Source organism: Gobio gobio (assembly GCF_949357685.1).
Source record: "Gobio gobio genome assembly, chromosome: 17".
In the NCBI taxonomy this organism is placed as follows: domain Eukaryota; kingdom Metazoa; phylum Chordata; class Actinopteri; order Cypriniformes; family Gobionidae; genus Gobio; species Gobio gobio.
Window position 1 is genome coordinate 9,794,967 of NC_137110.1, and position 60,948 is coordinate 9,855,914.

The 60,948-nt window shown below is 37.9% G+C and overlaps 2 protein-coding genes across 2 annotated transcripts; both read left to right on the top strand.

Annotated features, from left to right (window-relative positions):
• The first annotated feature begins 3,408 nt into the window (after window positions 1–3,408).
• On the top strand, window positions 3,409–18,875 carry ptgis (prostaglandin I2 (prostacyclin) synthase). The gene is made up of 10 exons (XM_079840628.1): window positions 3,409–3,705; window positions 3,819–3,942; window positions 8,849–9,024; window positions 9,597–9,743; window positions 11,043–11,167; window positions 11,281–11,462; window positions 14,161–14,299; window positions 15,807–15,988; window positions 17,600–17,751; window positions 18,638–18,875. The coding sequence occupies exons 1-10, from the start codon at window positions 3,638–3,640 to the stop codon at window positions 18,780–18,782; spliced, it is 1,440 nt and encodes a 479-aa protein (XP_079696754.1). The 5' UTR covers window positions 3,409–3,637; the 3' UTR covers window positions 18,783–18,875.
• A 5,987-nt stretch (window positions 18,876–24,862) lies between these two features.
• kcnb1 (potassium voltage-gated channel, Shab-related subfamily, member 1) lies at window positions 24,863–60,086 on the top strand (the record flags this gene model as incomplete). Its single annotated transcript, XM_079840160.1, has 2 exons — window positions 24,863–25,438; window positions 58,170–60,086. 2 exons carry the CDS (start codon window positions 24,863–24,865, stop codon window positions 60,084–60,086), a joined length of 2,493 nt encoding a protein of 830 aa, XP_079696286.1.
• Window positions 60,087–60,948: the final 862 nt, after the last annotated feature.

The following is a 60,948-nucleotide window of genomic DNA, read 5'->3' on the forward strand; positions in this document are numbered from 1 at the left end:
CGCTCATTCACGTCTGTCAGCTGCTGTGTGTGTTCAACGGCACGCGCTGCTCCTCTCAGCCACAGCCACTCACTGAACAGGGTAAACGCAGAGAGAGGTGTGACGGCAGGGAGAAAGCAAGACCTCGTGCTCGCAGAACAGCACTGGCGACTTTTGCAAAATAAAGTAGCTGACGTTTGTCCAAAAAGTCGCTAGATTTGCCGCTAGTCGCTTTTTTGAAAATAAGTCGCCAAAGGGGTCTGAAAAATCGCTAAATATAGCGACAAAGTCGCTAAGTTGGCAACACTGGCGACTATGCCATAACAAAAGTCCCGCCGGCGACTATGCCATAATAAAAGTCCCGCCGGCGACTATGCCATAATAAAAGTCCCGCTACTCGCGAGGCGTGTGTTCCGCTCTTCTTATTAACAATCGCTCCAGCGGCCTTGCTCAGCTCCCACAACACTCGGTCCTGCTCTGCTTCTTACTACAGTAACGTTAATAATTGCATCAATGAACATGATTTCTGCCCGAGTCCTATCCCGATTCTTTTCCACCGGCTGTGAGGTGAAGACCACATGTCCCAAGATTCTGCGCTCAAACGTGGCGTCATCAAACTACGCCTTTGTTTTGAACAGGCTACCTCTAGTGGACGGAAAAAGTTACAAAGTGCAGCTTTAAAGGCACAGTAAGTAAGTTTTGCCGCTAGAGGTCGCTTCTTCAAAACAATAACAAAGGCGTAGCTTGATGGCGCTGCGAATGAGTGTGGAATCATGGGAGTTGTCGTCTTCACCTTCACAGCTGATGGAAAGCATGTTCATGGACGAGCTAATGTAACGTTACTGTGGTATGAAGAGCCTGGAACATTTTACGTTGCTGTTTTTATTATGCGTATATGCTGCAGTCGGCCGTTCCTTTCGTTTAGTTGTGTATTTATTTTACGATTTAAGTTACGTTTGATGTCTGAACTTTCCCTGAACTTGAACAGTTAAAGTTACGCTTGATCAGTTAAATACACTTTATTTCATTCTAATGAAACAGCCACTGTTTGTGTGAAAGTGCTGAATTACTACTCTGGTCAATTTGTTTGACAAATTAAAATTATGGGTTAATGCAGTGCTGTTTTACTTGGTCAAAAATACATTTGAGTGTGTTTAAAGTAATGTTGCAACGATATTCTGTTACTAATGTTGCAGCGTTCACTCAGTGGCTAGTATGAGACACTTGTTGCGCACTGCAGTGAGCTAGATCGAGATTAGAATATCATATTCATATATTAATAAAAGCTTTCTTATGTTGATAAATGGCATGTAGCCTAATTTATTTTAAAATATAGGCTTGTATGGTGGAGAAAATGCTGTATTAGGCTACTGCTCTTCTGATTATGCTATGTTAGCCACTTGACAATAAAATAGTGTCTTTGATGCATGGTATGGTACAAACATGTTACTAGAGATAAATCAAGAGATTTAGAAAGAACAAGAGAGAGATAACAATGATTCGTTTTCTGTCAGTAAAAGTATCCGAAATGTTGCTCACCTGTCTAATAAAACAGAGGCTGAATCCGAAATCACCCCCTATAATCCCAAATAGAGCATTATTTGAAGGGATAGCCATTGTAGTGGTGTCTGAAAACATAGTGGGTGCACCGTGCACTCACTCACTCAATCCCACATAGCACCGCAACGAGTGTACATCCGAATGTACACACAACGGCTGTCCGAATTCGCTCATTTGTTTTCATTCACTCCTTCAAGTTAATTGTATTGTTTCCGTGGTTTCTACTGAAGCAAAACAGGAAATCGAGAGTCACACGGATATGGGACTCAATTACAGGAGCAGAAATAAGTGATAAAAGCATTGCTTATGAACGGTGAATTCTTTGTGGGAAGTTTTTTTGTTTTGTTTTATTAAACTTAATCATATTCAAGTATTGAAATATAAAAATTACAAAAAAAAACAAAAAAACTTGAATTAAGCTAGAATTAAAAAAGCTGAGGCTCTGTTCTGACATGTTGTGAAAATGATCAGAAATGCTTTGGTGGCTAGAGAAAGTGCTGGCGGGGAAGTTACATTCTTCAATAACTATTAAACTTAGGTATGTCTATTGAAATTTGACCACAGAGTTAAGGCCTTTCGGACTCAGTGTGCAAAGGCCTTTAATCCTACTTCCTGTTCAACTTCAGTGGAATTCTTTCTAACACAAATTCTCAAATTGCATACCACAAAACACTTTTTAAAATTGTACAAAAATAAAGACTACAAAGCAAAACAGCAAAAAATGCATTATAATAAAATCATCAATTTTTCAATTTGTAAAATTCTCAGAATTGGCACTCAGGCATAGCAGATCATTGGAATATCAGTAGAAGCTCATTAGCCTATCAGTGTGCCTCAGTCGCCACCTTATGGACTGTTAAAATGCTGCAATCTTTTCACATTTTATGACTGTAGTCAGATATTCTGTTCTAAAGACCTAGAAATTGAATAGGCATAATCCTCACGTAAAAGCTTTTGAATTCACTGACAATGAGCTTTGTTATAAATAGAATTCTGCCTCTTGCTTTAGCCAAAATGTAGGTGTGACAGTAGATGGCATAAATTTGTCTTAGATTTAAAACTATAATTTTGATTATGTATCATATATTTTTATATTATTTGTATATACCCTATATTTGTAATATTTATTTATTGTTTTTTAAATATATTTTATATACAGTAGGCTATATAAAAACGTATTCTTACATGTAATATCCATTCTTATATTTAAAGGACAGATCAATTTGAATAGTAAAAATGCCCCACCTGTCATTTAGCAAACACATCCACAATGATGTACTATTCGTCATCAAAAAGATAGAACATGAAGACAGCACACACCCTTGATCTCTGAAAATGACTGGGCATAATATAAAGATACAACATGATTCATGTCAAAAGATTTCTCATTATCAAGGTGAAGTCTCTGATGTTTCGTACACACATCTCCCATGTATAGGCCTACTAATGCCAGAATATAATGAAAACGCCCAACATATTAACACATTATGTAAGTCTCTGTCAATGATGAGTGCGAAAATATAACACAAGAAAATATGTGAGGGAATTTTGTTCTTTGCTTGACGTCTAATTTCTGATGATTCATTTGCTGAGAAAATAGGCTATTTCAAAATATTTTGTGACTTCTGCATTTTAGACTGACCTTAAACAAGTCTCGGGCATAGCCTACATTTGTCAAAACATGTACCTTATGTTATCATTTAGTATTTTACATCTTTTACTTAATATTAAAGACATTTAAAGGAAAAAAATGTGAGATGAACACAGCTATTCGAAAATTACCAAAACTCAAAGGTCGTTGCATAATTCGCACACTGATGAAATTGTGTTTATGATGAGTATAAAGCAGGCTAGGTTTTGGTCTGCTTTATTTATGCTTCCTTGTGAATCACCAAGACGAAAAGTCATGTTGCTTCCACTGAAACTTTCTAGATGAAACCTAGAATGTCATCGTCAGGTTAAGTCATATTTAGACATTTACACGCCCACCGCTTCGACAGTGGTGAATTTCGTAATGAGATGTGACGTATGTTAGTGTTGGTTTCAGTGGAGTAGCTATTTAACTTCTGGAAACCAGGGCAGGAGATCACGCACACTCATGATGATTTGGACGGGGCTTCTCTTGCTGGGACTCGCTGTTCTGTTTCTGTACGCGAGACGCACCAGGTGAGTGCAGATCCAACCTGACCAGCTACCGAGTCCGACGAACGATACTTTCAAACAGAATAACACTTATTCTTATAACAAAAATACGTATCTCATATAATTACTTTTTGCAGACGAAGAAATGAACCTCCTCTTGATAAAGGAACGATTCCTTGGCTTGGCCACGCGCTTGAGTTTGGAAAAGATGCTGCTAAATTCCTGACTAGGATGAAACAGAAGCACGGAGACATTTTTACAGTGAGTTCTTGCTGGGTCATATTTTGGTACTGTAAAATAACACCAGCATTCAATCTGCAGTCTGTCATAAAGGACAGTTTGTTCTGTTAATGGTTAGGTGACGAATAACAGGTTAGCATTTTACACAATTTTATAGCGTTTTAGCATTTTTCAAGTTCACTTAGATAGTTAAAAAATACAGATATTTAATGTAGTCTCTCAACTGATAATTGAATAAAAAGACAAAGCAAAAATGGATAAAGTCTACCGAACATTTCTAAATGTCTCTCTCCTTTCTTGGCGTATACATACTTTCCAGAATTGTATATGTTTGCTTTGTATCTTTCTAGTGAGTTTCTCTTAATATAATCCCCTTTATCTTGCTCACTTGCTTAACACAGTACACAAGCTGCTTACATACATTTGTGAAAGTTGCTTATACAAATCATTTAAGGTTTATAGATCCAACATTAAGTATAACCAATTTAAGTTTGGAAATAATGCTGTATTTATAACGTCACACTTACTATTTATCTAACAGTTTAAATGTTTTTTTCCACACATAAAAAATATATAGATGGATTTTAGGAAGGGGGTCCCTCATAAAAGGTTCATCATATTTGAGGGTCCTTGGCATCATAAAGTTTGAAAACCCCTGATCTAGAACATGAACATGTCAAACAAATGAACCCAAACACTCTGTTGACTTTGCTTACATGATGGAATATCATACATTTTGACAAAAAAGTCATATTGGCTAGAAGTGGGTTACTCATAGTCAGACTATATCGGATCTATTGTTGACCAAGACGGTGAAATGACCACTATTGCTTGCTGGGCGATAGTATAATTTTTTCTGTTATGAAAGATGACTACAATGATGGATTATGGTCATATTAGGCCCTGAGGCACCAATCTCTATGGATGGTCTTTCTTGTTGACTTTGACTTTATTTTTTCATACTTGTGACTTTATATCTAAAAATTACACCCAAAAAAATAAGATTTACAACTACAGCTTCTTATATTCCTAACATTACATTTTACAAATGCAACTTGTCATGTGGCTGTTAATGAAATCAATTTATGTCTGCAGAATCTTAATTCCGAAATATAAGGTTCAAATTCCCAGACATTTTGTTGCCAATACAATAAATACATGACTTAGACTTAGACTTAGACAGACTTTATTGTCATCCAGCTGCACATTTTGCAATATACAGTTGAACGAAATTTCGTTGCAAGGCTCTGAGCATAAAAAAAAATATATATATAAAATTAATTTATTAAAACAAATCTAACTAGATCAAATATAAATAACAGCAGTGTATATTGCAGTAAAATGACAAATAAAATAATACTTAGTGCAAAATACAAGGATTCACATAAGTGATTAGTGTCATATGTATGGGGAAGAAGGATTTATTGTGAGTTTAGCAGTCTTATGGCATGGGGAATGAAACTGTTATAAAATCTGGTTGTTCTGCATTTGAAGCTGCTGAACCTCTTCCCAGAGGGCAGCCGGGAGAACAGTCCATGATTGGGGTGGAAAGGGTCCTTTAAAATTGACTGAACCCTGGTCAGGCAGCGACTGCCAGCAGTGTCATTGATGGAGGGAAGTGCAGTCCCTATGATTTTTTCCGCAGTCCTCACCACTCTCTGTACACATTTCCAGTCTGAGGCGTTGCAGGACCCAAACCAGACAGAGATGCAGCTGGTCAGTATGCTCTCTATTGTGCCTCTGTAAAAAGTGGTGAGGATTGGAGGAGGGAGGTTTGCCCCTCTCATTCGACGCAAAAAGTGCAGACGCTGCTGTGCTCTTTTCACAAGAGCAGAGGTGTTGAGGGACCAGGTCAAAGTGTCTGTGATCTGCACCCCCAAGAATTTGATGCTGCTCACCTGCTCCACTGTGGCGTTGTTGATGAGGAGGGGGGTGTGACTTGGCTGTTTTTTCCTGAAGTCGACGACAATCTCTCTGGTTTTGTCGACATTCAGGATTAGATTGTTTGTTTCACACCATTTCGCCAGATGTTTTACCTCCTCTCTGTAGGCCAATTCATTATTGTCTCTGATGAGACCCACCACTGTCGTGTCATCCGCATAATGATATGGTTTGTACTGTACCTGGCACGACAGTCATGGGTCATCATGGTGAAGAGCAGTGGGCTCAGTACGCAGCCCTGGGGGGAGCCGGTACTCAGGGAGATGACGCTGGAGGTGTTTTTTCCAACCCTCACGGACTGTGATCTGTCTGTAAGGAAATCCAGCAGCCAGTTACACAGAAGGGTATTAAGTCCAAGGGGGGCCAGTTTGCTCACCAGATTCTGGGGAATGATTGTATTAAATGCGGAGCTGAAGTCCAGAAACAGCATTCGCACGTGGGTGTTGTTCTTTTCCAGATGTTCCAAGCTCAGGTGGATTACAGAGGAAACGGCATCCTCTGTGGATCGGTTGGTGCGATATGCAAACTGTAACGGGTCAAAAGTAGGTGGGAGTTTGGAGATGATGTGATCCTTCACCAGCCTCTCGAAGCACTTCATGATTATGGGAGTAAGTGCGACGGGGCGGTAATCATTCAGTGATGAGATTGTATGTTTTTTGGGCACTGGTATGATGGTAGCAGTCTTGAAACAGGATGGAACGATAGCAGAGGTCAGCGAGATGTTAAATATGTCCGTGAGGACATAAGCCAGCTGGTCCGCACAGTCTTTGAGCACCCGTCCCTGTATGTTATCGGGGCCTGCTGCTTTCCGTGCGTTCAGTTTTCTCAGCATCCTCCGGACATCAGCTGTCTCCAGTCTAAGTGCTTGTTCGTCTGGGTGCGGTATGGATTTCTTCACAGAAGTGTTATTGAGTGATTCAAACCGACCAAAGTAGTTATTGAGTGTATTGAGGAAATCTATGTTGTCCTCACAAGGTAAGGGAGCAGCCTTATAATCTGTGATAGTCCGGATACCTTGCCACATACGTTTGGTATTTGTCGGATAGTGGAAGAATCCCTGGATTTTTTGACCATATGCACGCTTCGCTGTTCTGATGGTACGGTTTAGGTTAGCTCTGGCTGACCTGAGCGCCTCTCTGTCCCCACACTTGAACGCTGCATTTCGTACCCTCAGTTTTGCACGTACCTCATTGGTCATCCAGGGTTTCTGATTTCCCCTTGTGATGACGATCTTGGTAACAGAGACATCCTCCATGCATTTCTGGATGTATGCAGACACAGATTCAGCATACTCCTCAATGTTGATGTATTGATTTTCAGTTGCAGCTTCCTTGAACATGTCCCAGTCCGTGCACTCAAAACAGTCCTGTAATGCTGACACAGACCCTGCAGGCCAGACCCTCACCTGCTTCTCAGTGGGTTTCCCTCGGATGAGCAGGGGCCTGTATGCAGGAATCAGCAACACGGAAAGGTGATCTGATGAGCCAAGGTGGGGGCGAGGTGCTGCCTTGTATGCTGCCCCAATATTTGTGTAGGCTCTGTCTAGTGTGTTTGAGCCTCTGGTTGCAAAGTTCACATACTGATGGAAATGGGGGAGAACTGTCTTCATATTGGCCTGGTTGAAATCCCCAGCCACAATAAAAACACCCTCTGGATTTATAGTTTTTAAGTCACTGATGGAGCAGTAGAGCACACTCAAAGCCTCCTTAGTATTAGCACTGGGTGGAATGTGAACAGCAGTGATGATGACGGTGGTAAATTCCCTGGGCAGATAAAAGGGTCTACATTTTATAGTCAAAAACTCGATGTCCGGAGAACAATGACTTGAGACCACCTTGGCATTATTACACCAACTGTTGTTGTTGTAGATGCAAACACCACCACCCCGGGTTTTACCACTGAGAGCGCAGCTCCTGTCCGACCGGAATGTTGTTAGCCCCTCTATACTAACAGCCTCGTCAGAAATGGAGGAGTTTAACCATGTCTCAGTCAGAATTATGACACAGCAGTCTCTCATCTCACGATTTGTAGTTAAATCAAGCTTCAAGTAATCCACTTTGTTCTCCAGAGAGCGGACATTAGCGAGCAAGATAGATGGGAGCGCCGTCCTACAAGGGTTAGCCTTTAGCTTAGCTGTTAGCCCTCCGCGGCTACCACGTTTCCGCTTCCGATCACACCGTCTTCATTTCCTCTGGGTGCGGCCCGAGCTGATGGGAACTCCCGCTGCGTCATCGGCCGCTGGGTCTTTCTTGCATAGAAGTCCGAGGCAGTTTAATGTGTACAGAGTTGTGCTATCCAGTGCCGTTAATATGCAGTCTACGCGTAGTTCTAGGATAAACTGCTGATCGTATCTAAAAATTACACCCAAAAAAATAAGATTTACAACTACAGCTTCTTATATTCCTAACATTACATTTTACAAATGCAACTTGTCATGTGGCTGTTAATGAAATCAATTTATGTCTGCAGAATCTTAATTCCGAAATATAAGGTTCAAATTCCCAGACATTTTGTTGCCAATACAATAAATACATTAGCAATTGTGACAATTCACCTTATTTACAAGAATACACATTATGTATTTTACACTTTTTAATAATGACATATACACAACAATGTAGATTAAGCTTCAAGTATTCCGGGTCAGGTCCTAGGCCTCTCTGTTTGCATCATTGAATCATTTTCCTGTTTATTCCTGAAAAGCTGCTTTTAAACAAGCTGTATTGCATAAAGCGCTATATAAATAAAGGTCACTTGACTTGAGACCTCTTGCAATCAGAAGTCCTGAGTCTTTGAACTGGTACATGGCCTACCCTTAGATGGCAGTTTTCTTAAGAAATCAGTATCTAGATGTTACATAACTGTATTAGATAGGTGTTAAGATAACAATCATGTTCTATTTCATAACATTTCCTGTGCCAACCTACTTTTACTATTTTCAGCACTAACCACACTAATCTAACCACACTAATCTCATGTGAACTAGGTGCGTGCAGCTGGAAAATACATCACTGTTCTGCTGGACTCGAACTGCTATGATGAAGTCCTGTCAGATGTGGTCACACTCGACCAGACCGGCTATGCTCAGGTCCTAATGAAGAGAATCTTCAACCTAAATCTGCCCAATCACAACCTTGAATCTGAGAAGAGAAGAGCAGAGATGTAGGTTTCTAATAACAACTAATGTCATCTTGAGAATTTGCTTTAAATACAAAGTTCTGTCATGAAACTCAAGATGGCACAGGCTGATAGGTCTTTAACTCAGTGTGCCTGCAATCACATCGTTTTCAATAGGGCAAGGCTGATTGGTTCCTGCTATATCAGGAGCCATTGAGCTTGATGCTAAACTTTAAAATACTTGGTCACTGTATAAATTTGCAGTGCTTTTAGAAACCCTCCACCTTCCCCAGCTCCACCTGTATAGATCTGCTACAAGTAATTTATGTATGTTTTGTACAGCAGCACCATGCCTTGCTCACAACAGCTTCAGCTTGTCATGTATGTATAGCCAGAAGCAAGTCCTGTACTTGCTTTGAAGCAGCAGCGTAGCATACCTATTCCCCGAAGACAAAACATATTAACATTGTCCATTGCCATGCCAAAAACTCCGAGTCATGACAGAAATATTTTTAAGAAGTTTTAAGACGCTAAATAGATTTTTCTGATGAGGACAAACATATCAAAGCTAATTTGAACCATATAAATAGACAGTATGTGTTTGTGTGTTTGACTAGGCATTTTCAGGGGACCGCTTTGACCCAACTGTGCAGCTCAATGAAGAACAACCTCCACCTGCTCGTGACCTCTTCAGAAATGGGCCTTAAGAAATCTGAGTGGAAAAAAGATGGACTCTTCAATTTGTGCTACAGCTTGCTCTTCAAGTATGCCAACCTCTAAACTCAACATATTAGAAACCCTTAAGACTATCCATTCCGTTATTATTCATTCCAATGTGCTACTTTTTCATTTTTTTATAATGTAAACGGTGGTTCTATAATGTAAAAAGGTCTTACGGTGTCGAACGACATGAGGGTAAGTAATTAATGACAGAATTTAAATTTTTGGGTGAACTAACCCTTTAACCATTACACGTGCGTCTTGCGTATCACATGGTGTTCTAAAAACATAGACCTCAAGTCAAGAGAAGTTCAACTCCATAGTTTTGATTGCCTGTTTTGACAGTTCAGACTGTCTGCGTTTTTAACAGGAAAAACACGTTCTGTGTGAACTGGCCCTAAATCTTGTTTCTTACCACAAGCATAAACAGCAATGTGAAATAATCAGCAGGTTAGATCGTTCGCACTGCACATGTAGCAGAACCACAACTGCAAGTAGAGTTTCAGCGCTGGGACTTTTTTTTATCACGCTTAGAGAGCCGAACTCAGCTGAAAGCATGTTGAAAATGCACTATAAAACTAAAACTTGATGATCAAAGGGATAGTTCACCCAAAAATGAAAATTCTGTCATCTACTCACCCTAAAGTTGTTCCAAACCTGTATGAGTTTATTTCTTCTGCTGAACACGGAGGAAGATATTTTGAAGAATGCTGGTGACCAGACAGTTGACGGTAGCAATTGACTTCCATAGTATTTTTTGGAAGTGGATGCCGTCAACTGTCTTGTCACCAACATTCTTCAAAATATCTTCTTCCATGTTCAGCAGAAGAAAGAAAGTAATACAGGTTTGGAACAACATGAGAGTGAGTACATTTTGGGTGAACTATCCCTTAAAGTTTGTAGTAAATCTCAATGGCCCTGATAACCTTATTATAATATATGTTGTAACCTCATTTTGTATAAAGCTGTACCGGTTATGCAACGGATCTATTGTATTGTGATTGTGAAAAACTGCACACTGCTTGGCAGTCATTCTGTACCCATCAACAAGCAGAAACGATCCCACCCAAAAGCTGGCACATAATTATCACTTACTATTGTATAAATAGGACAAGTTCTCATGCCTCCACAAGGTGCAGCTTGGTTATCTCATGTATGCCTTCAGGTCATGTAGTAAAACATGGTGTTTTCTGACAATGGTGACCAGTCAAAGGCTTAAATGTTGTTTAAACAGATTTTAACACTCTGGGAAAAAACAGGTTTAGTGCAAAACGATTAAGGCCCACTTAATCAGCTTTTTATTTGTATGCTGTATATCCTCATACCTCTCTGTTTCTCTGCAGGACTGGCTATCTCACCGTGTTCGGCATAGAGAAGAACAATAGTGCAGCTCTGACAGAAGTTTACGAGGAGTTTCGCCGGTTTGACAAGCTTTTGCCTAAACTGGCTCGAACTACTGTAAACAAAGGTAATGTAGGTTTCATTCGAAAGAAATTGGTAATAATTCATTTTAATTAGATGTTATTTATATATTTATATAGATGTTACTAACCTGTGTTTTTTTTTATCTGCATTCATTAGCGGAGAAACAGATTGCAAACTCAGCACGAGAACAACTGTGGAAATGGCTAACTCCACCATGTTTAGATAGAAAACCAAAGCACCAGTCATGGTTAGGAAACTATGTACAGCAACTTCAGGATGACGGCACTGATGCTGAGACTCAGAGGAGAGCAATGCTTCTTCAGCTATGGGTCACACAGGTGAGTTTCTCCCTGTCTCTATCACTTAAGCCCCATTTCCACTCAAATTACCCGGAACAATTTGTACCAGGAACTTTTTTTACAGGAACTTATTTCCCCCCAGACCTGCTACCGTCTGCGTTTCCTCTGCGGTCTAAAGTACCGTGAAGATTAGGCAAATTAGTTGTCCTTTCACAACACTTACTGGATACACACAATGCATTGCAAAATAGTTACAAGACATTCTGAAATAGCAAACATACACGGTCATTAAAAAGTTAGGATGTTTATGAAAGAAGTCTCTTATGTTTAACAAGGCAGCATTTATTTGATTAAAAATACAGCAAAACAGTAATATTGTGAAATATTTTTACAATTTAAAATAATGTGTTTTCTATTTTAAAACATTTTAAAATGTAATTTATTCCTGTGTTGAATGAATTTTCAGCATCTTCAGTGTCACATGATCCTTCAGAAATCATTCTAATATGCTGATTTGGTGCTTAAGAAACATATTTTATTATTATCAATGTTGTAAACAATACCTAATATTTTCAGGATAGAAATAGATAATAGAAATATAATAGATTATTGAAAGTTCAAAAGAACAGCATTTTTTTTAAATACATTTTTGTGACGATGTAAAAAGTCTTTACTGGCTTAATAAAAGTATTCCTTTCTTAAAATAATCTTACTGACCCCAAACTTAAGAATAGTATACACCAATTCCCTGTTCTTTTCCATAGCAAAAAACTCATAGTTTCAGAAGACTTTAAATATAGATACTTTTATGGTGCTTTTTTGTAAATTTTTAAGCTTGGGAGTTTAAATTCACCTCTTTTTGTATTTCACTTGGAAACTGAAAAATAATACAGGGTTGGAATAACATGAACTATTGGGCAAAGTAGTAGTTCATCGTCATGAACATTAGGGTGAACTATTCCTTTTAGAATTATTTTTGTCTGATAGCATCCTTAATCACTCAAAACTACATAGTGCATACCTCGAGGTTGCCATAGGGATAGACTGCACTCTTTGTAATCTCACTGTAAACAAATGAGCCTGTCCCTGTGGAATGCACGGGTCTATGAGTTCCTGACACTTCCACAGTACATGAACACAACATTTGACAAACTGCCCAAAGCACACCTGAGACGCTGTATCCTGAGGCCAAACCGCACGTAGTGAATGATTCTATTGTAACTGAAGGGAATTATGCAAAGGAGGTGTTCATGCTTCCTTAAGTTTAACAGAATTATTTATGTGCATATTAGAGAAACTTGACTCGAGCTTGACAATATAAAATAACTAAATAAACACCTTGAGGTATGATTAAAGGATTAGTTCACCCCCCGTCATCATTTACTCACAGTCATATTGTTCCAAGCATGTATAACAGTGTGGAACACAAAGACAGAAATGTTGACAGTGCTCTTTCCATACACAGAAAACATACGGTATGCTGCCAAGCTCTAAAAGGGACATAAAACACAAAAAACTTTGCTTATGCAATATTATACTACAATGGAGTAAAATGGGTTTAGAATAACAAACTATTCCTTTTTATATTTGAGCGTAAATTTACATTGTCTAAGCATTCATGCCTCAGTACTCCAATTTAACCACACGAGAGCAGTATAACTAAAGAGAAATAGCTTCACTCCATAATTTGTGGCGCTTGCTAATATATACTATTGCACATATTTAGGGTTTATAATAAGCATGCACTGCAGTTTTGTTGTCTTTAAATACTTGAGCTCTTTAAAGCAGGATTTATTCTGATTGGCTGTCAATGTTTGCTGTGAAAGTGATTCCAACAATATTGTTACTCTGCGCTGTTGTCGTTATAGTTGTTGTGTGGACTCTGCTATTCTTTTACGTGTAGAACAACGACGCTTAATATTTAAACACTGATAATAATAAGAAATGTTTCTTGAGCATCAAATCAGCATATTAAAATGATTTCTGAAGGATTGTGTGACACTGAAGGCTGCTTTGCCATCACAGGAATAAATTATAATTCAAAATATAGTAAAATAGAAAACAATTATTTTAAATTGTACTAATATTTCACAATATTACTGTTTTTTAGTGTATTTTTGATCAAATAAATGCCGCCTTTGGTTCAAAAACATCTTGTTGAACCCAAATGTAGCTTTCTTCATACATACATTCTTCATCTTAGCCATTTATAGTGCCCAATCCCAAGCGAAAACAAATAAATCTATACAGGTTTTATTATCATGCATAATGTGTTGCATTGTTTAACAGGTTGTTCTAAAGTAACATGAGCACATGGGAATGTCCTCACATAGAAAGCACTTCTTTGTGCTTTGTCAGGTTTATTGACAGACAGATTCACCTAACAGTCTGTTTCAAAGTCTTCATCCCTCATTGACCTTGACTGTCAGCGAGGAGTCCCCTGAACCCACAGCAATTGTTGTATGACAGGTTTAACTGCATTGCTCCACACACACTGACAGCAGTGTTGATAGAAAACCACTTATGGAGAAGCAATATGCTGTAGGTTAGACCCTGCTGTATATTTATATAAAAATGTCATAAATCTTGTGTCAGGTCACTCTCTCTTGTTTTTCAGGCAGTTAAATAAGTTAGATTTAAGAGAAAAGCCAGACATTTAATGCAACAAAAAAACATTCTGAGTCAGAACCCTTTTTGGTTGGTTTGAAAGTAATTTAAGGTATGTTTATGTCTTCAGGGAAACGCAGGCCCCACTGCATTCTGGGTACTGGGCTACTTACTCACCAACCCTAAAGCTCTAAGGAATGTGAGAGAGGAAATCCAAGGTGGAAAGCACCTCCGTCCAGAAGAGAGACAGAAAAACACTCCAGTGTTTGGTAGGTCACATCAGTGAGATAATTTATCATATTATAATAAATAGAAAAACTTATGTATATGCACATCTATTTGTGGTGATAATTGTTTCTGCCATTGAATCCTGAATTAAAGATTTACAGCAGATATATATATGCTGTAAAATACACATAATATATATTTACAAACTTTTATGTTATATTAAGTGACAACACTAATATATATATATAAAATGCTGTAAAATACACATATTTACATAAAAAGTTTACATAAAAGTATATTAATATATTAATGTTGTAAAATACACGCATTATATATTTATAAACCTTTATGTTAGAGAAAGTTAAAATACACATATTTACATAAAAGTTTACATAAAAATATATATTATGATATATTTACATATTTATTATATAATATATTTATTATATATAATATATAAATATATATAAATGTTTACATAAAAATATATATACATATTAATGCTGTAAAATACACATATATTTACATAAAAATATATATTATATGATATATTTACATATTTATTATATATAATATTTATTATATATAATATATAAATATATATAAATGTTTACATAAAAAAATATATATATTAATGCTGTAAAATACATATATTTACATAAAAGTTTACATAATGTATATTATATGATGTATTTATATATTTATTATATAATATATTTATTATATATAATATATAAATATATATAAATGTTTACATAAAAAAATATATATATTAATGCTGTAAAATACACATATATTTACATAAAATATATATTATGATATATTTACATACTTATTATATAATATATTTATTATATATAATATATAAATATATATAAATGTTTACATAAAAAAATATATATTAATGCTGTAAAATACACATATATTTACATAAAATATATATTATATGATATATTTACATATTTATTATATAATATATTTATTATATATAAATATATATAAATGTTTACATAAAAATATATTAATATATTAATGTTGTAAAATACACGCATTATATATTTATAAACCTTTATGTTAGAGAAAGTGACAACACTACCATTCAAGCGTGATAAGTGTTGTGGAAATAAACACAAAAGAGATCTCCCGTCTGTGCGACACATTACTCGTGCCCACTGAATGACAGCGCTTGAACGGACAAAAAACACTGCAAATTATGCCAAAAGTCGAGTATCCTCATAAGCACAGTCTTATATGAGTTAAATAGAGTCATAAATGAACGTAAAGAGTTGTGCGAAAAGGGGATGAGTGTCAGATCCACGTCATGTGCGTCAGGTCTTAAATTGACTGCAGCCTGCATAAGAAAAGAGAAAACCACTCACTGCTCTTTATTAACTGAATTACTTTTGTAGCTTTAATAAAAATGTATCTATATTTAATTTACAAATTATGCAGTGAAGATGTTCATGTGCCCATGTCAAAATGGAAATTACAAAACCAACTCCATTTCCAATTAAAACCACATTTTGTAAATGTCATTTTTTTTTACAGATAGTGTTCTTAGGGAAACACTGCGTCTAACTGCAGCTGCTCTCATCACTAGAGAAGTGATTCAAGATAAGAAGATTTATTTAAGCAACGGCCAAAGATACCAACTCCGACGGGGCGATCGCCTGTGCGTTTTCCCCTTCATCAGCCCTCAAATGGACCCGCAGATCCACCAAGAGCCAGAGGTGCACTTTCAGATTCCACTTCCATCCTAAACTCAACCAAGCAGAGAGATGAGCTTCACTTGGGGGAGAAATCATTTATTACCTGAAGAATCTGTGCTGATTTGAGATAAATTTGAAACGTGCATTGATTTTTACTTTAATAGGTGCATTTGAAATAGACTCAAGCACTTACACTACTCTATTTAACAGCCTAAACATTTTCATAGACTTACATTAAAGGTACCAAGACCCATCTAGAATATAATAGAGACTTGGTGGTTGGCTCTTTTGACCAAGAGCAAGCCAGAATACATTGGCAAACTAACGGCAATGCCAAAGAAATCACCACACAGGAACATGGTAAAAACAACCTTAGCAATCACATAGCAACACCATTGCGTCGTGTTGGTGACTTTTCCATGGGCAAGCAACAAAAAAATTTTGAATTTAACACCTTAGCGACCACATCCTGTTTGTGAGTTTAACATTGATAAAAAATATATGTATTTTAATACCTTTGCAACCATATAGCAACACCTTAACATAATGTTGGTCAGTTTTCCATGTGCAAATACCAATTACAACATGAAAAATAGATATAAACTGATAGGCAATATATTTCAATTTAATTTAACACCTTAGAAACCGCATAACACCATGGCATCATTGCGGTTTCCATTGGTAAATACCAATTAGAAAAATGTAATTATAAAAATGATATTTAATTTAATACTTTTGCTCCATATAGCAACACGAAAAAGCATATAATATATATATAATATAAAATATAAATATAAATTATATATATAATCCATATATATATATATATATAAATTATTAAAATTCAAATATAATTCAAAATGATAAAAAGTATATACATTTAATTTAATTTCATAGTATTCTGTACACTCTTTAAGATCAAGATATCAAGTTCACATTTCTAAAATGTTAACTTATTTTTTTAGACATAACTGACTCTCAAGCAAGCCAACAAAAAAAGTTTTAAATGTTTAATGTTGCTATGCAATGCTAAGATGGATTTTACAGAACAGATAATGCATTGCTTAGTACATTGCTTTATTAGCACACCTCACTTATTGACATAACCCAAACCTATTTATCTTGAACTTTATTGACGTCCACCATTATGATCAAGCTTGGATTACATTCTGCACAGGTCAGGGGGCTAATCTAGTGAGATATCTGGGATTAGCCATTCAAGTGCTGTCATTGGCACAAAGACAAATAGGGGGAAGGGGGCCACAGTTTATAGTGGCTGCTGCTGCTCCTACTATCTGTGAGAAACAGACGCTCACACCACTTTTGTAGGCCCAAATGCTGACGTTGCACACCGTAGTGCTGTGTGTTGGCACTGTGAACTAAAGATCTGATCCAAGCTTCCATGTCAGGCATACTGATTAATAGTAAATTGATTAACAGCACAGCGAGATGCTGTTCCTGCAAGCAAACATTGGACACGTCTCACTAAAATATCACGTCAGCACAGTTTTTTGCTTTACAGTGTCTCATCAAGGCAATCTAATGTTGTTGTCAGGTGCTACAGATATCATTGTGATGCATTAATTTTACATTTTAAATTTTAATTCTGCTTGTCTTCTCGTAATGCAACAGAAGTTCCAGTTTGACCGCTTCCTTAATGCAGATGGGACAGAGAGGAAGGACTTCTTTAAGGAAGGGGTGAAGGTGAAAAATCCCTCTGTGCCCTGGGGGACCAAAGACAACCTGTGTCCAGGACGGGATTTTGCAGTTAGTGCAATTAAAGAGTGAGTATGATAGCATTCAACACATAAAAACTTAAAAGAGGACCTGCTATACTTTCTTTAGTGTGTAATGCTGCTGTTACAAAAGCACAAAGTCACTCCAAAGGGAGTTATTCTCGATATCAGTAAGCACTGTTTCTGAACTCCCTGAAATGCCTCCACTGTAGACTTGACATATATATATCACAATATCACAATATTCCTCATTTACACAATTTCCGTCCAAGGCATATGCAAAAAAAAAAGGGGGGCTAAGCCTGGTTGAGTTGCATAAGTAGTGTGTTGAAACACGCGGTGATGGTATTGTGAAATTTCCGAAACACGCTTGATGAGTTTGACCAATCACAACACAATGGTCCAGCCGACCAATTAGAGCACATTACACTTATTGGAAGGAGGAGTTTGAAAAATAGTTTTTTTGAACATTCAAGTCTGAAAACCTATTAAAGTAGACCTCAAAAACAAAATCAAGACTTTGTAAAAGGGCATAATAGGTCCTCTTTAAGGTGCAGTCACATTTACTGTTGCTACACAACATTTTGCAGGCAAAATCCAATCATTTCAATGGGATTCCACACGATTAGGAGTTTTGTGCGAGGGCGAAAAAGTTTGCCCCTGTTCAAGTTGGTTACTTGGATTCACCGCATTTACCAACAGAAAGATGCTTAGTTTGAAAGTTTGAAAAACGGTGATTCATACATTAGTAGACTATTGACAATGGATCTTTTTTTGTTCGCAAAATAATTAGCGAAATTTCACTAATGTGAACGCACCTTTAGTCCTTGTTTCATCAACACCTGCTCGAAGCACATCTATAAACGTTTGCCTATTTTATGCTTCTGTCTGTTAGCAACTATTATGACATTTGGAATTATTTTCTTCCCTTTAGGCTTGTGTTCACAATCTTGACTCAATTTGATCTGGAGCTATGTGACAAGAATGCAACGCTGCCATTGGTAGACCCCAGCCGATATGGCTTTGGCATTCTTCAACCAGCGGGAGATCTGGAGATCCGCTACAGAATCAGATCTTGACAGTGCCAATATGCCAAATCTTATTAAAACTGTACAGATCATTTTTTACAACGTCTTGAATACTTATTGCAATAATAAATATTGTATTTTTTTAAACTCTTGTTTAGTCATTTAATATCTCTTAAAGGGTTAGTTCACCCAAAAATGAAAAATTCTGTCATTAATTACTTACCCTCATGTCGTTTGACACCCGTAAGACCTCCGTTCATCTTCGGAACATAAATGAAGATATTTTAGTTGAAATCCGATGGCTCAGAAAGGCCTCCATTGACACAATACTTTACACTCTCAAGACCCATAAAAGGTTCTAAAGACGTCGTTACAAAGTCCATCTCACTAAATAATTAAATAATTCATGACAGAATTTTCTTTTTTGAGTGAACTAACCCTTTAAAACATGTCATTTGGGTTTCCTATTCTTACTTTTCTGAAGAAATATCCCACCCCGAGGCCCATTTTTTCACTTTTCTAATGCAATTTTAATGGTGATAACCTGCTTTAAATGCAGAATCACTCAGATGTTTAATTGTATTTTGCTACAAAATGATGCCAAACCAAAGTAAATGTGCTACTATAGAGAATAATGGTCACATTTTGGAAAATGCACACCTGCTTTGTTATACAACAAAGTAAAGCTTCGATCGGTCTACTGTGTTTTGACTAGGCCAAAGGAACATGGGTTACCCCAGGGTAAAATGCACTTTTTTTTCTCCTAAAACACTAAATAGCAAAAAGCACCACCTCATCACTTTCATAAACACCTGTTTGCTGGGAAATGTATCCATTATGTGCATTAACAAAAATCTAATTTAATATATGTTCTAAAATATAATTAAGAAATGTTGCAGATTTAGGCTTTTAGTGAAAAACCATGTAATGGTTATTTTGAGACATATTACACCTACAGTCAAACCAAAAATTATTCAGACATATACTGTATATATACTTTTTGACTAGTGGGTGCAGGACACTATAGTTCATTTATGTAAGTGCGAATAGCAAAATAAAGTAAACTGACACATTATACACAAAAAAAATTTCATACAGTGGACTACCAGTAAAATTGATTGGTAACACTTTACATTAAGGTTCCCTTCATAAAGGGTTTATAAAGGTGTTTTTAAATGACTAATAACTCATTTACAAATGCATTATAAATCGTTGATAAGCAGTTATAACTGCATGAATAAAAAGGGTGACTTTAACGCAATACCTGCCAAATAGTGAGCCATTTTAACTCACGTGTTATAAATGCTTAATAAATGTATTTATTCACACTTATTTAACGCAAACATTTATTAATGAGTTACAAACATTAATAACCTGTGAAAGTGAACACATGTGATCCATTTATTAATGAGTTACATGATTCACATGCGTTCACTTTACATTAAGGTGCACTTTCACAGGTTATTAATGTTTGTGATTCATTTATAAATGGTTCACATGTTTAGGTTCACAAGTAACTAATATCTGAACTTAATATCTCATCAAGTTATTGTGCTGGGGGGTTTTTTCTCTCCAAAATAACGTTTGATAATTTCATTTTGATAAAGAAGTTGATAGGCATAGAGCTTTTTGTGGAATATCATGATCATGGGAGTAACTTTTGGTAAGGAACATTTTAAGAAAAGTGGCAGTCATTGCGATATTAATGAGAAAACCACATATACAACACCCTTCAGTCTCTCTATGATAGTCTATTTTTGCTGCATCATGAAAACCTGAATCTGGTTTCGAGTTAAATAAGTGTGAATAAATACATTTATTAAGCATTAATAACTTTATAATGCGAGTTAAATTGGCTCACTATTTAGCAGGTATTGCGTTAAAGTCACCTTTTTTATTCATGCAGTTATAACTGCTTATCAACAATTTATAATGCATTTGTAAATGAATTATTAGTCATTTGAAAACACCTTTATGAACCCTTTACAAAGGGAACCTTAATGTAAAGTGGGACCAAAATTATTCAGACACTTTGACCAGACCATGTTTTGCTTAAGTGTTTTTTCTTTAATTGTTAATGTGACCCTTTACACCACAGACTGAACAAAATGAAGCATTGCTTGGTCATTGGTTGACCTAAATTAGTATTATCTAAATTTAACAGCTGATTGTAATCCATTACATGCCATTCTATTAAGTTATCTGACATTAAGATAACTTTGTTTTGACACAGTTTAACTCTGAGTTCTTGTCATATTTCACTACCGTTTTCTAAACTATTAGTGAATATACTGTGAGAAAATGTTGAAGGTGTCTGCTGTATATCTACACTACGTCACTATAAAATACATCAAATTAAATCTCAGCAGATTATAAAGGAAACTATTTACCCTCAAAATAATTAGGATAAATGATTTGCTCCATTAGCTGAAATTCAATACAAGGTCTTCCTGTAATGATTGAAGACCCAAGAGCATCTTAGTACAGCTGCTGTGCTTCATCTTGGTCAAATATTAAATCAAACTCACATATTCATTCAAGGAGCTGCAGCTATGGCTGATCTGACTCATAGGTTGCTCGAGCACTGCTCCAAAAAGCTGATGTGTTCCCTAACGCATATGAAATAAGTGGCTAGTTTTCTGTATTGCCCTCTCTTCCGGCGCCATTTTCACACAGGTTACTCGTAACGACACACAAGTAGCTGCTCCAAGAGCCTCTCGGTGCTGGGTGGCAAGGGTTAAGCGCGTCGTCTTTCTGCCATTGGGCGGTGAGACTACGGCGAGCCAGACATCTGCAAGGAAAGCAGCTGTCGCCTTCACGCAAGAGATGTTGGACATCAGGGAACGAAAACAGTGTGGATTCACCCCAAGACTTGTTGATCTTTTTCCATGAGAAAAAAAGCGGCGCGAAATGTGTACGTGTGGAGAAGATGCACGAGCTGCTGTGTCCTGGCTTATTTAAACTGTGGCGTCCCTGCGTTTTCGCCCATTTAAATGCTTAATTTCACACCGCTGTCAGCAAGAAGTCTTCACAAATTAAGGTGGGTTTTCTTTCTACCCATATTTATCAGTCTACCCAGTTTTTATACATGTTCACCGTATGCTTAAATATTGTTGGTCATATTGGAAATTTCTTACGAAAACAATGGGAAAAGTGTGACATGAGCTATGAGCTATTTTTATGTAAATAATATTAATTGCATTTTATGCAGTTAAACATCCCCTTCTACTACCTTACAGCTGCAATGAGGTTATGATATTGATTTGTGTCGTTAACACGTCTGAAGATGCAATGTTTTTACATGCATGATGCAGGATCAATACTGATGGATGCCACTCCTACGTTTAAATGATATTCAATGTCTTTATGATAGCACTCACTTTGCCAAGATGTTTCGAATATGTCCTCTGTTATGATCCCGAACTATTTAGCGTCACTTTTTTCTTCAAGTGTACGAGAAGATCAAGGAAATCATAATCATAAGCACAGCTGCATTGACACATTGGTGTGATGACTGCATGCCTTATGCAATTAATAGCATTTTAAACAAGAAAAGACGTGCGATGCTCATTAAAAACATTTTTAATTAGCTTCGCAATGTGTAGCCTACTAAAGACGAGAGCAAAATGTCTATCATGTCATCATGTGTTCCTCTTATTTTGCATGTTGTTGTTTTTGCTGCAGATGTAGGCTGTCGGGCTCCAGCCAACGTTGCACTTAACTCTTTAGCTACAAGGTATGCAAATTAAATATAACCTTTTAGTATTTTACTTAATAGTTATCGAGTCTTTTAATATACTGTACAGCCAAAAGGGATATGGGGAGTTCTCAAACGGCAGATGTAGCCCACTGAAATGATATTGTGATTAGCCGGTTCCTTTCAATGGATTACAGGTGGATCGCGTGCGTTCAAATGTATTTAGATTCAAATGTTTGTTATCTTTTGGGAGACGAACGGGCGCTTAACTTCGACAAAAACTGCCCTTCAGGAAAGCAGCAGACGATTCAGCACCACGCGGGCGGACAGCGACTTCTCAGGCTTTGTGATTCGTAAGGAATTGAATGATTGCGATTCATCTGAACGATTCCGGTTCCGTCAACGACTCTCTTAGTACTTCAGATTCATTTAGTAGCCTAATATTTAAAAATCGTATTGCTTTTACTGCCCTTGATAGTCTGTTGCCAAAATACGACATCATTAGAGATGGCAGTAGTATATGAGACATTAATTTATCATGGTTATTTAAAAAAGTGGGCTTTCACAGACATTTTAAAGCAACACTAACTTTTGGGGCTCTAGTGCTTAATAAACAAAACTGCATGGCATGCCTCTTGAGGAAGAATATTTTAGCCGGAGCTACTTTTCTCTGTTTATGTCTATGACTAATCACGCAGGTGCTGTGATACTCTGCAGCGAACCGGACTAAAATAGTCTGAATATAAACTTGTGTGTACCGTAGTGATTCAGGACAAGACAAAAACACGGTTTGGAAAATGGATTCATTATGTACTCACTCATTATATAAATTTAGTAGGCTACATTTTGAGCACAAGAAAGTTAGTGCAGCTTTGATGACACATTTTTTTAAGTAAATGCAGTCCGATAAATGCTGGAGTTGTATGTTTTTAATTAACTAAAACAACGGCTACACGTGCTAGCTTACCGAATCAGTCAAAAGAATCGAATAGAGTCGTTTAGGATTCGAACCACATTGGTCGCGCTATATCGATTCGATGAAAATAACCGGTCCATAAAAGACGTTTATTGCAGGAATCAGATTACACTTGTCGTGCTACATGTTTTTATTCACTAAAAAGAACCGGCTCATAAGAGTCATTTGTTCGAGAATCGAACGACGCGGATGGCGCGCGCTGTAGATTCGAGCCTACTGCGTGACGTACGCATAACAGGAACCGTTAAAGGAACACTCCACGTTTTTGGAAAATAGGCTTATTTTACAAGTCCCCTAGAGTTAAATAGTTGAGTTTTACCGTTTTTGAATCCATTCAGCCGATCTTTGTATCTGGCGGTAGCACTTTTAGCATAGCTTAGCATACATCATTGATTCTGATCAGTCCATTAGCATCTCATTCAAAAAATGACCAAAGACACTTTCAATATTTTTCCTATTTAAAACTTGACTCTTCTACAGTTAGATCGTGTGCTAAGACAAACTCAAAATGGAAAGTTGCGATTTTCTACACCTATATGGCTAGGAACTACTTTCTCATTCCTGCGTAATAGTCGCGGATATTCGCGGCCGTACCATGGCTGCAGCGCCGCAATGATTCGTTGGTATTCTGTGAAACATGGTGGTAGTATACACCTTCGACTTACTATCACAGCCCTTTACAACACACAGAACCATGGCTAATCACACAGGTAAATCCACAACACAATTTGTCGGCTGCAAGCCTGAAACTTTCTCTGCAACTACACGAACTTAGTGCCGGTCACATTGAAAGTTACCTAGCTGGGGGCTACTTTCAGGCGCTGTAATATCATTGCTCTGCTGCAGCCATGGTACTGCCGCGAAGATCCGCGACTATTACGCAGGAATGAGAAAGTAGTTCCTAGCCATATAGGTGTCGAAAATCGCAACTTTTAATTTTCAGTTGGTCTTAGCACACTATGTAACTGTAGAAGAGTCAAGTTTTAAAAAGGAAAAATATTGAAAGTGTCTTTGGTCATTTTTTGAATGAGATGCTAATGGACTGATTAGAATCAATGATGTATGCTAAGCTATGCTAAAAGTGCTACCGCCAGATACAAAGATCGGCTGAATGGATTCAAAAACGGTAAAACTCAACTATTTAACTCTAGGGGACTTGTAAAATGAGCCTAGTTTCAAAAAAAGTGGAGTGTTCCTTTGATCAAACGTCATGCAAATCCAGTTTTCGGTTGCTTACCCTGTTCAGCAGTCAGACTTTTAATGAAATATGCTTCTGCTAGTGAGTGACTGGTTTACGGATTTAACGTTAATTATTTAGGCTAGTAGATAGAAGATAAAACTAATTTCTTGTTTCTCCTTTCTTCAACAGCACGAATAAAATGAAACAGCTCGGAGAACCACTGGTAACACCGCCTGTCCCATGGCCAAAATCATAGGGTAGTCTACGCAAATAACAACATGGATAAGCCCTCTGCAGGAATGAGTAAAGTGGGCTCTCGCTCGACAGCCTCTCTGCCCCCGGAGCCTGCGGATATAATCCGGAGTATGTCGTGCTACCGGCGTGTCAAACTGAACGTAGGGGGTCTGCCGCACGAGGTCCTGTGGAGAACCCTGGACCGACTGCCGCGCACACGACTGGGCAAGCTACGCGACTGCAATACCCACGAAACACTCATGGACATATGCGACGACTACAACCTGGACGACAACGAGTACTTTTTTGACCGGCACCCTGGGGCGTTCACGTCTATTCTGAACTTCTACCGCACCGGGAAGTTGCACATGATGGAGGAAATGTGCGCCCTGTCCTTCAGCATGGAGCTGGACTACTGGGGGGTGGATGAGATCTACCTGGAGTCGTGTTGCCAGGCGCGGTATCACCAAAAGAAAGAGCAGATGAACGAGGAGCTCAAGCGGGAAGCGGATACTATGAAGGACCGGGAGGGCGAAGAATTTGATAACACGTGTTGTTCAGAGAAGAGGAAGAAACTATGGGACCTACTGGAGAAACCAGGCTCGTCTGTAGCAGCCAAGGTATACATCACTACACTGACAGCATCCTGTCAGACTGATAAACAAGCCCACACTGTAATTTTTTTTTTATTTTAACGGTATTTTACTGTAAAAATGCTACGGTGAAAAACAGTTAATTGGTTAACAGAAAGTTTCCGTACTATATACGGTGAATAACTGTAATAGATCTAACGTTACATTTCATTTAATTTTACAGTAAAACAGTTAAATTTACAGTTTTTGGAAGTGAAAAAGAACGAGTCATTGTGTAATTTACAGTGAAAACCCGTAAATTGACATTCCCAGAATTCCCTGCGTGACACTTCGCATTATGTATTTTCATTTAATTTCTTCTTTGCGTTTTTTCTAATCAGTTATGTACATTAGGGTTTTAGGTTACATCTGATGTTGTTAAATTAATGTTTATTGCATTTTTTAAATTTCATGCGTTTTGCCATGACGGTGTTTAGTGTTTGTATGAATGACACTGAGCACCTTCTATATATTAGTATTGTCCTCTTAAAAGCTGCTTATGATGGGCTTTGATTCATCACGTGATTCTCATCACCAGTATGATTGGTGGTTGTCCGTATATATCAAAGGTACATAATAGATATTAGTATTTCAATAGCTTGGTAATTTAGCATTATTTCAGTTAATGAAATATGTTTTTTTACCGTAAATTGTTTACAGAGTAAACATAATCATTACAATATAAACCTTTAAATTATACGGTTTTGAACTGTAAAATATATATTTTTTTTAACCATAATTATTACATTATAAACCTTTAAATTAGATGGTGCTGTCCCTAAAAACCTAAAACGTTACTGCCGTATTTTTTACGGTAAAGTTCTGGCAACCACAGCTGCCGTTTTTTTACCGTAAGTTTTACGGGGATTTTTTTTAGTGCAGATTCAAACATAAACACACACAACTTCCACAGCAGTACGCATTAGGCTCTCGTTGTTATAAATTTGATCATACAGCAGCATTCAACGTTGTGTCAAACATCTTCATCTGCCAAGAAAAAAACGCAACCTCCACATGAGCATATATCAACACTCAATTAGCTTAAAAGGGCAATGTAAAAAGTGCAGTTCAAGCTTCTGGACTCTAACCAAACAGCTCCAGTACTCAATCACAACAGAGTGTGCTTCTCATAGACTTCAAAACTTAGAAGGTCTGAGTCTGAATGTTTACATGGAAATACAATGCAGGTCTGACATATATCATTTTTAGTTGGATCAGTGGTTGAATGGTATTGTTAGAGATGCAATGCCTGTCTGTAAACTTTTGCTCTCTCTCTCTCTCTGTGTTGGCCATCTATTTTGCGTGTGCTCTAATTCTATAATTGTGTACCTGTGCTTATATATAGTCACATGGGATCGGGAGGGACAGTTCAGTGTAAGACTGTCCTGTTACCAGGCAACAGAGAGATGACTATTACTTTGAAAGGAACTATGCCACTAAAGGACAAAGTTAGTTTTTGCGGGCACCATTGTTTAGGCACACACACGCACACATATGTTTTGTATCCAGTTAAGAACTGAACAAAGAGCTGAGCTTCTTTTTTGGCATTTTCCTCTTCCCCCTCCCTCCTTCTTCAGGCTCCTTCACTGCACCTCTGGCTAAATGTCAGGGAAATGTCACATTAATTATCCTCCATGAGACTTTGTGTCCCATTTTGTTTTCAGCCCCTCCGTTCCCCCCTTCATTCGCTCTCGAACGGGCTCTGTCTACATCTGTCTCAAATCAGATTTCGCTGCATGGCCCTACCGCACAATGAGATTATGTCAGGCCGCCGTCATATCATTGCAAATTACCGCCCGGTCATATTTCAAAGCTAGATTTCACCTTTTCTGCATTTATTAGTCATGTATTACCATGCAATTAACCGGACACTGATTCATTAATAGTGTTTACATGATAGGTGTCAATTTGCTTAAAGGGATAGTTCACCCAAAAATGAAAACTAGCCCATGATTTACTCACCCTCAAGTCATCCTAGGTGTATATGACATTCTTCTTTCAGAGTTATATAAAAAAATGTACTGGCTCTTCCAAGCTTCGGAAGCTAGTTATTTTAGTCTCTAAAGTTTTAAATATGGATATTTTTCTCACACAAACGCACCACTTCGCTTCAGAAGGCCTTTATTAACCCCTCGGATCCGTGTGGAGCAGTTATATGATGGATAGATGCACTTTTATGGACTTCAAAAACTAACCAACAAGTCACTGCCGTTATAAAGCTTGGAAGAGCCAGGACTTTTTCAATATATCTCAGATTGTGTTCGTCTGAAAGAAGAATGTCATATACACCTAGGATGACTTGAGGGCGAGTAAATCAAGAGATAATATTCATTTTTGGCTGAGCTATCCCTTTAGAGATACGGATCTTGTATTGAAGCCTCATGGTGATGTCTCAGTCGAGGCATGAATGCTGAGGCAGTAAATGTTGTTTTTAATTCAGTTGTACTTGCAATTTATTATGTAATGCGTTCTATCTTTGATCCAGTGCCATTTATTACCGGTACTGACTAACTACATTATAATTCATTTATAATCTATGCATTTTGAGCATAGTTCGAGTACATGCATAGATGACATGAAATACTTTTGGGGAATACTTTGGGTGTGATATGTTCAAAATATGTTGTCTAATATTCAAATTCTCTAATAATTATTAAAGAGTAATTATTCACACCACAGGAATATTTAAAATGAACATTGGCAAATATGTGATTAAAAAAGTTGTATATAACAAACATATTTTATAATACACATATAATATACAGTACAGTTTAATATGAAGGAAAGTTCTGTATGTGTTGTGTGGTAAGGCCATGCAGTGAAACCTGATTTGAACCTAAAATCTTAAAAGTTAATGGGCATGGTATATAGAGTGTATTGCTGTAAGGCCACGTGTCCACCAAAGCATTTTTTCCCCCGCGACTATTTCACGGTAAAGCACTGAACGTGCTGTGTTTTTTACCGGTTGCCGAGAGTTGAAAGATGTACAACTTTGGGTAAAGTGCAGTGCTCGTCACTGTCACTTTTTACCCAGCCGTCCAATCACAGTGGAGGAGGGGCGGGACAATACAACACCGACCAACTGCCACATTTTATTTGTAAAACATCAACAGATGACAACAACATATGGACACTTGTTTCTGCCACAGAATAAAAAATTAAAAAGGTAATTGCGATTTTTTAACTCATAATCTCGTAGACTTTTCTTGCAATTGCGAGTTTACGTCTTGCAATACTGACTTTTTCAACAATTCAGAATTGCGAGTTATAAAGTCAGAATTGTGTGATATAAAGTTATAAAATTATAAAGTCCAATTTTAAGGACTGACTTTTTTTCCTCAGAATTGCGAGTTTATATATCACAATTCTGACTTTATAACATGCAATTGCGAGAAATTAAGTCAGAGTTGTGGGATATAAACTCGCAATTCTGAGAAAAAAAGTAAATCCTTAAAATTGGACTTTATAATTTTATAACTTTATATCTCGCAATTCTGACTTTATAACTCGCAATTCTGACTTTATATCTCACATCTTTGACTTTATATCTCGCAATTCTGACTTTATATCCGCAATTCTGACGTTATATCTCGCAATTCTGACGTTATATCTCGCAATTCTGACGTTATATCTCGCAATTCTGACGTTATATCCCTAATTCTGACTTTATATCTCGCAATTCTGACTTTATATCTCACAATTCTGACTTTGTATCTCGCAATTCTGACTTTGTATCTCACAATTCGGACTTTAAATCTCACAATTCTGACTTTATATCCCTAATTCTGACTTTATATCTCACAATTCTGACTTTATATCCCTAATTCTGACTTTATATCTCACAATTCTGACTTTATATCCCTAATTCTGACTTTATATCTCGCAATTCTGACTTTATATCTCACAATTCTGACTTTATATCCCTAATTCTGACTTTATATCTCGCAATTCTGACTTTATATCTCACAATTCTGACTTTAAATCTCACAATTCTGACTATATCTCACAATTCTGACTTTATATCTTGCAATTCTGACTTTATATCTCACAATTATATCTCGCAATTCTGACTTTATATCTTGCAATGCTGACTTTATATCTAACATCTTTGACTTTATATCTCACAATTCTGACTTTATATCTCTTGCAATTCTGACTTCATCTCAAAATTCTGACTTTATATCTCGCAATTCTGACTTTATATCACGCAATTCTGACTTTATATCTCGCAATTCTGACTTTATATCACGCAATTCTGACTTTATATCTCACAATTCTGACTTTATCTCACAATTCTGACTTTATATCTCACAATTCTGACTTAATATCACGCAATTCTGACTTTATATCTCGCAATTCTGACTTTATATCTCACAATTCTGACTTTATATCACGCAATTCTGACTTTATATCTTGCAATTCTGACTTTATATTCGAAATTCTTTATAACTCGCATAACAACAAGCATTATAATTGGAACAAAATAATATAAAACAAAAGCCAGAGCAAATACTTTACATTGTATCAACATTTTTATGTGGAAACAATACAGAAACAAACTATCTGTGAGATGAGATACTAGTAACACTTCCACAGATATTGCATATCATAGCAAACAAATGTGTCTCAACTTTTCAGCAGAGTGCGTAGCGTAGACAGACAAACTGCTGGCATACCTACCAAATGCAAAAAATGACAAATCACCCAAGATTAATCTCAATTAAACGTGGTGCTGTGAGTTCAGACTATAAGCAAGAAGAGGCCAAGACGGAGTAATTAGCAAATGTTCTTTTCAAAGAATCTCATTTATGATTTAGCCCATCACTTTTATTGAAGACCCACAATTCCTACTCAGCACTGTGCCTGAGGAAGTGGATATTTCCTGATTCTCAAAACAACAGTTTTATTTACCGTCTCTATTTGGTATAGAAGGAAGTAATCACTTACTGGATGTGGTTATTTACAGCCAATGTCCTTCCAGAAGCCCTTGCAGCACTGAGAGAGTGCAGTTACCTTCTGGTTTGTAAAGCCTTCCGCAATACCTGAGAGTTGATAAAGGACATTTCCACACATCTAGTCCAAGTGTCATACGATTATTACAATGCCTTTGATTTATTACAAAAATAAAACACAATATGGCATGTCAAAAGCGGCTGAAGGTGACCCTGTTTATGGTGAGAAAGACAACCTTTCTCCTTCTCTAGTTAATATGACTGCAATTGTATTATTATTATGTTCAAGGGACATTAATTCTTATGAGGGATGCAGATAATAAGCCATTCATTCTATCAATGCAACATTTATGAGGATATCGGACTAGTGCCTGTAAAGGTGTCTAATATCAGAATGGCTAACCTAAAAATAGAAAACTACGGAAAGACTCCACTTTTGTGACCAGGGCTGGAATCAATTCCTTTGCAGCTTTGCCAGTTCAGAGGATGAAAGTGAAATGTATATCTCAGTGTATGAATCGATAGGATTGGATGAATAATTATAATTACTAATCATTTCTAAGGCTCCACCCTGTTCATTAATCCTGTAGTCAACACAACAGCAAATGAGTAATTTGAGTAATTTATGAAACTCCATTTTTAATATGTAATAGGTTAATTTAAATAAATAAACAAACAAACAAACAAACTAATAAATAAATATAGTTATTTGTAGCAAAATCATAAGGCACACAGTGTAACAGTTTGTACCCTGCAGAAAGTGATCTCACAATTCTGACTTTGTATCTCGCAATTCTGACTTTATAACTCACAATTCTGACTTTATATCATGCAATTCTGACTTTATATCTCACAATTCTGACTTTATATCTCACAATTCTGACTTTGTATCTCGCAATTCTGACTTTATAACTCACAATTCTGACTTTATATCTCACAATTCTGACTTTACATCATGCAATTCTGACTTTGTAACTCACAATTCTGACTTTATATCACGCAATTCTGACTTTATATCTCACAATTCTGACTTTATATCTCACAATTCTGACTTTATATCTCACAATTCTGACTTTATATCTCACAATTCTGACTTTATAACTCACAATTCTGACTTTATATCACGCTATTCTGACTTTATATCTCACAATTCTGACTTTATATCATGCAATTCTGACTTTGTAACTCACAATTCTGACTTTATCACTCGCAATTCTGACTTTATAACTCGCAATTCTGACTTTGTATCACGCAATTCTGAATTTATATCACACAATTCTGACTTTATAACTTGCAATTCTGACTTTGTATCACGCAATTCTGAATTTATATCACGCAATTCTGACTTTACATCTCACAGTTCTCACAAAAACTCAAGATGATCTTTATAAGAAATGATTTTACTTAGAGAACACTTTTTAAACATTAAGTGATATTGATTACATACAATAGTTCTATAAACAAGCTGTTGATATTGAGTAACTTACATCATTTTGCCAGTTACATCGGCTTTGTTTGAAGGAGCAAATACAGACAAAGTGGAACCGTTGCCACACCGACCAACACTCATCAGTGGTGTTTGGTTACTGAATGAATGAATCAATGAGTCAATGATTCACTCATGAAGACAGTCATTTGTCGCTACCTACTGGTGTAACCATGTAACTTGCAGAAAGAGTCGTCCTCTACTCAACCTCATTTTCTTTCCAAAGCTGTATACATTTCTTGCTTCTGTTCTGTGAAATGCAAGAATATATTTTAAATCCGTACAGGTTTGGAATAATATTAGAGTGAGTAAATGAGGACAGAATTTATTTTGTGGCGAAATGTGGCTTCGTAGAGCTAGATTTACTAACAGCTACTAAACCCTCTTTTGGCATTAAAACCTAGTGTCAGGGTTTACTAAAGACATGCAGTGAAAAATTAGCACTGAAAAGGCGTGGACACAGTTATTTTTGTGGCTGGCCTCATTGCATATGCATTTGTTGGAGTTTCTCTTTCAGATGCAAAATTTATGGGAGGAGATTATTTAAATGAATCAAGCAAGGTGATTTACTAAGGTTTCCGCTAGTCAATGTACTGTGCACCATAATTTACCGCCCAAAAAAAGTATGTGTTAAACTAGACACTGATTTGCGCTGCTCTTGGTAGATTGCATTGGTCATTATGGAAATGATCCGGCTGCGTATGTGTTCTTTAATTTGGCCGTTGTCAGTAGATCATGCTCAGAACTTTCCATTCCATCAGCGCTCACACGCTGACAAAATAGCACACAATGTTTATGTTTGGCAGCATTGTGCACTTTTTTGTGTATTTAATAACAAACAGTATACAATGCTATCAGAAAACCTAGCCTGTTTTAGGTTCTGCCAGCTTAAAGCACAGGTTCAGTTCTAGACACTGGCATTTCTGATTCTGCTGTTGTGTGTTGGATTCTTTTTTCTTCATGACCCAATTACACTTCCATTCAGGAATGGACCGCTTTGCATTCTTGTAAAGAATCAGAAACAGAATTCACAGGATTTATGCTACTTTTGCATTTCGGATAAGGGGTCAGGAACACTGACCCTAGCAAAGGTTTGAAAAGCCTTTAAAATTCTTAGGGTGTTTTAGCATCTTTTATAATCCTGTCCATCCTGGATGAGAGAATTTCAGCAAGCCAACCTGTCCTGGGATCATTCACAGTTCCAAGTGTTCTCCTTTTTGTTTTAAATAATAGTTTCCACAATACAAAAGAGTTAGAAATGGTTTTAATCTCAGTCTGATATTCTCAGATATAGTTGCATGAAAATCGACTTATAGAAATGTGCAATTTGTTTATACTTTTCATAATATTTAATGAATTATAAAGTATTACATTATTAAAAACATTAATTTAAAATGATTTAATTATTAATTATATTTTTTGGGGATCAGGGTGGAAGAACAGAATTGGCATGTTTGGTTTGATTGGCACCTTGGTGTGACTGCTCTGTTAGTGCGATTCATTTGAATACAGTAAGTGTGAACGCCGACATCCGAACCCTGGTGCGCACCAAACAAGCGGGCCGAGACCGCTGAAAAGATGGGTCTCGGCCCATTTCCAAACAAACTTTGGTGCGGTTCGACTGGTATATGAACGCAACACGGACCAAAGACATGTAAGCAAACCAAAAACGGCCATAATGGCACAAGATGCGACCCTAAAAAGGACAAAATGCTCAAGCATACCTAGGGTTGTACGATTAATCGAAAAATAATCGAAACCTCTAACCAACGTATTTTTCCCATGTCGGTTATTTCGGTTTTAGTCCCGTGACTCCACCCCGTCAGTCACATCAAGTGCAGTTTGCAGGCACACAGAGAGATGCAGGAGCAGTTATCGTTGTTTATAGATGCCCAGAATCACTATAATAACTGCATGATTTACACAGTTTATACAGGTAAGATAATTGCTGTTCTTATAGCCTACGCTGCCACACACACACACACACACACACACACACACACACACACACACACACACACACACACACACACACACACACACACACACACACACACACACACACACACACACACACACACACACACACACACACACACACACACACACACACACACACACACACACACACACACACACACACACACACACACACACACACACACACACACACACACACACACACACACACACACACACACACACACACACACACACACACACACACACACACACACACACACACACACACACACACACACACACACACACACACACACACACACACACACACACACACACACACACACACACACACACACACACACACACACACACACACACACACACACACACACACACACACACACACACACACACACACACACACACACACACACACACACACACACACACACACACACACACACACACACACACACACACACACACACACACACACACACACACACACACACACACACACACACACACACACACACACACACACACACACACACACACACACACACACACACACACACACACACACACACACACACACACACACAGAGAGAGAGACGGCGTGCGCAAGCCCCGAAGTAAGAGTTTCTCAGAGTCCTCATAAAGTTTGTCAAGTAAATGCGTTTAAAGCTTGCCAGTGTGAACATTTAAAGCAATTGTGCACTATTAAAAAAGCTTTTTTCTGTGACACAGAGAGACGTGTCTCGTCTCTGACAACGCGCGCGCGCCCTGAAGACAGACCTCTTTCACCTGCGTCCTCACAAAGCTTTGTCATTTGTATGTGTTTTAAGGCCTGCCCGTTTGAACATTAAAGCTCAGATGTGTATTATGTTGAACTAATGCCTGATATATTGTGACAAACGAACACTCAGACAGAAGCTTGCACATCACGTGAAGATCGCGCGCAGAGAGCAGCGCAGAAACGCAGTATCAATGCTGTCCTGTGACTAAAGTAAAGTCACTGAAGTAGCTTAGAAACTCAACCGTTATAGGCATATATTTTAATAACTTTGAAGTACAAACCACAGCTTCATAATGAATAGAGACAGTATGAGTAATTCACACACAATCACTCTCTCATTAATGCATTCAAATAAATGTAATGTAGGCCTACTGTGTTAATTTATCTGTATCTGATGTACAACAAGCAGAAATCTGCCCCATAGACAATAACTACTGAAAGTAAACAGTTTCCTTCAAGTATTTTAAAATCACAAAGAAATGCACTTTCATTAGAAAAAAAAATTCCACCTTTAATAGTAGGAAATATTTACAGTAAAAACCTTATCAGGAACTTTCTCAAAAACCGTATGAGGGCAAAAAATGCAAAGCAAAAAAAAAAAAAAATCGTTCATTAATCGTAATCGAGGTAAAATGTTCAATTAATCAAGGTTTTTATTTTTGGTCAAATCGTTACAGCCCTAAGCATTCCTGTTTTTTCTTGTCATAGTCGCAATGTTGTTCATCACAGTTCGGTACAGGCATCAGAACCGCGTCTCCTCGCAGCAGATCTTACTTTGTGTGTGTACTTTGTGTACCTTTAGGTTCGGTGTTAAAATGCCAGTGTGAACGCCAAGCGGACCAGGACTAAATGTTTTTTCGCACCAAGCGAGTGTGAAGTGTGAACACACCTGCATTACCTCTCTTGAATTTCTTTAAATAACAATTCCAGTTTGATTTCCTGAGAATGTGGATCATTTCATTCAAAGATATAGAATTGAAATATATTTGTCATATATTCTCATTTACATTAGTCTCCATGTTGTACTTTAATAAGTGCAGAGTAAGAGTTATTTATAAGATTTCATGCATGATATCAAATCATTCGGCAAAACAGCCTGTAATTATGCATTGTTATTGTTATTACCACAATGAATTATTTTGACATGTAACTTGAACACTCATGCATTATTAGAAGATGTCCTGCAGTTATCGTGCCGCACTCGGCAGCTGCTTCATGAAGCTCATCACGGCACTCAGGTCTTAGCCTGTGGTTTGCTGCGGTTAGGATAGCCTAATTACCTGTGACACAGAAATTGTGATGTGAACTTTTTATTGTGAATCATGTAATCAAGAAACACAACAGTGTGATATGAATCATCTAATGCTCTGTGAGCTTTGTATCTAAATGCTAGGAAGCCATGTGGCTTGTTATCGTGCAATCAGCCCTAATCGCCTTTCAATCGCATCTCCGGAAAGTGTCTTTCGTTGTTGAACTGGCCACTTTTGGGGAAGATATCATATGTGCCTTCATGCATGATCTCATAAAGGATAACACATTTAACTAGTGCCATGTTAATTAATGCATTGCCGAGCAATGAGAGTAAAAATGTGGTGTTGTCGTTTTTAAGATGACATTCTTTGCAGCTTGGGCCCCATCTTATTAATACCAGCCCATCTTTCTGCATATATAATTAATCATTCTTTAATTAAACCTCATTAGGAAGTGATTTGTAGCATTTAGGAGGCTAGGCAGTCTTGGAATCTAATGAATAGAGAAATGTAATTATTTTCTCAGACCCATCAATGCAAGTTGTTCAAATGAAATGTGACTTCAGAGCTCTAGAGAAATTTACCATCATACACCAAAATAGTTATGAATCAGACGGCTGTTTTCAAGCTCGGCTATGTCTCGCTCTTTTCTCCCTCGCGCACAGTTACCAAAAAACATGCCGCGAGTCACTAATAAAAGAGTCTCATGTCAGTGTCTCTGCATGAATAGAAGCGACTTTTCTGGAGCAGCGTGTCTGGCTTTGACATTAAAGATCAGGTATGTGCCATAGTTAAAGAAACGGTTCACGTAAAAATTAAATCATGTACCCTCATGTCATTACAAACCAGTATGAGTTTCTTTCCTCTGTGGAATGCAAAAAGAGAAATTCAGAAAAATGTGCTGGCAGCTCTTTTCCATGCAATTACAAAAATGGTGCGAGAAGGACATAAAAGCACCATTAAAATATCCTAAAATGATGTCAGGTTTTCTGAAGCCAGACATAAATTGACTTGATATGCTCATGCTCAAGTCCAAGAGCAAAATAGTGATGTCTGATTTTAGATTTTTTTCCTAAATGAATCAAAATCATGAATCAAGTTGACTCATTGACTCCCTCAAGTTGTTCCAAACCTGTATGAATTTCTGCGGAACACAAAAGTTATTTTGAAGAAGATGAGTATTATATTCAATATCTATATAATATTCAAAATAACTCTACAGCAACTTTAGAGTGAGTAAATGAAGACAGACATTTCATTTTTGGGTGAACAATCCCTTTAAGGCTAGCAATTAATTCCACCTATTCATTGTGAATTGTGGCATAGCTCTGCTTCTTTGCAAACATAATGTATTTGTTAGCCTTTTTAGTCACAATCAAAGCTTTCTCTTTCCTATATACTATGAGTGCTTTAATCCAAATGCAAAAGTAGCAAAATATGAATTTAAAAATGATAACATTTCTGATCAATTGTTTAACTCTCAATAGGTCGACATACAGTAAGTGTTAATCCATCCCTAATCACAGCATTCCCATTCACCTACACAATTGGCAGCAGAGCCTCTGTTGCCATGGCAAACTCCATCGGTTTCCAGGGCAATGGCTTGTGTCTCTGTGTTGAAGTAAGAGTATGTAGTGTGCAGTGAGTACATAATGAAGCTTACATTGATTTCCTCATTGAAACGTGCAAGTTTGACCAGCATGCTTCGCTGATTCAGAAATATCATATTGTGTGCACTGTCAGTGACACTTTTTCCTCGCTATAGTTTTTGCTTTTTATCCATAAGAGGACCTAATGGAATTTTGGGAAATTATTGCAACCATAGTAGATTTTTTTTTTTCATGATTTATTCATGATTAACTTCCCATTGTAGTCACGATAATGTAATGAATCATATTAATGCACCTGTTCCCACTTCCCAGTGATTAATGCATTAGACATATATGCACTGATCCTTTCAATATACAGGCAAAAAAAGCCAAAATTGGCATAATATTAAGTGGGCTGATGAGATGTGGCATGCTAAATATCTGGACCTGTCGGCGATTTAAAATCATGCTGTGTGAAATTTGTTCTGACTGAAAATTACATCAGTGATGACCTACAGCCAATGGGAGAGCAATATACAGGGCAGCGGGAAGTCCGGGGAGGAGTTTTAGAGCAGAATATTAGTATTTTAATAGATATATTTACAATGATATAAAACAGAAACAAAGCACACAAGCCGCAACAGCAGCACATTGCAAAAATATTTATTTACCTCCAACTCTCTTTGCAAAATACAATCATTGCTCCCTACGTCTCCCCAACCATTTCCTCCTCCATACTCTTTTTTCTTGTTCTCCTTTTCGCTGCAAACCATCGCACATACAATTTGGATTGCAAGCTTCTTGCGGGCTAGCAGTCATTTTTATTAACAATTCAAGCAATAACAAGTCTTGCATGAGAACGGTCTGGCACACGCGTGATCTCGCATTGTTTCCTTTTTACTTTTCGCGTGTGTTTGGTTGTGAAACGTAGGTTACGGACAAGACAGAGTTGTCATCAATTTTTCCTATTGCAAGTCATGCAGTGTGAAACCCCCTGTTGCTGATCCAGTGTGCAGTGTGAACACAGCAGCAACTGAATGCTACCCCAGATAGTCATGCAGTGTGAAAAGAGCAGTGATCCGACTACCTTGAAAAATGTGCAGTGTGAACTCAGCATAACTTAGAACAGCCTTACCCAACTTCCAGACAGATTTTTACAGCAATAAGAGTCTGTGCTGTTTCACTCAATGTTGATGGCTTCAAACAGTTCATGAGAAGTTGAAAAATGACGAGTTTAATGTGAGACCAAATATTCACTATAGGATACAAATCTGGACTCTGATAGGCCAAAACATGAACCTGATGGACTTCAAGCCACTTCTTGGTTGTCTTTGCAATGTGGGCTGAAGCACTGTCTTGTTGAAAAATAGCATCTGATCATTCCTCTTTAGAGCTGTGGGAAGCAAACCATTCTGAAGTATTTTTCTCCAAAGCATTAAATAACTTTTCACAGTGAAGTAGCTCACCAGTACCAGCAGCTAAAAAAGCTCCCCACACAATGCTTCACTGTGGCAGAGATGCATTTATTATTATATTTCTCAGCAGATTTTCGAAGACACCGCTCTGGAGCATCACCATGCAACTCGTTTCACCGTGATTCATCACAATATGGGAATATTTTGCCAAAAACTTCAGCCTTTGATGTTTCTCTGAGACATCAGTGGATTTTTAAGTAGTGAATTTGCTTAAATGTTGCCAATTTCCTGACCGATAATTTGTGGTTAAGACAATTAAAAGCTTCGTGTTTAGCCATTTAGGGCTTGTTTATCCCTCATTTTAAAAACATTTTTGAAAATTAAATTCTCACTATATTAAACTCATAGGGTCATTAAAAACTAAATTCCCCCAATTATATGTCTTCAAACTGTTCATGAGTCGTTGAAAAATGTGTTTATATTTATTCTTGAGAATATTGATCGCTATACCCGTTCTCTGCAGTATTGGTATAAAAATAACGAAATTGGCCTACTGATAAAGACTACCAAGTCTTCGCAGTATATACACATGTACCAGGTATTGATACTGTGCTACATAGCTTTGTTAAACCACCACGAAACAAATGAAGAAAGACTGAATCGGCAGAGGTTCATGTTCACAATCGGCCCTGGTCGCCCTGTACTCAGTGTCCCCGAAGACAATATGTCAATACTATGCTGTCTCAATACTGTGCTATCTCTGTCAACTGGGCTGGGCTCACCGTTTCTTTTTTAGCATCTGCAATGCCCAAGGACAACACAACCTGGGCACTATTTCTAATCCTACTGTTTTTTTCTCATTGAAACCTGCTGAGACTGTTCATCATAGTAAGTTGAGTTAGAATACCAAATGTGAACATATGGAATACGGTGTCATTTGTTTTTTAGTTTGCTTGTACACATATTTTTCACAACATCACGGTGTCTTCCAGAGCTGAATTATACAGCTGATGGCTGAATCGTTGTAAATGACGTCATATTTAAATTTTCAAAATGTTTCTAAAAAGGTTCTACAGAAGATTTTGCCTGGCTAACTTAATCCACACTCCCTTAAACCCACCCTCCAAAAACATGTCAGCAAACCTGATCTAAGCTAGCCTGGCTCCGCCCTCCTACCTACTTCCGCTCAATTTTCATTTTTCTTCAGTACTCCGTCTGGGATTGCGGTATATTCTCTGGTTTTCTCTGGTCAAATTTTAACCAGTCCAATCAGCAAACAGAGGGAGCGGCTGAGAACGATGACGTTGATGTGGTGCGCTAGTTTGAGATGACATACGCCATGACCAAACGTTAGCGATTGGTTATGTCAGATCCAGAGTGGCTCTGGGCAGATCAAATAGTTTTAAACTTCAGAGTACCCGCCTTCAAGGAAGTTAACGCTTGTCAATGGAGAGTGGCCAGACTCTATGTACAAATCAAATGTACGAGAGTCTGGTAGGATCAGGCTAGATGCAAGCAACCCTGAAATCTCAAATTGACAAGCAGAGAGTATTTTTGAATGGCAATCGCTCTGACTATTTATCGCTGTTTACAGAGCCTAGGGCTGTCACAAAGACAGGTCTGGGGCTGGTTGCATAAACTAGTCTTAAAAGTTAGTTATCAAGTTTTCTTCAAGACTGCTCCTAACTTTTTAAAGCAAGCTACGTAAAAAGGTAGATTGGTCAAATTTGAAAGGGGAAAAGTAACTAACTTCTAGTTAGTCAAACTAGTTCTTAATACACAGTCTTAACATTAAGGGTTCTCCGATTGATCAAACGCTGATCATTAATCGGCGATAATAGCTTTATATAGTTTGATCAGTGTTCTCTATAAAGTCAGATCAGATAACAAATCTCGTGAGACCATTTGAGACCCTGGACCACAAAACCAGTCATAAGTCGCACGGGTAGATTTGTGGCAATAGCCAACAATACATTGTGTGAGTCAATTATCGATTTCTTTTATGCCAAAAATCACTAGGATATTAAGTAAAGATTATGTTCCATGAAGATATTTTGTAAATTTCCAAAAATATATTAAAATTATATTATTAGTAATATGCACTTAATTAGCATTTTATGTAATATGGACAACTTTAAAAGGCGATTTTCTCAATATTTAGATTTTTTTGCACCCGCAGATATTCCAGATTTTTTTATATCTCGTTTTTTTCAGTTGGGACTCTTTGCTTGCTATGATACAGAATATCCGCGGAAGTGTTACTAGTATCTCATCTCACAGATAGTTTGTTCCTGCATTGTTATTTGCTATATAAAAATGTCAATGTAAAGTTTTTGCTCTGGCTCTTGTTTTAAATGGTTTTGTTCCGTTATTATGCTTGTTGTCGTCATCTGTTGATGTTGTACCAAGCAACAACCTTCCAGTCTCTCTCTCTTGAATCCAACACGGAAGTGACTTAAACTGCAATTCATCAACTGGCCGCTAGAGACAGGCTCCAAAAGTGAGTCAATCCCATTTACTGTAGAGTTTCATAATTATAATATTTTAAAAACTGAAGAAAACAAACAGGATGACTTACGGCATCTGGTGATCTATGTTTTACAATCTGTATGCCTTATCTCTAGGTGGCAATAGGGAAGCATAAAAAGCGAGGAAAGTAAAGTAGAAGAGCCGTTATTGTTATGACATCAGCGATTTCAGAGGGAGGGGCTCTGATGTCATCCCGAATGGCTATTGATTGTAGGGGGCGTAACTTGAGGTAGGGGGTGTAATTAATAGAGGCATGGTTTGTAGTACTGTGGGATGCAGTCGGACACACTTGAGCTGTGTCCGAAATCGAATACTTCTGTACTATATAGTATTTGAAAAACAGTAGGCGAAAAGTACCCGGATGACCTACTACTTCCGGTGAGATTCTAAAGTGCGTATAGTATACGATGAACACTTTACTATCCTATGAGGCCACGGGAGACGATTTATGAATGGAGGTGATGGGACGAAACTGACGCTGGTATGTCACATTATCATGACAAAATGGCGGGTGTAATACGTCCGGATTACATTCATTCATACTATAGAATATACTTTTTTAACGGTCACAAAGTTCGTTCAAATTCAAATGTAGTTCTCACATAGTACGCGATTTCGGACGCAGCCTTGGATTTGGTGAGTATTTGCATAAACACCATCGGTTATGTCTTAAGTAAACCAAAACAGCTGGGTAATAGTTGCATGTGTATCAGTATATTGGACCCGTTCAATCGGTCTTAAAGTGACAGCAGCCAAATATTCCTGCTGCCGTCTGTGTCGTTAATGTTAAGCCAGGTACACACGGTGCGATTTTGGCCACGATTTGGCCATCTGAGACAAATTTTGCAAATCCTAAAAGATTCCTCTGATCCTAGGCTAAAATCTGAAGTCTTTGATCGTTCGTTTGACATGTTCACCGGCAGCCGATTAATGACCGGTGCGATCAAATTTTACCTCAGACAAAATTCTGGCAGTGTCAGAAGATTTGCCACTCAGTCCTGCAGTGTGACTTCTCCTACGACAGCCATCAAATTGTCTTCATTTTTCAAGACAAAGTATGACCAAAATGAGTGCTAGAGATTTCTTTGTAGCCACCATTTCAGTCCTGCATGAAATGCAGCTCACTGTCACCAGAAGCGTCATTGATTAGTGATATAAAACTCCGGACAAGTTTTCTTGCGTGCGTCCGTTTTTAACATGGCTTTCCAGCGTGATCATGTTCGTACAGTCTGACAAGCAACAATTGTAAAGGACTATTATAAATCACACAGTGTGTACCCGGCTTTAATCAAACAAGAAAAGACAAGAGAAAAGGAATGGAATATGTTGCACATATTGCTTGCCAATAAATAAAGAGTTGTCAATTCATGATACCTTCTCATCGCTTAATTTTTTTATACAAGAAAATAATTGTTGTTAAGAATAACATTTTTTATTTTGGTGATCGGTATATTTGATCCTTTCGAACAATACTGCTTCCAGGGGTTATTGCTTCCGGTGATAACTTCTTAACATATTGGCTAAGTTGGCCCCTGATGTCTCAGGACACCCATTTAAGCCATCTGTGAGGTAGGTGTATGTGTGGTACTCTAAATAAAACGCCTACAGCATGCACCTTTATTGCCTTACAAGAACTATCTGCCACCTCCAGAAATGTGAGCACTTGCATAATGGAGCTTCTTTCGTAATGTGTAAATCACGAAAATAAACAGAACCAGCAAATCCGAAACAGATGCACAGCTTTTAATTAACATGATTTGATGAGTAATATTATTGTGCCCTCTGAAAACTATATTACTGTCAAGAGAAATAAGTAATAGCAGACCTAAAATAAAATAAAAGGGCTTTTTTTGGCATGGTTAAATGTTCCTTCCCGCCATTTACTTGACCTTTTCACATGACATTAGACACGAGGTTTACGTAATGTTGATGCATTCCTTTTACTGGCCTTCATTATCCAGCAAACTCCCTTGCTGTCTACTTAGGCAGCTACATTTTAAAATAAAAATGTAATGATATATTTTACAAATATATAATTATATATATATATATATATATATATATATATATATATATATATATATATATATATATATATATATATATATATATATATATATATATATATATATATATATATATATATATATATATATATATATAATTTAATTAGTTTGTTTTCATTGCTTACCATAATTTATATAAATATATTATATTCATAATAAAGATGCAGTCAAAATATTCCTCTACTCATAATACCTTCTGGTATTACCTTTTCTGTAATTTACATGTAATTCTGCTCACAAGGTTTGAAAGAAACAGCTGTATAGAGAAGCTAAATGCTCTTTGTTTAATGTGAGCTCTGGCTAAATTAGCAGACACATCTTGTATGCAAGCTATTCTGAAATGATGAGAAAGTTCCTGCATACAAGCGAAGGCTAATCTAGAGAGAGATAATCAAAGATGGTTTCTGTCAGCGTTTCACTGAGGAACATGGTGTCTCATTCTATTGAAGTATTTCCCAGGCTGTTAATACTCCATCGAGACATGAGCTTGACTGAAACAAGAACAGACTGAGCGTGTGATAAACTGAGGAAGCTGGACGTGTGTGGGGGTAATTTGGTCTTGAAGGAATCCAATGAGAAAATGAGTTCATACTGAAATCTTTTTATTACAAAATTTGCCATTTTGAGCGCATTTTGTTACATTACTGAGATCTATTATAGACCTTATGCGACAGAGAAACAAGCGAGCGGCCATCTTTTGCATTTTGATCTTCAGTTTGTGCAGTAGCTCTGTATATCTCTATGGCATCTCTGTCGAAGAGTAATTAGCTGGTGAAGTGGATTTACTGGTACTTATTGTAGAGTTAATGAAAGTTATCATGAGCATTGTAATGTTTAAAGCGATTGTCATAAGTCAGTAGACCGGGAAGATTTTAAAATGAGTGGTTTATTCACAAATCCATCAGATCATACCTTCATATTGTGGAAATACACACCGGAAGACAGAACAAAACCAGTGCAGCGCTAAAAAGGGATGGGGCTACATACGGTCTATAGACTTTGAAAATTCTACATTTGGGGCCAGATTTCTTTAATTTTCACATCAACAGTTGATCCCAAGCAGAATTTTCCACTTCGATCTGTGCTTTTTTGGAATTGCACTCTCACGCTAATTTGCCCTGTTTAGTTAATCTGGCCCTTGGTTTCATAATTGCTGTCTAAGGGGCCGTTCACACAGAATGTGTTTTTCCAGTCCACTGCTCTACTTTTGAATTGTTTTTCAATGTAAACACTAGCTAGACGGACGTCTTTAACCACTGCGCTCCCGTCTCGTGTCTTTTGCAGCATCTCGCACATGACACAGGATTCTAAAAAATGTGGCACTCAAGTTAAAAGCTTTTTTTTTTTAAACATTTCTAGACCTTGTGCTTTTTTTCATTCCACTGACCTGTGTCTTGCGTTTTTAACAGCAAAAAACACGTTCTGGGTAAACCAACCCTAAGGCCGCATGTCCACCAAAGCGTTTTTTTCACGCAGCTGGCTGGCGTATTCAGTTGTTTTCAATGAGAGCGCCATTTTTAGAACGCCATGAGCGTAACGAGGCGCTGAGCGAGTGTTTCACGCTCAAGCGCTGAGCGTTTTTTACTGGTCGTTGAGAGTTGAAGAATGTTCAACTTTGAACAAAACGCAGCGTTCATCACTGTCACTTTTCACCCAGCCGTCCAATCAGAGTGGAGGAGGGGCGGGACAAATACAACACCGACCAACCGCAACATCCTGCTTGTGGCCTACTGTACAACATCAACAGATGAAAACAAGCAGTACAATAATGGAACAAAATAATTAAAAACAAGAGCCAGAGCAAATACTTTACATTGTATCAGCATTTTTATATAGAATCAATACAGAAAATAACCATCTGTGAAATGAGATACTAGTAACACTTTCGCGGATATTCTGTACCATAACAAGCAAAGAGTCTCAACTGAAAAAAAACGCTGCGCTGCCAAAACGAGCACCCACAGCAAGACGTTTTCAGCTGATCGCCTAGCGTTTTCAGCCGGCTAAAAACACTTTGGTGGACACGCGGCCTAAGAGAAACAAATGACTGTCAATTTAACATGCAATTAATTATTTAAAAAAAAATAGTAGTTACTGTTTAGCTAACAGTGAACTACTGCAATCAACTGAGCGCAGTGGCGTGCACGGGGGGTGGAGGGCTGCGGATGGGCTTGAGCCCCTGCCCCTTTAAACGTGAAAATGCGAATGCGTTTTCTAATTTCTACCAGAGGCGAATTAACCAACAACATCCCCCCTCAACCACCAACATTTGGATGAACATTTTATGTTTCTACGCCTTCCACATATATTTAGACCACTTAACTTAGTGATTGCCTATCATGATGTGAAGAGACTTTCAACCAGCATAAAACATGTTTCTGGAAAAAAAAAATGATAATAATAATAGCCTACGATTGAACAGTATTCTAAAGTGTTACCAAATAAATATAAATATTTACACTTTCAATTATTCCCCATTCTACATGGATATGGAGAAGAAGAAAAAATATATATATATAAAATAAATAAATAAACCACATCTACAACAGTAATGTCTTCTCAGCAAATATTACTATTTATGCATTGTTATCTATGATCAGAATATTGCATAGTTCAATTAAAGTTTCAAGTGATGAACTCTTTAAAATCTACTGTTTGAGAAAATCCATCCATTTCTTTCGCTTTTGCATAGAAATTCCATTCGAATGAGCAACAGGCTAATAAATCACAGAAATGGCAAATAGAAAGGGAGCAGGGTTCAACAGTTTCCCATGTTGTCATTTTATTCGGTCCCTGCCACTTGGCTTGTCATTTTAATAGTGACAGGTAGTTCTCCCCTTGCTACATTATAGTCAGTGCAATCAATAGAAACGACCGTAAAACACACTACACAAGACCTGCTGAAGCACGGAGAGCATCTTTAGTGCAGACCCTTCTCTGGGTGTCAGAGATTGGATTGCCGCTGGAATGGATTTGACAGGGAAGCAAAGGCCAATGGAACAAAATAAATGGCACTCAAGGATGGGTGTGTGATTTTAAGGCAGATGCAAGAGAAATAGAGAGAGAGAGAAATAGAGGGAGAATGACCCTCAAAGTCTTTAGAGTAGAACCGGAACATTGTACAGGCCTTTCTCAAAAAATGGTGCCATTTGTGCCTGCTGTTCAAAAACTTGGGTCAGTAAGTAACACTAACCCCCGATTTCACAGACAAGGCTTAGGCTCTTTAAATGAAAGCAACTTGCACTCACATAAAATAAGTGTTTTTTCTAATGTGTTTTTTCTAAGGCATGTTTATAAAAGCTACTTAAAGCTACACTGTGTGATATTTTCCCCCATCTAGCGGTGAAAAGGTATATGACCATCCAGTGAATATTAGTTTCTCTTCCTCTCAATTCCGATTTCGTTTTAACTCCTACGGTGGCCGATTTAGTCCAAGATTAATATGGCTTCCAGTTCGACCTCGTCCACATTCGACACAGTGCCATCGAGTGTTAAAACGCGAAAGGCGAAGCTTGAATTCATGGGTATGTCCCTCTTTGGCTAATGTACTTTCAAGATGGAGGGGCAACATGGCGACCTGCATTCGAACCCATTACCGTTTGTATTTTCAATGGCATATTATAAACTTACGAGAATACTTTATTACTTGAAAGAAGTAAATATACATTAATGAGCACATATATTTTTGAAAGAACAGTGTTTTTAGCTAAGAATAAACTAAAAAAGTTACACAGTGTAGCTTTAAATATCCTAATTGAACTAAGGCCTATCCTGGCTTAATCTAAGTCCTATCTGTAAAACCAGGCCTAAGACTTTTATTGAGCAAGCATTACATTTATCAAAATAGACAATTATAACAATACTAGACTCGAAACAGAACTCACCAACAGCAGTTTACAGGAAACAATACTCAACAAGAGAACAAGGCAAACATGAGGGCTTAAATACACAAAGACTAATGACTAAACAAGACACACCTGTGGACAATCAAGACAATGAACCAATGACAGAACTAAACTAAGAACCCACATGACTAAATTAACCAATGAGAACATAACAGGTGTGTTCGACATTGGCTGAAGTCGGGTCTACGTTTTTGATCAGTTTTATTTTGATAAACATGACAATATAACATCGCGACTACATTAAAGGAGGTTTTACTGTTATAAAAAACAGATTTGTGAGCATTAGTGGAACTGAAGGTTTTAGAATAAACACGAAACACACAAGATCGCTGTCATGCGGTGAATCTGGCCAATCGTGGAACAGCTGCGTCATCATCAGAGTCCGTGCAGCCGCTCTAGAGAAATCTCGAATCGCTCTCGCGGTACTTTAATGCCATACGTCACTGTCACGTGGTGTCGTTGCCATTACAGGAATATATTTTAAAGGGTTAGTTCACCCAAAAATGAAAATTCTGTCATTAATTACTTACCCTCATGTCGTTCGACACCCGTAAGACCTCCGTTCATCTTCGGAACACAAATGAAGATATTTTAGCTGAAATCCGATGGCTCAGAAAGGCCTCCATTGGCACAATGCACTTTACACTCTCAAAACCTATAAAAGGTACTAAAGACATCATTACAATCCATCTCACTGCAGTGGTTCTACAATAACTTTATAAAGCGGCGAGAATAGTTTTTGTGTGCAAAAAAAACCTAAATAACGACTTATATAGTGATGACCGATTTCAAAATGCATCATGAAGCTTCGAAGCGTTATGAATCAGTGAGTCGATTCAGCGGTTTGGATCGCCAAAGTCACATATTTCAGCAGTTTGACACGCGATCCGAATCATGATTCGACTCGCTGATTCATAACGCTTCGAAGCTTCATGATGCATTGTTTTGAAATCGGTCATCACTATATAAGTCGTTATTTAGGTTTTTTATTAATGACAGAATTTTCATTTTTGGGTGAACTAACCCTTTAACAAGAATTAAGTTTAAAAAATATTCCTAATTAATTTTAAATATATTAAAATATAAGTAATTTAAAGTTGTAATAATTAAATTTTATTAAAATAATGTTATTAAAATACAATTTAAAAAAGTTATTTTAAATTGTAATAATATCTCACAATATTACATTTTCACTGTATTTTTTTTTTCAATCAAATTCATGCAGCCTTGTTGAACAGAAGAGACTTCTTTAAAAAACATTAAAAAATCTTACCGACCCCAAAAATAAATGTTATTTTTGTCCCAAATATCATACAATGTCAGAAAGATTATTTTTAAAAGACAATTTCTAGAATTCAAACTAAACTAAATTGAGAGTGAATGCATGTTTCATGTGATTGCAAAATGGGTATAAAATTAGGTAGAATTCAGTATTTCTTGTATATACCCTTTAAAAAGCATTGGCTGATATAATAAACAGACATTTCATTTTCATTTTCAAGTTGTTGCACTACACACTAAGCAGTGTCAAAGCTATCAAATAATGTGACTGCATTCAGTATGCTGTAAATGGTATATTAAATAAGTCAGCAAATAGCACAGTTTCTTGAAAATGAGCATTATACTGTGTAACCGCTTATGTAGGTTGCATGTGGAAAATAACTGAGACTACTCTCGGAAATGCATTAAAAAATAATGTGATTGCTGCGGTACGCCTCTCTTAATTACCTTTTCCCTTGACCTAAGTGTAATCCTGAACGCTGTCTCTTTGTTGCGTGGTGTTACTGCCTTTAAACTTTAAACATTTAGGTCAAGAGTTAAATGACATGATTTGTTGACTTTTGGGTGTGCACGCTCATATTGTAACGTCTTGTTTACGTTAGGATGTGTTGCTGCTCTCCACGTCTGAACTTTTCATCTTTAGCTTGTTGCGTTTCTGTAAATGCCTTCGCCACTGTCTGATTTTCCACTGACACACACGCACACACACACACATGCATTCTTTTCTCTCTCCCATCCCTGCAATGCTAAAAAGCTTGTCGTCATTGTCACCATAGCAACTGTGTCTTGTGCGACGCTTGAACGCACAGCTGTCTCTGCCAGAATAAGCAGCGGCGTGCGTATGTGCATGTGTTTACCTTGTGCACCACTGTTTTTTTTTCCGTTTTTTTCTTTGTGCCAGTGTCTAATGTGAAATGTATGAACAAGTTTGTGTGGTCGGGTGTGTCTCATAGAGAGTCACTGGTGCATAGCTGCATATTTGCGATAGATACGTGTATGATTTCTCATCATTAGATGTTCTTGAATGACACACAAATGAGAGATGAGATACACTGTGCAGGATTATCACTATTGTTCACCCAAAAATGAAAATTCGGTCATCATTTACTCACTCTCATGTGGTCCCAAACCTGTACGACCTTCTGTGGAACACAAAAGAAGATCTTTTGAAGAATGTTGCTAACCAAAAAGTTTTTGTTCCCATTGACTTGCATTGTGTGGTCAAAAAATAAAATGGAAGTCAATAGGAACGAAAACTGTTTGGTTACCAACATTCTTTAAAAGATCTTTTGTGTTTTGCAAACGATCATTAATATTGCATTTCGGTGCACCAGTTGTGCTACAGACAAGAATAATTCTAATAGTAATAGAATAATAATAATAAGCTGTCAGACTTATGATTTTGACAATATCGAATAGCCTCACATTGAAGGAGGAACTGTCCTATGTAGTGATCTGAACATCATAGAGAAATAATATTTGAAATCTGGTTATTTATTAATTGATGATCTACAATGAAATACAACATAAAGCATAAAAATTGGAGCATGAAATATTTCCACAAGCTGTCTGTTGGAGCGTCATCTGAGGTGTGTGTGTATTCTAAGAGAGCACTCCTGTAGGATCCCAAAGCTGCCCGACTGGAGCTATTAATAACTACATCAGGGGTTGGGCAGGTTTATATATAGACTGAGCGACTGGATTTTCCCTCTCGTTGCAGACAAATGAATAATGAACGAAAAAAAATAGGGCTCTGCCAAGGACCAGTCGCTCAGGTCATCTAGCTCCGTGTCTGTGTGTGTGCACGACGCACGAGGACACAGCTGTTGCCTCTGTATCTCAAGGGCTTTACAGATACGGCCGAACCTTGTCTTCCAGCATCAGGTCAGAGCTGTTTCGAGAGACAAACAGAAGACGAGGACATTTCTTCAAGGGCAATACTAAAAACTGAACGATTCATAAAGGATTTGAACTCATTTCACATTGATATTTAGGAGAATGTGTGCGTGTGTTTGAGTGCTATGTCATGCCATCATTTGGTGGAAAATGTGGAAGACGTGGTCTCTTCTGGTAACCATGGCGACAGTGTCACTTTCAGAGGGACGTGAAGGCGTGTTCGGCAACACTATCAGAAGCTCATCTCTCCCTCTCCCCTAACATCAACCCACAAGTCTGGGTCTGTCTGGCTTCTCATATCGATGTAACTTTTTAAATGATTGCTCACATTCATGTGAATGATGTAAATGATGGAATGTATCTACAAGCAAAACTCCCCGCCATGATACTAGGTCATTGTAGGCGGTTGCAAAAGCATTGCTATCTAGATGCTAGGATGTTTCTGAATGGTTGCTTACTGGCCCAAGTCAATATGATTCTTGTCTCTAGATATGGCTCGAGTCCATCCTTCAGTGAAGGTCCAAATAATGTTTTACCTGATTTATCATCTGTTAGATGTAAAAGTAATATCACACACCTCTCCTCAAGTTGTATTATGTGTGCTATAATTCATGTCCATAGCAGAAATGTACTTCATTTAGATAGTGATAATGATAGCCATTTACAGTCAAAATCAACCATTGACGTCAACACCATTTATTGTTATTGAAGCCGTTGCCTAGTTATTGCCAATACTCTGACACGTTGAGAGTTCAAATCTGACTTTTGACATTTTCCAATTCTGTTCCCCATCATTTCCTGTTCTATCGCCAATTTACTCTTTTCCCGCCAGCGTTTAAAAAAAAAAGTTGCTAGCCACCGCCAGCATTTTTTATCATTCACAAAAATATCAATGCCCCCAGAATGTTTTGTTGTATGAATATCTGAACATTCAATATATCAGAAGAAAGAACAGAGCCTCTGCTTTAATGTGCCCCTATTATATATATATTCCCTTTCATGCAGTGTGAAATATAGCGGTTTGTGAATGTAAACATTCTGCAAAGTTGTAAAGTCGACAGTGCACGATAAATAAAGTTATTGTCTCCCAAAATAAAGAATCGCCTATACGAGTCATTAGTATTTTGAATCCTAGTGCGTGACTTTCACACGTCACTAGAAAAGACATTTGCATAATGCCCGCCTATGTTGTACGTTGTCCGCCCGCGATCAACTTGCCCTGCCCTCAAACAACATTACTGATATGACTGCTTCTTAAATCTCTGAGTTCAATGGGGGATTCGCAAAACGCTTGCTCTTGAAAGATGATTCAGTACTCAGTTTATTTGGACCAACTTGCTCCTTAATCACAACCTGTATGTATGAATAACTATTAATGTATATATTTTCTACCGGGTGTTCAAAATGTGTGGTTTTGTGTTTTATATTGTGTAAGTTTACAGCTAACTCACGTTACTACTGTCTTACTGAAATACTTCTGTTAATCAGCTGTGGGCCACTATTTCCCGGGTTGAATAACTAGTTCTTCCAATGTTTCATCATTGCGCTCGGATTGATATGGTAAAATCGACGTCATCGCTACTGTCTTTACAGTTTGTACAATCGCTGAGCTTTAGGAAGCCTCAAGATGGAGCTGAAGTTCATTTATGGTAATGGTTATTTAGCTACCGAGACACGCACCAATCACAACAGACTGGGCCATCTGGCCAATCAGAGCGTGGCAAAGGAGGCATTTAGAGAGACTGATTCATCCGACGACTCATTTGAGAATCATTGAAAAATGTGGTGATGTGCAATGTATATTATGAGAAAATATGACCTTAGATGCATGTAAACCTGTTGTAGGAGACTCCGAAACAAAATTGGGAGCCTTTAAAATGGCATTATAGGGGCACTTTAAAACAAAACATTTAATATTTTATTCTAGCTTCATGCATTATTTTTTATCAACACTTGAATGTGGGTAAGTTTTATTAAAAAAGTAATTTTTTAACAAAAAGCTGAGAAAATTGAGTTTTTGTGAAAGACTTCGTCCGGATCAGATTCAAAATGATGATCAAAACATAGATGGAGTCTATCAACACCCCTAAAGCTTCACAGTACTATAACCCATCCTGGGTCAACATCTAATTCGGTAACATTAGGCGGTTTTGATTTTTATGCTGTTTAATGTTTGATGATCATGTTATTTTACATTGCTTTTAAATGCTTGTTTCTGCTTCTTTTTTCCTGTGTTTGGATTTGGGGATTCTGTATTCTTTGATCCCCGACTGAGTTCCCCAGTATAGTTTAGGTTTAGGATTAGGTGTGGAGTTGGGGTTAGGCAATCAGGTAGCAACCTCAATGAGGGAGCCATTTCTGGTGGCAGGGAAGCGTTGTGTCATAAAAAAAAAAAAAAGGAAACAGCACAGATTATTAAAGCTATCAGGCAGGCAACTCCATAACCTTAAAATAAGAACTTGTACCCTTTATACTGTGTGTGTGTAAGTAGAAACCAGTCTAGCATGGTGTTGATGCTGATGATAAGAGGGACAGAGACTTCTACACTTTTCAAACAAACCTCTTCATGTTACTGCCTCCTACCGAGCTTGAAGAAGGTTGCCATGACAATTCTGCAGCACTGGTTGAATGTCAGTGGTCAAGGTCAAAGGAGGAGTTTTCACTGAAGAGTCACAGAAACATCTGCACAACGAGTAGGTTATGCAGGCTTATATTTACTAATAGTGATAAATAATAGGCTATATAATGAGAAATTAGTTTATATTCTTGAAAAACATTTAAGGAACTTGTATCTATTTAAAAAAGTCAATTTACATCGTACTTTTTAATTGAATGGCTCTATTTAATAATAAATGTATAGTATATGTAATGTTTTTAATATGTACATTTAAAAAAATAATGATCATTTGTGTATATGCAGCCCAATATGCACTGCACTGTGTATTCTGAGACCTTTCTATCAGAACCAGCATTAACTTCTTGAGCAATTTGAGCTACAGTAGCTCGTCTGTTTGATCGGACCACATGGTCCAGCCTCCGCTCCCGATGTGCATCAGTGAGCCTTGGCCGCCTATGACCCTGTTTGATAGATACTGACCACTGCAGATCAGGAACACCCCACAAGAGCTGCAGTTCTGGAGATGCTCTGACCCATTTTTTCATTTTTTTGGCCTTTGTTAAACTCGCTCAAATCCTTATGCTTGGCCATTTTTTATGCTTCTAACACATCAACTTTGAGGACAAAATGTTCACTTTCTGCCTAATATATCCCACCCACTAACAGGTGCCGTGATGAAGAGATTATCAGTTTATTCACTTCACTTGTCAGTGTGGTCATAATGTTATGCCTGATTGGTGTATACCTATATATATATATATATATATATTCAAAGGAGAATCTCTTTATGACTTTTCTTTTATGTGGTATTGAATTGCTCTTTATGGTCCAGCTGTGCAACTTTTGGAGCCTTCACAGGCTTGTGTGTGTGTGTGTGTGTGTGTGTGTGTTTGTATGCATATTTGTTTTGAGTATATTTGTTGTATCTCAGGAGAACATCATTTGTACATGATTATAGAAACACCCCAATGGATGTGATAATGAGCCGCTCACCTGAGATGATGCAGAGAAAGGCTGGGATTTCTCCCTGTGCTTCCTTAGCGTCTCTGCGAAGGGAGTTGACCCTGTTATGCCTTCCTCAGCTTGACTGTGTACAGACATTATTAACGGATTATCACTTGGTCAATGGCTCAATTGACTGTGCACTGAGAATATAAAATTTAGTTCCTATTTAACATTCATTGTCACGGAAGTGGACTGTATTTTTTAAGTTGCCCTTTTCACTTTTTTACATTAAGAATACTTTGTAACACACACATGCGCACACACGTTTGCCGTAAAACGCCAAGAAAATGACCTAGAAAGGATTCTTTCTTACCTTCAGGGTTCAAAATCACTCAAAGCTGTAGTAAATGGTTGTTGCTCTGAGGTTGCTCTTTCATTGCTCAGATGTAATGGAGTTGTCAGTTATGTTTCTTTTAGGTATTCATGTTGTCTCTATTTTGATGAGAATTGAAGCTAAATTGAAATCTCTAAATGTTGACTGCAAAAATCGGACAATGTTGAGATCTTGTCTGAAATATATAGGAAACATTAAATTGCTCTCCGGAAGAAAAACTGAAATAGGCCTATTAAAGACATCTCATTTGTCATATCTCTTAAGGGAATTCTCATGTTGTTCTATTCTAGTTGTTTGTCTTTTATAGAGGTGTTTTAAAGATCAGAACATTGCTAACCACTTTGGACCAATAAAAAGAAGTTATACTGTATCTATCTTAGAATGCAATACAATAGAATGTATATTGACATCACACACATCCAGCCAATATTATTATAGACAGTGAGGATAAAACAGAAGGGAGATGGAAGCTCCAGTGTAACTTCACTTAGTAGAGATTGTGGTTGCTGATACCGGTGTGAAAATAATGCTGTGCTGAAGCTTTGGCAAGCTTATAAATAAAAGGCTAATCTTTGCTGTTTATAGGTTATGGGATGTTTTTAATCTCATTACCGCTTCAAACTTACCCTCATGACTCACGTGACTGGAGGGTATCATCTCTTCTTAGACACATTAATACACACAGAGAAACACCTACAAATGCAATGAGTCACAAATGATTTTCCATACTATTCATATGAAGGTGAATCATTTGATAATACGGACAAAGAGAGATTAGCAGGCTAAAATAGGGTATAGAGGATGAAATTAGAGGTTCATAATTCAGTTATGCCACATAATTCAGTTATCACAACAACAGATTGGCTGTAGGTGACCAATTTCCCCTTCACAAATCATTTATACACCCCAAACTGAATCACAATTTAGGAATCCTCAATGTTTTTTGCTTATAGCCCAAAGAGTTATTCCAGGTTTTTGCCATGAAGAGATTTTTGAGAATTTCTTTGTCGAAGTTTCTCTTATCTCAGCTCTGCAACTTTTGTCTTGCCTTGATAATTTCTCTGACAATTGCCTTTCTTACTGAATCATTTGGTATGAAAGCCTCTTAGTTGGCTTAGAGGTGTAGGATTGTACCATGTTTTTTTTTTGGTTCCATTTTTTGTAATGAACATTATGTTGTTATTTGTGAGATTTAAATGTGCTGTATGTATGTTTTTCAACTTTCCTAAAGCATAAAAATACCATAATATGCTTTCAGATATTTAGGAAACATGCTTAATTCACCTACTCGTTTCTCAGAAAAACAAAGCTACATCCAGTTATCCTACTTCGGAATGTCTGTTTTTGTTTTTGGTCTGTGCGATAACGCGCGTTGCCAGTTTACCCAATAGTATTTCGACACCCCAGGTTGCCAGTTGGCGGAAAACACAACGTATTGCTGCCATGGAAGCCAGCAAACAAACTGGGTCAGAGAGCACAGATTCTATCCGACCTAAAAACCCTCGGCATCCATCTAAAAAACTCTCCTGACTGCTTTGTCGGACAAAACGGCAGATTCAGCGATATGATTGGTGTGCTCGCCTGTCAATCAAATTTGTGGCGAAGGGTGAATTGCGCTCTCTCCTGTTGCATGTCCTCAAACTGGCAACCCACGCGGGAGCGTCGAGTCTGAGGAGGAGGGGGCGGGAAAAACAACAATCTCCAATATTTTGAATTTGGACTGGAGTATCTATTTCGACCACTAGCTGTCAGTCATACCACACCTTTAAAGGGTTAGTTCACCCAAAAATGAAAATTCTGTCATTAATTACTCACCCTCATGTCATTCGACACCCGTAAGACCTCCGTTCATATTCGGAACACAAATGAAGATATTTTAGTTGAAAGCTGATGGCTGAGAAAGGCTTCAGATAGGCCTCCATTGGCATTCAGTACATTTACACTCACAAGACCCATAAAAGGCACTAAAAACGTCGTTACAAAGTCCATCTCACCACAGTGACTCTACAATAATTTTACGATGCGACGACAATAGTTTTTGTGCGCAAAAAAAAAATCAAAATAACACCTTTATCCAACTTGTTCTCGACTTCCGTGTGTGCCTCCACGATGCATGCGCGAGAATATGACGTAGCGCCAGCGTTCGGGAATCCATGAAATGCACACTTAAGCCCCATTTTGAGAACTACGCCGAGACCTAAAGCACGATCAATGTAGAATTCAACAGCTTAGATACGCGCGTCTTCCTCTGCTTGTAAACAAATCGCTTCTGGGTCATGTGTCCGAACGCCGGATCTGCATCATATTCTCGCGCATGCGTCGTGGAGGCACACTTGGAAGACAAGAACAAGTTGGATAAAGGTGTTATTTTGATTTTTTTTTGCGCACAAAAACTATTGTCGTCGCATCGTAAAATTATTGTAGAGTCACTGTGGTGAGATGGACTTTGTAACGACGTTTTAAGTGCCTTTTATGCGTCTTGGGAGTGTAAATGTACTGAATGCCAATGGAGGCCTATCTGAAGCCTTTCTCAGCCATCAGCTTTCAACAAAAATATCTTCATTTGTGTTCCGAATATGAACGGAGGTCTTACGGGTGTCGAACGACATGAGGGTGAGTAATTAATGACAGAATTTTCATTTTTGGGTGAACTAACCCTTTAAAGCTTTACAGATTTCCAATTTTCTAGCTCAACAGTTTCTTTCTGGAAAGCTCCACAGTGAGCTATTTTGTGTTTAGACAGCAGGACAGATCTTATCTGATGTTTTAGCTCTGAGACCTCACACAAGTCTTTGTTAACTCGGTCTCTAAAGAAAATTAAATACTTCACCCAATTTAGTTGCTAGTTCTGTTTATTAATAAACTGTGTGATTGTATTACTAGGAGTTTAGTTTGATTTTAATCATAAAAGATATGTCATGATTTTCTCCCTGAATAATTAGACTGTTGTGGATTTGTCTTACTAACCAGTACTCTGGTTTTACTGGTTACTCCATGTTTCGCAACATCTTTGTATTTCTTTATGCTGCTTTCTTGACCTAGCATCACACGTAAAGCCGTTATTATGCAATTTCCTGGTATTTAGTGTAGCTGTTCGACTGCTCAGAAGAGAGTAAAAAGACTTATGAAGATAATTTGACTAACAATGTAGTGGACAACTTTAGCACAGAACTGTCTAACCAAGTTTTCTGGTATAAAGCATGCTTCTACGAGGTTTTCTACAAATCACAACGCTGGTAAAACAACCTTCTCATAGTTACAAAATGAAAAATTAATGTAAAAGTAAAAAAAATTTGTCAGTTACTATGATTTACCTTGACCTTACTCATCCTCTGGCCGTCTCTATCACTTCAATTACTCCTGAACCAAAAAAAATAAGAAGAAACTCCTTGGTTGAAACGTTATATCCATCGCCACTGTGCATTTCATCAGACTTTTAGTGCAGAAGTCTTTATTCAAGCAGCAGTGTTGGATTCATCTTATGGTTTGTACATGGAAAATTCACAAAGAATAAATGATCTGTCAAGCCACTAGTATGTTTTACCAGTATGTTGGACAAATCTCAGTATTTCTTTACTATGACGGTTTTTCTTTAATAGTGGATTTTTTGTTTGCTTTTTTGTCTTTCAGATCTTGGCCATCATTTCTATCCTATTCATTGTGCTCTCCACTATCGCTTTGTCTCTTAACACCCTCCCGGAGCTGCAAGACACAGACGAGTTCGGTCAGACAACTGATAATCCCCAGCTGGCCCATGTGGAGGCAGTGTGCATTGCTTGGTTCACCATGGAATATCTTCTTCGCTTCCTTTCCTCACCAAACAAATGGAAATTCTTTAAAGGTCCCCTCAATGTCATCGACTTGCTGGCCATCCTACCATATTATGTCACCATATTCTTGACAGAGTCCAACAAGAGCGTGCTGCAATTCCAGAACGTACGGCGGGTGGTGCAAATCTTTAGAATCATGCGGATTTTGCGCATCCTCAAATTGGCACGTCATTCCACCGGGTTGCAGTCCCTGGGCTTTACACTGCGTCGGAGTTACAATGAGCTGGGCCTGCTAATCCTCTTCTTAGCAATGGGGATCATGATCTTTTCCAGTCTGGTTTTCTTTGCAGAGAAGGACGAGGATGACACCAAGTTCAAGAGCATCCCTGCCTCTTTCTGGTGGGCCACTATTACCATGACCACTGTGGGATATGGAGACATTTACCCCAAGACACTTCTGGGTAAGATTGTCGGTGGGCTTTGTTGCATAGCAGGAGTTTTAGTCATTGCCCTACCCATCCCCATCATCGTCAACAACTTTTCGGAATTCTACAAGGAACAGAAACGGCAAGAGAAGGCCATCAAGAGACGTGAGGCTCTAGAGCGAGCCAAACGCAATGGCAGCATAGTGTCCATGAACGTTAGAGAGGCGTTTAACCGTGGTGCAGAGCTTCTGGATGTCGTGGTCATGGACAAGGGTGAGAGAACCCAGGATAACCATCTCTCGCCCAGTCGGTGGAAATGGTCATCTAAGAGGGCAGCTTCAGAGACCAGTTCCAATCATTCCTTCAACCCAGACCAAGGTTCACCGAGCAAGGACAGAACTTCTAGTCCACAGAGGCTTAATGCACAAAAACTAGAAGAGATGTACAACCAGATGGCAAAGACTCAGTCACAGCCCAACCTGAACACCAAAGACAGAAATGCATCTCGAGCAGGCCATAGAAGGGATGAAATCGAACTGGGAGCCTTGCCAGGTCAAGGAGGTGACCCACTGAATGGGGGTCGTGAAGGAGTGGTAGACATGAAGAGTCTGTCAAGCATTGACAGTTATATCAGCTGTGCAACAGACTTCCAAGAGAACCCACGATTCCCCTACATTCCGGCAGGGGGTCTGTCACTCCCAGAGAGCTCTCGGTTCTCCCACAGTCCTGGTTCTGGCCTCTCTTGTCGAGTCAGTGCTAATCCAAGCCTGCAGACCACACTGGAGCATGAGACCATGCTCGCGCCACCTTGTTCTGGTGCTAAACCTCTCAACACAGACGGTTCAAGGAAACAAGGTCTGCTTTTAAACTCTCAGAAAATGCATCCGATTAGGGTGAATCATCGCAATTGTGGGGAGACCAGTCCTGGTGGTCCTCTGTCTGACAGCTCTATTCTTTCTGACCTCTCCATCCTAAGCCCAGAGGTGTCAGTCTACACAACAGCCAGCAGCAGGACTCCACCTAAGACTCCGGAGAAGAAGGCCCTCACCCCAGTCTTCACTTTCCACGATGCGTCCATCAACAAGTACATCGATGCTGACACAGATGACGAGGAGCACATGCGTGAGAGTGGCCCATCGGAGCGCCTACTTGGTGGCCTCAGCTCCAAGTCTCGGGGTTACCAAGGGGCCACCAACCACTTGGAAGCTGCCCAAAGGCTGCTAGGTCAGAACTGCCTATTCCCACTGGGAAGTAGCCCAAGTGTTGGTCATGAGAACCATGTGGCTTCAGAGAACTCACGGAGGCCCAAAGGGGACAGGGGACATTCCAACGCTTTTGATAAGGGTCTCTGAGGCCTCAGGGTAGTGAGCTGGACTCCAGAAGGGAAAGAAGGGCAAGTTCAGTCAATGTCTTTAGAGAAAACAGAGACTAATGTACATTGGAGAATCATTTTATAGGCATCTGACCCTGGTGACTTTATGCGGGAGAGCTCACTGGAAAACAGTGGTCATGTTACATCATTAAGGGACAGGATCTTGAAGATGTACCACTGCCTACAACTCTTGCCCTTTTGCCTCTTCTTTAAACAAGCCTGCATTGGCGCATCGCAGGGGTAAGACGAAGCCAGAGTGGACCTGGCCTACGGTTGTTTGTGAAAAGAACAGGATTTAAGCTAAAGCTTATTTAGCACGAGGCTGAAAACTTACCAGACATTTAAGCGTAGGTGTGTATGGTAGATCAAGGGGGACAGTCCGTCACTGCCCACGTCAGCTAGCCACTGTCCAGAGCCCACCTTAAAAGTTAGCATTAGAGACATGTTATACCCTGTTTACTAGTGCACCCCTCCCCTGTCCCCTAATAAACTGGCCTTAACTGCAGTTATGGGTCTGCATACAGTATGAGTGTTTGTGTGCAAGCGTATTTGATATAGGGAGGGCTGATGGTATAATAATGTGCACGTATATAACAACCAACATTCCTGCACACAAGCTCACTATTCAAAATATATTCACATGCAGTGTGATTCTACTTTATTTTTATACAGTATAGACAAGATTCTCTGTAGAAATCTCTCACACATATTTCTTGACATATTCATCAGTATGAGAATAAATCGTCAATTGTTTCATTGGAAGAAACCAAAATCTGTTTAAATTTACCTCCCCTCGTGTTCATTTACTCGTGTCATCTTTTTGTTCTAGTATGGCAAAGCTT

What these genes read in the sequence shown, in the direction of transcription:
- ptgis (XM_079840628.1), top strand. Translation starts at nt 3,638, where the DNA reads ATGATGATTTGGACGGGGCTTCTCTTGCTGGGACTCGCTGTTCTGTTT. An exon ending in CTGTACGCGAGACGCACCAG is followed by an intron (nt 3,706 to 3,818) that starts GTGAGTGCAGAT and finishes TACTTTTTGCAG; the next exon opens with ACGAAGAAATGAACCTCCTC. An exon ending in GAAAAACACTCCAGTGTTTG is followed by an intron (nt 14,300 to 15,806) that starts GTAGGTCACATC and finishes TTTTTTTTACAG; the next exon opens with ATAGTGTTCTTAGGGAAACA.